General features: G+C 38.3%; 1 protein-coding gene across 3 annotated transcripts; it reads right to left on the minus strand.

Annotated features, from left to right (window-relative positions):
- Positions 1-1012: 1012 nt before the first annotated feature.
- LOC131694772 (centaurin-gamma-1A-like) lies at positions 1013-54020 on the minus strand. Of its 3 annotated transcripts, none has more exons than XM_058983273.1 (8): positions 53775-54020; positions 24517-24658; positions 24310-24444; positions 3524-4819; positions 3222-3461; positions 3045-3162; positions 2572-2929; positions 1013-2511 (listed from the first exon to the last, which is right to left on the minus strand). In XM_058983273.1, exons 1-8 carry the CDS (start codon positions 53880-53882, stop codon positions 2248-2250), a joined length of 2661 nt encoding a protein of 886 aa, XP_058839256.1. In that variant the 5' UTR covers positions 53883-54020; the 3' UTR covers positions 1013-2247. The 3 variants fall into 3 exon arrangements, with proteins under 3 accessions (XP_058839256.1, XP_058839254.1, XP_058839255.1); XM_058983271.1 differs by lacking the exon at positions 53775-54020 and adding an exon at positions 26118-26196; XM_058983272.1 differs by lacking the exons at positions 24310-24444; positions 24517-24658; positions 53775-54020 and adding an exon at positions 4881-5002.
- Between the last annotated feature and the right edge of the window lie 18069 nt (positions 54021-72089).

A 72089-nucleotide genomic window follows, 5' to 3' on the forward strand; every position in this document is an offset into this window, starting at 1 on the left:
AAATGAAAACCGCGTAAATTTCAAAATCCGCGTAAATGAAGACCACTTAAATTTAAGAATCCTTGATAAAGGGAACATCATTGATGGATACCGCGTAAATTTCAAAAACCGTGTAAATGAAAACCGCGTAAATTTCAAAATCCGCATAAATGAAAACCGCGTAAATTTCAAAATCCGCGTAAAAAAAACCGCGTAAAAAAAACTTGAGTGTATAGATCTCTACGTGTCATATAATATATCAAATAATGTTGCATCTTTAAACGTGCTTTATTTCAATTCTGCTCACTCATAACACTGTGCATAGCTCTGTGCATACAACTGTAAACTACGCAGAGCTGTGCGAGCTGCGTACACATTTCTTCGTCTATTTCAGTTGTGTGAGAACTGATTTTATCATTTTATTTTGCCTGTGCATAGTTCTGAAGCGAGCTGTGTGAGATGCCCGAGATCGTGCGATGGCATTGTGTGTAAGAGACCTACCGGCGCGCACTCGCACTCTCAATGAAAATACGTGTGTAGCGTGTGATAGCTCTTTTCTCTCAACGAACACTGATGAGCAAACCATCTCTGAAGAACTTCGCTGATTTTGGATAATGAAGCGTTTGGCATGTTTACTAATTGTTGTCTAAACCTACAACAACCAGACCAAAACGTTCCGATATACCACCTAACTTCTGAATACTATCTACGCGAGACGTAATTACCTGACTTCATTGATTCGAGCCGTACAATTTACATATTTAGAAAGAACAGCATATGTTGTAAAGAAGAGTTCATTAATTGCAATATCACATTATTGAATTTGTTTTGGTTATCCAAATAAATAGGTCGTACATTCAATTTTACGAGATGTTTGAGCCATGAGTGCGTTAAGGTTTATGACAATCAGGTAAATGTTCCGTTCGCAATAATAAACTTTGGGCGAAAGCTATTTGGGTAATGCTGCAGATCCCATCAATTAAAAAGAAAGGATATTTCTTCAAACTAGTGTATAACCATTTCGAAATCCTACTTGACATACTATCGGAACGATTTTCGTTTATTTCCAGCCATCGCATTCTCGCCCACCTGTTCATTTCTCCTTACTACTTTAGTTTGTAACTGTTGTTGCTTCACTATCCTATTAATGCTACCGGGCGGGAGTCTGTGCCTTGATGGGTCATAATAAGCGGGTGGTGGTAGGTTCAGGAATCAATCCGGGGTTAGATACCGCTGCTGTTCTATCATTATCTAGTTCTTTTGACAGGCGTTATATTACTATTAGCAGAGATTTACGTTCGTTATAACAGGGATTCTAGTGTTTTCTATCATATCGATTTAGTTGCTTTTGGTTTATGCATTCAAATGCCGAATCGTCGCGCTCTACCACCAATATTCTACTGATGCTACGGTTTGTTTTCTGTGATTTAATCAACTACAGATCTGCATGATCCCTAACTGTATACGCTTTTCTAGAAAAGTAGTTGAACATAATTTGCAGATTTCTTAGCAGGTTAGTGTTTTGTTAAAGTTTTTCTGCATGCTACAATTTGGCATTCTTTGGGGGGTAGTTGATGAAATGAGCTTGATTTATTGATATCATAGTAAGTATAATGGAACGAGCAGTTTATTATAGGAATTGAGTGTTGTTCGTGTAATAAAGGAGTTAAAACTGTGATACAATCTAAAGTAACAGATAATTGAATCTAAAATAAAACAAAAAAATGGGAATAGTGATTAAATCAACAGTGTACTGAATGGTGATCGTTTTTCTTTAAGTAAATGGTGCATTTGTTCTAACTTTATGATTTAAAAACGTACATCGGTTGTAAAGCTAAGAAGGGGCTAATCAAATGTACAGACAAACCGCTTCGGCGGTTATTATACGGGAACTTTTTACACGGGATCTTCAAAGGATAAAATTAATAGACATAGAGTACATAGACCTAGACATAAAAAACAAAATTTCCATTTTTTGTGAATCAGGTATCTTACAAGCGGGTCGTGCTTGCATCGCTAGGTTTCAGCCGTTACAACTTAAACAATAGTTAACTATAGTTCTCTCATCTACTCGTTAAATGATTTTGCCTTCGACAAAGGATAAATAAAACCAATACTACCGCTCTCATCTGTGTTTTGCTACTAGTTTCGCTCGTTCTGCTACTGATGAATTTCAGTTTAAATAGAGGGATCACAATGTTTTTGAACGTATATAATTTAAGTCTAGATTTGTTGTGTTTCACTTGCAGATCATTCGTTTCGACGACTCTAGATTATATTCGAGGAAAATTTCTCGAATGTTCCCTGATCGATGGTTTCCCTTCGCCGGGGTAACGTGCCGCTAGCCGTGAACGGAGCGGGATCAGTGCAGCCTAAACTGGTCAGCAATTCCACCAGTGCGGCCGTCGTTTCCACATTGACGTGGTGCGGAGTATTGCTAGCTTGACGTGCCGCGGCCAGCGAGTTGGCCGCTTTGGCGTACGTCAAACAGGATCGGCCCTCGTGGTCGATGTGCTTCAGGTTAGCGTGGTGCTGTAAGGTAAGACTCGTTAGCATGCTGTTTGATTTACTTTTAGAGTTTGGGAAACCTACCCAGATTAACAGCTGCGAAATCGCTAGGTTACCAATGGCGCAGGCTAGGTGCAGCGGCGTTCGCAGATCCCTGCTGCTGACGGTCGAGTTGATATGCTCCTGGGAAGCATTCGCCAACAGGATGATGATGGCTTTCATATCCGATCGGACCACTGCTTCGCGCAGTTGTTGACCGATCGCTGGCGATGGGTTGAAGGCGGGTAGGAATTCTTTAGCCTCATACTTGTTGCGGATCCAAGCTTCCTTTTCCTCTCGGGAACTGGCGGGGGTGGGCTTCACCCGTCCGCGGGTGTTCGACTCCCAGACTGAGTTCGCTAAGCTGTTGCCGATGGCGAGCATCACGCTGAGATGACCGGGACTATGAAAGAGAAATTATTATTGATCTGATACGTTCCACCTGAGTCTAATAAATAGTCTTTGTAGACTACAACATATTTTCAAAATCAGTCGAAATAAAAACCAAAAATACTTACGGCCATTCATCCAGTCCAAGTGACCGCACTTTACTGATATGCGAACCGAGATTTCGATGTACTCCGGAACACTCGATGCACATCAGAACTCCCAGATTTAAACTAGCCCATTCAGGATCTATAAAAGCAAATCCGATTAGTGTCATAGAAACATTTTTTTTTGATAGAAACACTCACTTGGCGAATCACAATCTACGCAGTACCCATTACCCGGAACGCGGCTTCGAATCGACTGCATCGAAGCGATATCACTCGGGTTCAGCGGTTTAGATTTCGACGATTCAATGCCCTGCAATGACTTGAAGATCTCCTGTTCAATCACCGATACCCATTCGTCCCGTTCCTCCGAGTTAGAAGCCTCAAAGTGCCACTGCTTGTTATCTAATGACACGATGTAGAACTCGAACCCGTCGGAGTCTGTAAAAATTTAAATTGTTAATTTTTCTGCATTGTTTCACATTTTCAAGATTCGAACTTACCCTCATACTCATTGTTCTTCCCCACGCCGCTGCTCTTCATCCGCCGATGTCGCTTCTTCACATTCGGCGTCTGAGCATCCAACTTGCTAGTATTGCCATCCGATCCGATGAAACTTTGCGAATTGCTGTTACTGATAACGATTCCCTCATCGCCGCTCGTTTGCGAGTTAGACTTGACCGGTTCCCGCAGGGTATCGAACGCAGTCAAAAGCACTTTCTCCGTCAGCTTTCGATCCTTAGCCAGGGACAAACCACCGATGCCTTCCGTCAGCCCGTTACTGTTGCTGCTACCACCCTGGGATCCACTCGTAGGTCCACTTGATTTGCCATTCATTGCTGCTGGGGGTGGCAGATTCGCTCCCGTCAGGGCACTGTTGGTGATGATCGACTTTGAGCCACGAGGTTTTTGGCCCGGGACCTTCACGGTAACATATTGCAGGGACACCTCCTTTCCATGAACATCATCCATGTAATCGTGCAGCGATGGATGATAAGTTAACCGTCCATCGTCACAGAGTGTCACGTATTTCTTTTTCCATTCCTTGTTCAGCGATTTGCTGCTTCGTTTGTACAAATATCCTTGCTTGATGGGAATCGCTCGACCACTTCCAAGTTCACCATTCTTAATTTTGTCCTGTTGCTCCTTCTTTGACGACGAAGGAATAAAAAGATTCGATCTTCGCCGACTTTTCCGTGAAGTGGTTGGCGTTGAAGTTGGTGTTGGAAGTTCCTTATCCTTTCCGGCACCATTGCTTCCTCCTCCTGAATCTTTACCCGGAATTAATCCCAGTGGTTGCAAACTGTCACAAGACACGGGCTGAGCTGGTGGTATAAACTTAGCAATGTTATTATTCTCATTGGTCAATGCCAACAGTGTCTGCTGGGAAGTTCCGTGGGAGATTGTACCCCACTTTAGCGGAGGGTGCGACTCTCGCTGGGCAATAAGATGACCCGTCTCGCTGGCCAGCATTTCCGAGCTAAGCTTAATCGGAATGTGGTGACTTGAAGCGGAGAGAACGTGGTGCCGATGGGGAAGCGTCATATTGCCCTGTTGGTTTTGTTGCTGCTGCTGTTGTTGTTGGTGTGGGTTGTTGTGGTGGCTTGGTGAGGAACTACTTAACGTTAAACCACTTGCCGGACTTCCAGTTGAAGACGAAAAGCCATTCGTTGGGCTAGGAACGGACGCATGAAAACTGGCCACACCAAGCCGGGTGCCTTGTGGCGTCGTTGGTCTCGAATTGGTTGGTGTGATGTTCGAACCGGTTGATAGACGCTGCTGGACAATCTTCTGACAGGCTGAAAGTAAAGAAAGCTCTGATTAGTATATTATTTAACCTAAAATATCATGCATTATTACAATATCTTCGATAGAAAGGCATTTCCGATGGCAAAAATACTCGATCCAAACACTGAAAACATAACCAAACAAAGCGCAGCAAAGTACAATCAGGTTTCTTCTCCTTTCCTCAATTCAATGTACGCAAAAAGGAACAGCTTTTACTTGCCTCTGATGCTGCTGCTGCTTCTACGTTCTACGAAATTATACACGGTCGGTTGTTTTGTTTATGTGCATCGTTCCCCCACTTATGTACCAGATTTTCCTTCATTCATTTTTATTTATTTATTCGTGTGCTTTGCGCAAGGGTTGCTGTTGTTTAACGGGACCGTCGCCAGAGGGACGTCTGCGTGCGCTGTTTGCATGTATGCGAGACGTAGGCATCAAAGGTATAAGGATGAAAGCCCAAAGCGACCAAAATCAGCAAGGACCCGCCTTTCATTTTGCGCTATTTTTGCTGAACGGTATGAGTCCCTGCTAGTGAGGGTGCAAACCGAAAAGCTTACTGAATCCTATAAGATTTAACATGGGCAAAAGTTATACGAGTTTCAGCCATTGCACTTTCTAACCCAGACGATGAAAATGGTGTAGGAATTGTTTCGTGAATTGGTAATATCATTCAATTAATTTTGTGTGATAATACGAGATAGAGTAATAGAATTATTGAGAAAAAAAACCTTTTATTAGCCAGTTCACTTTACTGTTTCTTAGCTTGCAGCAGACTTTCTATCGCTCCTCTGAGTGTAGTATAGGTCTCCTGGCCAACTATCTTAGTATTTACAGCTTGTTAGAAGGAGCACATAGGGAACAAAGCACAGAAAAGCGATTGCGTCTGGTAACTGGTACAAGTGAGCTTCGAAACTTTATGCACAGTTGAAAACTGTGCAGTTCGATTGGTTTCTCTTTTGAGCTTGTACAGCTGATATATTTGACGAAGAATATATGATGTTATATCAACGTTGTAGTTAACTTTATAGATATAGATAGTGTAGGGAATTTAATTTAATGCAATCCTGCAATATCACCTTCATCTCTTTTGATCCAGTTTTTTTCATTGAAGTAAAATTATTGGAACTGAATACTTGTATTTAAATTTTTGAATCCATGGTGTTGATGCCAAACAGTAAAATGAAATAAATGATTATTTTTTCGAAACCCCTGGAAATGTTGAAAACTATGAACTTCTTCAGATTCGAAAATATCCTTTCAACTGCATGTATAAACACTCAAATATAATGTTAAAACTAAAAAGTTTCTTTTATCGCCGAAAACGACTTAAAATATTCTACACAATAAATGTAGTGCCAAGCTAATGACATTAAACACTACTGTTTTGTGTTTAAACTAATACATGGCTTAATTCTAGTAATGTTATTAGAAATCTAAAACTTAATCAGAGATAAGTTTTGAGCCGCGTCGGCTAGAGCGAAAGAAAAAATTAAAACCGATGCCATTCAGTCATTTTTGAATGACTCGACTTACCTCTGGCTTATTAGACTCTTATGAAATTCTAATTTAACTCACCAATAGAAATAATGGAAAATGTTTACATGGCTTCCAGTTATTCCAGTGGGTCATTGGGACAGTTAGGGTACAAATAACACCAACTTCCTTTCACGTAAACGTTTACCTGATTAAACGTTATCAATTTAGCAACAATTAATTAAATTTGCCTAGTATGATTATAGATATTACACACCATTCAAATTTGAACCAAAAAAAAATCATTCAGCTATGTTTCTAAGGTAGGTAGTAGAAACTGGTTCGAAAATAGTCTAACCCAATTTTTTAAATTTTGATTTGTAATTTTCTGTTTTATTAGTTACGAAAATCTGTTAGTACAGGACTGTATATCAGGTCAAGGATACAGGCCCGTAGCATGCGGTTGGCCGGGGTGGCCACCGTGGGGCGCAAAAATGTGTTTTATCAAACAAGTGAGTCATATCATAAGTGTGTCATTTCCAAGCACTTTCTAAATTAATGTTTGAAAGTCGAACTGAAAAAGAAAGTCGACATAAACACCAAAGGTCGCAAAACTGAGATTCCACCGAGGGCATCAGAAGAGTTCGCTACGGTGCCGGGAGGATCTCCGCAATATCACAAAATTTCCGGTGCCCTACTAGTCCTACACTTAGTTGAATCACTGGATGAAATGTTGAGCCATTTGGGATTTTTGGTGTTCCTGGAAGAGATGAAAACTGCTTGTTTGATCTCAGATTTTTAAGCTGGTTTCTTCGACTTCGACGTCAGCGCTTCCTCAAGTTATGATATTTTGTGTCTCTTAAAAGACAAATTGTACCCTTTACAAGGAGTTTTATCCGCCTATAGTTTTTATGGGCAGTAACACATGGGGAACGTCATAGCCACACTTTTCCCGAGCATGGTTTGTGGTAGTGAGTGGGGAAGCTCTCTTTAATATTTCTCTAAAAAAGTGGTTAGAGAGTCCTTTAACCTTCCGGCAGTCGCGCGAGTGCACTGAGCACACGATGGTCTGAAAATCTAGCGAAATCGTCTTAGGACACCGGCGGCTGCTCGGTCAGTGGGCCATAAGCGCGACTTCCGGAGGGTTAAGGGATATCGTCTCCACGATTCTTTGCGCACTTGCCACATCGGTCCTTATTGCTATAAGGCCCATTTTCTTGTGTTTAGTGCAAACCATCTCGAAGGAGCGTCTGCCTTTTCGGCTGTTTGTACCGTGGAGGAGTGTCCCGTTTTAATTAGCCAAGCAAGTCACCGGATACGAGCTTGAAGAGACACAGAATTTTGTCCCGTCCTGTGCGATTGCCATTCAAAATCTTCACTCAGTGGAGAAAGAGGACCAGCAAACGGCCAAGCCCTTCATCACACGCATGACCAACTCGAATCGGTGACCACATTGTCGATCTCAACTATGTGGATGGACATGTAGACGACGTAGTACTTCATTAAACATCTGCCGTCAGTAATGCCATTTACTTCATTTGGACAGGATATCACATTTCGACATATTTGCCACGACTGAATATTGGTTTCGAGATTAAGCCACCTTTAAATACGTAGTGTCAACTGTTTTCACCAACGTTGTTGTATGATAGAGGCAGCTTAAATTTTCTAATGAATCGTCTGCTCAGTGAACTAATCTACACGCACGTCTTTCGGAAAACATGCTCCATCGGTTGCCTTCAAACACCTGACTTAGAATGATATTACAGACAAATCTGCAGTGAACTTATCTTGTTTAATTTAGTAACACTTTAGTTTCTCTGTTAGAGAACCTGATATCGACTGATAATTTTAATTTTTTGCATAACAATCGGAAAATTTTCTCAAAATAGGTTTGCGTGTTTTATTGTAAAAGTCCTACATACTTTGAAAATAAAATCTGTTCAGATTTTGAAGAAATAATATACCTGGAGGACGTCTACAAGGGACGCTGATATCTTTAGTTGCTTTATAAATAAAGCAAAAATAAATAATAAATGTAAGTACCATTTCTAAGCACACAATTGAATATTGTTCGAAAGACGAACAGAAAATCAAAGCCAATGTTAACACTGAAGGGGCACTAAATTGAGACTCCGCCAAGGGCTACAGAAGTCCACGCTACGGTTCTGAAAGGATATAATCATAATTATAGCCTAATCCCGATCAGAAGGAAATAACACAATTATAACTCATGCTGATATTTTGTTACGAAAAAAATCCTATCAAATTTTGTTATAAAGTAGAAACCGTTAGGTGTTAAAGTAACAAAAATTCTAACAAAAAATTCTCTACGAATATCACATTTATAACAAACGTTGATAGCAATATAACACGATCATAACAACGTGAGATAGCATAATTAAACCCAATATAGCGTGTATTACTTATTGTATAACATCAACGATTTTAGCGTGCGCGTCTAAAAATAGAATACGAGAAAAATAAAGCATACATTAGGGCACTTTTTGCTTGGGAGCAAAAAGCTTCATGCAGCAAAAGCTTTTATAGCATTGCCAAATGATTGCATACATGCTGGCTGATTTTTATAGTGATTATATGGACACGCAGATTATTATTTGTCGATATTGCCGCTTTGAACCTGGGTATTCCGAGTTTGATGGGAAAGTTTCCTGTATGAACCAACGACGTTGTTTTCGACTGATGTTTAATGTTAGCATAATATTCCACGCATCTGTCAAGGGCAAAACGATTATAGATGCAGAAGATGTTTCCAGAACGCACACATTGAACTTTGCCAAAGCCTAAGGACTGTTTGTTTTCCTTGTATAATACGCTTTGTTTTCATACAGTTTTGCTCACGACTACAACTGCCTATATTACGACAGACTGAATAGCTTTATAATATCTTTTCAGATTAGGAAAGTGGGGCTATTTTTAGAATCTAAATAGTGCGCTTCGGCGTTTCTCTTGCACGTTAACCTGATTTACACGATTTTTAGAAATAATGTCGATGCGATATGGTAACATTTAGCGGATAATTTACCTACATTATTTTACGGAGAATACGACAAATGTTACTTATGATTCCGAATAGATTCAATGAAACAAATACAGAGTTTTGAGGCTTGCATTTTGAGATTTCAAGTAAAGTCGCTTTTGGGGTTTTGTTATTAGCATTTTTAGTATGGGGAAGATTAAGTAAACCAGTACAATTATCTCACATCTAATAAATTCGCAGAAATACAATTTTTTACAATAGTTCAATCTGTCAACTGAGAATATTATAACAGATAATCATAAAATTTGAGAAATTGTTGAGGATTCTTCGTTGTTATGAATTTTAGAATATTTCATGTTTTCTAAAATACATTTTCTTTTCTAAATTTTATTTAGTTTTAAGGAGTAAATTATTCAATACTTTGTTTACATTAAAGTTTTAAGCTATTTCAAGCACTATCTAAAACACATATTTAAATTGTAACAGCAAACAATAATACCAGCTGGGATGCGTATTTATTCAGAGATTTCTAGGCCATTTTGAAATATTGATAGCTTTATGCAGCATACTCACAAATATTAATCTTTCAACAATTTGAACAGGTCGTATTATTCCTTTTTTTAACTTTCTACATAATGAATCAAGTATCTTGATTATTACGAAAATTTGTTAGTTCGATGTTTTTTTAAGACGAACGAAGCACCATCGAATACAACAGAAACGTTAGTACATATGCGCATTCAAAGGAATTGTCAGTTCATTGTAAATGTCAAACTGTCTTAGGTGGAATGAAAAGATACAACAATCTCAAACTCAAAAATTTTTATGTGGGAGTTTAAATAAAAAAAATACTTTGGTAATTCGGAGAACGCACAAAATCAGATACCCACAAACTGGACATGTTTCGGTTGTTTATGAAAACCCCGCATAAATTGGAGAAATCGGACTGAAGATCCTCGTAGATCCTCAAAATTCATAACGGTATTGTGGAAATCAGTATATATCAAACAGTTTTTTGAGTTCTGAAAATTCGTTTTCGCAATATGCACAATTAATTAAAATTATTTATAGAATCATTTGACTAAACCATAACAAATAGTTTTAAAAATGCTTTTTTATTTTAATCCGCGTTTCTTTATTTCATTTGGTGTGCTTGATACTTCCTGCATCTTTTTTAAAATAAGTTTTATGCGAAAATTATATTCTTTAGAATACTGCCCATGATCGCATATCAGTCCCATAAAGATAGGAAATCCCATAGAAAACGGGACAACTATGCGATCATGGGTAGAATAGCTTTTGATAATTTTGCGATTCCAAAACTTTTTGAATAAAAGTTTCAACATTGAAATCATAAGTCACATATTCGAAGTTGCGTGTCAGATGAGTGTCTCAGAAAATAGGTAATCTCTTAATCAAAATGCAACCAAGTGGGTTAAACACCTTATTTTCAAGTTTTCCGACCACTTGCATCTAAAACTTATCTATTCTCAAAATCGTGGAGCTTTGAATGTCCATGTGGAAAACGCAAATAAAAGGAAATCAATAAAAACTTCAAAAATTTGCTTTAAAAAGTTGAATAAATACGCATAAAAGGAGGTTTCAGCGTATTAGCAAAAAGACGGTCATTTATGTAATATAACAATCATTCACAGTTGATCGATTGGTTTGTTTATTGGGGCTTTAACCAACTAGTCATTTGCCCGCTTTACAGTGTACAGTTAGCGTTCAAAGATAATTGTGAAAGAATATGTAATATATTATAACATCATTGTTATATGCGTACATTAAAATCATATTAGCAGTTCAATGATATCACCAGAAGATATAATCTTGATATAAGTTTGCTTGCCTTGCTGATAGGGATATCACAAAAATAACACAGTGAGTAATAAACATCAACATGAGATATAAATTTGATAGCTTTCTGTTATGTCGTTCTGATCGGGATAGCTATCTAACTACTTTTTTCAGAGACAACCTATTGCAATGACCTTTAAAGGTCTTTTGGGGTGCACTGAGGTCAGTTCCCGACATCCTCGGGGATCTCAAATTCTGGACAATAACTGTTTCGTCCGGTGCCTAACAATATAGGTATCAAACTTCATGATTTTCTATGACAAACTTTAAAATAGTTATTGGAGGTTTTGCAAAAATCTGCTATCTATCGTGCACAGTGTTGTGCACGATCCAGGGGGAGGGTCTTGGGGGTTCGGACCTAACTGCTGTCAAAACTTTTGTTTGAAGCCAGTTTCGAACCTCGGTTATGCGCCACTGAACTGGAAACCGGGTTGGGTTCTACGTTGAACGTGCGAGCGCCGGTTCATGGTGCCGCGTTGCATCTATTTTGTGCATTGGCAACTTCGTGGTTCTTTGAAGGAGTGGGGAACGGGATTTCGCGTACAACTGTTTTGTAGTTTGCAAGGAAGCTGCAATCCGTTTTGCCTTTTTAACATGTCGGAGGGTGAAGTAAGACACTCCCATGTCTTCTTAAACTTAAAAGAAATTCTATATATATAGAATATCATCATCATCTTTCACAACTGTAATTCTTTCAACTATCTCATTTTTTACACTTATCTAGTACTCAGTATAACCAATAATTAGCATAACAATAAATAAATCGCGCGCGGTAATGATTGTTTAGAACCGGCACTTTATTGTTGCAATTCAAGATTAGTAACAGTTCCTCTTACTACGATACCACTCTACTACTTAGATTCGGAATTTTATTCAAACGATCGCCGGGAAAACTTTACACAGACACGGCAGAATACACAAAACATTCGCAGCGTGATGAAAAGTTGAACGATATCGATTTATTAAAATATAAGCAATACTCCTCATAGACGGCTATCCGGAGTTTAATTTGCATATTTAACCAATCGCATTAATGCAACAAATGATAAATCTCCCAAATTCTCGGCAGCCGGCTGCCCAGAGCAATTTTCACATGATAACGCTACCGGCACACTTACTAACAAATATCCCCTTCCCGTGATACATGTGGAGATGCAGAGGATTCCTCGGTCTCTAGCAGCAACATGTATCGGACTAACATTCCTTCCTTCCCCAGAAGATCTGCATTCGGACGTGGCCGGCGTCGGTATTGATCAGCATGCAAGGATCAATATAGATTGTACAATGTGGCTCATCGTGCTATTCCCAAGCATGTTGTTCCAATCAACATTTTACAATCTCAATTGGTTCTGGTCAATAACGGAGTAGCAACCACGGGCGATCTCTTATGCTTATGCTTATGCTTATGCTTATTGTAAGAAACCGGTCTACATCTGATTGACGACTTGAAATAAATAAATAAATAAATAAATTGAGACTCCGCCAAGGGCTACAGAAGTCCACGCTACGGTTCTGAAAGGATATAATCATAATTATAGCCTAATGGCTATCTAACTACTTTTTTCAGAGACAACCTGTTGCAATGACCTTTAAAGGTCTTTTGGGGTGCACTGTCCATCTTGAGGTCAGTTCCCGACATCCTCGGGGATCTCAAATTCTGGACAATTACTGTTTCGTCCGGCGCCTAACAATATAGGTATCAAACTTCATGATTTTCTATGACAAACTTTAAAATAGTTATTGGAGGTTTTGCAAAAATCTGCTATCTATCGTGCACTGTGTCGTGCACGATCCAGGGGGAGGGTCTTGGGGGTCCGGACCCCCGCCCCGTCCGTATTCACTTGAGACAGAAACTAAGTCAGTTTTGGACCTAACTGCTGTCAAACTTTTTGTTTGAAGCCAGTTTCGAACCTCGGTTATGCGCCACTGAACTGAAAACCGGGTTGGGTTCTACCCTGAAATATATTTTCACACCGCCGCTATTTGCGAGAACCCAACTCAGTTCCATTAAAAACGTTTGTTTGAAGCAACTAACCTGTGTTAGTTTCTAGGTTTTCAATCGAAAACGACATTAAACTCGGAAATGCGACAGATTGACGGGTTGGACCCTGTCTCAGTTTTGTTTCAAGCGGGAGTGACATTAGTGAAGATCGGCTGGGATCTGTGGTCGTATGCTGGTTTTCTTTTATAGGTTCGGTTTGCGTACAATTCTCGATTTATATTTTTTTCTCTTTTGATAGTTTTTCTTCCTTAAAAATATTTGAAAAATGAATTTTAACCCTTTATAAGGCCCAGAGTTTGGGGCTATTAATGGATTTTATATTAATAGAAACACGGTTCACACACACACACATTTATTTCGTAATAAAAACTGTTTTGAAAATATATTTGGTACCACCCGTTAGAAAACGTCAGTCTTCGTAATGCTTGATGTATTTCCAACGAGATTGGTGAAAATATAAAGAAAAATCGAGCTGGATCGGAAATTCAAAAAGAAATTAAGGTTAATTAATTACTGGTTATTACCTGATTAACAGTTTATTCGTTTCATTTTTTTCTTTGCAATTTTTACCACTCATAAACCAAATTTAGTTGTAGTTATTTTTACAAATTTGCATCACCAACTTATAGGGTCTAGAGATTTTTTTTCAAAATCCAGATAATTTTACAGGTAATCTTTGATACAACGTACCCTCGATATAACGTACCCTCGATATGGCGTCATTCGATATAACGTACATTTTTCCTCGATATAACGTACATATTTTTTAATTTATTTTCAGGTCCAAATTTATCTTCAATTACGCATGTATTCCATATTTTAAGAATTCAGTATGTTATACACAATCTTAAAACGTACTAATTGGGCTTCTAATGAGCATATTAGGAATTGGCTACTTCATTGAAGGTTACGAGAGCGAATTTTTTTCAATTTCATTTGCGTGTGATCGTGATTTATTAAAACCAACCATTTATCTCAATAAATAACCCAATATCAGTAGGGGAGCCCGAGGCTAGTTGGCGGTTGGGGTAAGTTGGCGGAATCCCTTTTTCTCCGTTTCTATTAGACATATAGCACTGCCTCTCGTTATGTACCTCAAGTTATGTGAAACCCATTATCCAATGTGTTTTGGTTGCAAAACATTTTGTATTGTGGAAGTTCTGGACGATATTGTGTTTTCGAGCATACCTAGTAAATTTCCTAAATTTTAAACACTGTATTATTTAGGGTGATGGCGGTGCTGCTCGCGGGGCAAGTTTGCGGTACTATTTACAATGCAAAAAATTTTATTTCTGGAACTCACTCCAAAGTAAGAAAATCTTTTTCTTGTGTATCTTGTCAATGCAGGAACCATTTACTTCGGCTATTCACCTGAAGAATTTCGAAAATTTGCTATTGCTTGCTATGAAAATTTGCTATGGAGTACGCGTCAATGTCAATATTCCGGGATATTGAGACTGAAATATAATAGCAAATGTCGATTAATATACAGTTTTCTTGAAAAGACATTCAGCATGTTCCAAAAGGACCCATGAAGTATTTGATTCTCCATTTGATTGTTTATTTTATGGTGTATCTATACATATCGCCAACTTACCCCGGGGCCGGGGTAAGTTGGCGGTTTTTCCGCGTCACATATTTTTGTCTCTAAAAATGGAGACAATGCATCAAACATTTTAATAAAATTCAGAGATGTTGCCAACAGTCTGCCCTTCCATGCCACGTGTTCTATTTTGCAAAATCTACGTACATCAAAGCGGTAAAAAATGAAAACTGAAAACACAGCCAACTAGCCCCGGTCTCCCCTAAGTTCTAACTGAAAACTAAAATTGATAATATTTGTGTGACCATTGTTGGTTGGTTTCGGGACTGCGGAATCTGATTCTCTGGGCCGAATGACAACGTTTAAGTTCCACGGCATGCTATGCCCCAAAAAGAATGAGAGGTCATATTTGTAGTTACACGGACAACTGTGCACGCTTCACGGCCGGTTTGGGGTATTTAGGAAATCGGTTAGCGGACTGAAATATATCTTCAGAAATTTTTGAATCGTAGATACAAGTGGATCTTTATACTCTATTCTAATGATTAAAGTTCATAAATTGCTTTTATTGTATGAGGCGCAGACGGTGGGAATATTAAAATCACTTTACAAGCCCAGACAAAATAATAATTAATGATTTAATAATTAGGAAAGGAGTCAGAATAGAGAATATTTTCGGAGGTAGAGATAGCGTAGTTGGTAACTCGATTGCCTTATACGCAGCTCACCTAGGTTCAATTCCCAACCCAGCACATAGTGTTAGAGATTTTTCTAAAGAGATTACTCTAACCCAACAAAGAGGCGAATGACCCTAAGGTTAAAACCTCTAAAATCAAAATAAAAAAAGAATATTTTCAATAAATTTAATTCATATAAGCAAAAAAAATGATTATGGCATCTTTTTTATGGATCTACTATAATTTTCTTATTAGAAAAGTTGTTTCGCACTGCTAGGTAGGTAAGATTTTCAAAATTAGTTACGCGTTATCAAAATTCTACAAAATAAAGTACCACGAACAACAATTCTTTGACCATTTTGCATGCTTCAATATAACGTACAATTCGATATAATGTACAATTTTTAAACCGAGATGTACGTTATATCGAAGTTTACCTGTATTAGTTTACTGAACTCAAAAGAGATAAAGTTGATTCCCGATCATTTTTATCACATGCAAGATGAGTTAAACTACCTATAGGCAACATGATAATCATTAGTATGCAATCTACGAATAGCACCGTGCTTCGCAACTCAACGCGATTTTTTTCAAATCTGCTATCGTGGGATAAATTCCAGGTATCCCTCGGGTATCCCAAGTAGTTGTCATACACTAAACTATACGAATAATACCAATATGGGTATCAAACTTCATGATTTGCAGTCATTGTAAGTGATCTAGAAAATATCGGTTGTCATGGGCTCATTTCCGGATATCCCCAGGGGAACCGTAGTACTAGCCCAATACTATTGATATCCAGAGATCGTTCAGATTCTTGGATTTTTTCTCTTCGGCGTGTTTTCCACGTCTTTCCATAGAATTAGATTTAGGTCTGGGTGGTGGGCAGATCATGGAAGGACATTAACCATCTGATCAAAAAGCCACTATTTAACGAACCGAAATGTATGCTTAGGGTTGTTTTCATGCATAAATGTTCACCACATAGACCGGTATATGGCTCCATATGATCCTACAATATTTGCTTGTACTGATGCTGATCCATTCTGCGATCACAATTCACGATTAGCCCCATACCATGCCATGAAGAAACATGCACATTACAACCGCCATCGTGTTGTACTAATTTTATGCTACTAAAACTGAGGATTGTGATGCCTCTTTGCTGAAAAATTACTGTCCGACCCAAATCGATTGAATATCGACTCATCGCCTCAAAAAACATTTCTTTAAAAAAGAAGCAGACTTATTTCCGTCCAACTTAACAAAGTTTACTTTAGCTGTCGTATTGTTTTTAGAAATAAGTGGTTTATGTAGGGTTACCAAATGGACTGAGAGAAAATTAAGGACATCCCTGCCCAATGTTATGCCACTTATGTCACTTGAGCCAGAGTTCTGAAAAAAACTGTCGGAATTCTGGCTAATTTTCCAGCGGTTGAACTGGGACGTTGAATCTCAATCGAGACAAATTAGAATGGTGTAGTGCTAGGGGCAGATCACTTGTGATGCATTTTTAAAAATCAGCGAAATTAAATGTATTTATTTCCATCAAAATAAAAATTCATAATGTATTTTGCGTTGCGTGCAATGTTTTTGCGTTGCGTGCAATATTGTTTGCGTTGCGTGTAAGACGTCAAAACCCTACAGAAAAACTAGCCCTACATTTAACAAAACCAGAGACAAAACATTGAACAAAGTGGATCAGCGTAGAACGTTTGTTAAACAAACTTTTTTGCGAGGCAGTGCAAAGCTGATGCAAAACAGGAAATTGAATGCATTTTTTTTTCAATTTGATGCAAATTTGTTATACATTCTTAGAGTGATCTGCCCCTAGGTGTAGTGCCAATACCGAACGAAGATACCACTTTGGCCAAACCTCATATTGAGCTATCCAACAAATTGTGGTTATTTCTGAGTAAAACAAATTTTGGTTGCCATGAGTCGCAGAGAATAGGCATTAACAAAAAAATCGCTGGAAGGAATTGAAATTGATTCTCTTTGAATAAAGTTGATCTGAATAATTTAATACAGGGTGATTCGTCATTACGTTTTTTAATCTAGCAAAAAAATTGAAAAATGAAGTAAATCGCGAATTGTTTATTTGTCAATCGAAAGAACATTTTTTGCCATTTATTGTTTGAAAACAATTTCTTTTAAATGTTGACCATGTTGGCGTTTCAGGTAGTCCATTCGACTGGTCCAATTTTTGATGACAAATTCGACTATTTCAAGTGGTATCTGGCTAATTACTCGAGTAGTATTGGTTTCCAATGATTGGGGATGTCACCGCCGCTATGTTTTCCTCACTGCGTGCTGGATGTGGTCGATTTGTTCGCTAATCATCCAATAACGAGAGCTACAACTCTTACTTTTTATTGTATGGCGAATAGTTGAGTAATTTGGACGATTATGTCGACCTTATGGTCGGAGCGCACTAAACACTAAACGCTGATAGTTGAATAATTTGGAGATGGTGAGCCAGTGTAAGTCGTTCCATTATGAAATGGCAAACAATACTAAACTATAATAGCATGACAGTTTGCATTTAGTACCCGTTAACAACTAGAAAATGCCCTGTTAAAAAGCTTCATGTTGAACCACCCAAGGTTTGAGACTAAAATTAAGGACATTTGAAGTAAAATAAGGACGCTTTCCAAAAACCTCGAAAATAAGGACATGTCCTTTAAAATAAGGACGGTTGGTAACCCTAGGTTTATGTTGTGCAATAAGGGCGATCAAATGCTCCTCAGATGTCATATTCGTATGGTTTTGCTGCCCACTGACACGCTATGAGTTCGTTCAACGATGTTTTTGATTTTAGCCGACGAAAGTGATTGATTTTTTTTGGTTCCATGGTGATAAGATGATCTTCAGTAAATGTCGTTTATCGTGAAGGGGGATTATATTTCAGGGAATTGGTTGTAATCTGTTGCTCAAAATGTTTTATTGCATTATATAGCCGCTTCCTGGAACGCCCGATGGATTCTGAAAGTTATTTCACGAGTTATTTTTATTTTCGTTATTTTTCAAGTGGAAAATAAATTTTCTGGGTTCACCCTCCCATCAAAGATAATATTCGGATAATATTCACAAATATAGTATTGTAAAGCTTACTTTTTATGAATACACAAGGTTTGTTTTATATTTTTCGTTTATCCAGGAAATAGACACAAAAAAACTTCAAGTGTGCTAATTCGGTGTCCACACTTTTTCAACCACAAAACGCGTGTTTCCTCAGAGCGACAGTTACAACCAGAATATAGCAGCACTTACTAATTCAACTACAAGAAGGATATGTAGACTGCACGCATACAAGGCGTTTGAAGCTGTGAAATAACTATAACTCGCTCCACACGTGCTGAAATATATGTAAATGTGCTAATTCTCTGTCCATCACTGTATGTGACCGCAATAACCAATCTGCAACTCCGGAACCAAGGGTTAGATTTGACTGAACTTTGATAACAGTCAATGGAAGTACTTTCATTTGAAATCAAGTTTGTAGAAATCGGTCACGAATTTGCTGAGAAATAGGTGTGGCATTATCTTGGGGACCATTCATAAATTACGTAACGCAAAAATTGCCCAAAATTGACCCCCCCCTCCCCCTATGTAACAAATTGTCACAAATTTTTCCATCCTGTTACGTAACAAATTCCAAGAAAAAATTTTTTTTTCTTCGATGAAAACATGTTACGTAACGATCTAGTTAACACCCCCTCCCCCCTATGTCACAACTTGTCACAACTTGTCGTACCCCCTCCCCCCCCTAAAAGCGTTACGTAATTTATGAATGGTCCCTTGGAAGTTGGGACATCAAGAACCGTCGTAGGTGGCCAATGTGGTGAAAGTTACTTAGATTGTTCCACACATTTAATTATGTGTTGCATCATTTGGACATCATGGTGGAATCAGTTTATATGGAAATTTACCGTGTGACAAACGGCTGTTCGGCCATCTATGGAAGCTGCCCTACAATGTCAGCTTCTTTCTCCGAACAGTCTAGATAAGTGTCTCCTTAGCCAATTTAGCTTGAGCAAACGACTTGTTTTGAAACTGTCCGACGTTTTGACCGTGTTTGGCGGCCTTTTTCAAGGTAAATTTAATTGGCGGAAAATTCCCTTGAAAAAGACAGGCAAACATGGTCGAAACGTCGAACAGTTTTAAATACAATTGACTGAGAAAGCCGAAAATATTCATGGAAATTCCAGTTCCAATCCATACAATACTCAAAGATAACTTCAATGGGTCTTTTCACGAAGAAGCGAATAAAAACCGGGGTTCGTCCCTTGCAGTTTTTGATTCTGAGCTACTGGGTGCAGATCAAATCAAATACGTTGGAGTTATAATGGGTTCCAAACTGAACTGATCTGCTCACATTGAATTCAGAGTTCAAAAAGCGTACATAGCCTTCGAACAGTACAGACGAACTGGGACCTGGGATCTCAAACCCCAATACATGTATTGGATTTACACGACAATTGTACTTCCAATACTGTCACACGGATGCCTTGTGTGATGGTAGAGGGGAGAGGTGATGACGGTCCAGTCAAAGCTAAACCATCTACAAAGAATGGCGCTCATGGCGTGGACTGTTGCTTTCACCACAAATTCGACTGCTGCTCTTGAGGCACTTCAAAATATCAAACTTTTACACATACACCTCAAACAAGAAGCACTATCATGTGCATACAGACTAAAAATTCCTGGGCTTTGGAGCAGTAACCATGTTGATCTTGCTACCAGTCATACACGACTGTTGTCACAAATGGTTACATGGGGTGAAAATATTCTTGCTCCCAGCGGTATTACAATCACATGTAGTTTTCCTTACAGGACATTCCTTGTGAAGATCCCCTCTCGAGAGGAGTGGTTGTCTGGCTACATGGAGAGACGACAACAAACGCAAGTGGTCTGTTACACTGACGGTTCTCTGATGGAGGGACTGGTGTCTACTGTCTTGAAATGAGATTAGAACAATCCTACTCACTAGATAGATACTGTACTGTAGTCCAAGCTGAACTAAGTCCAAACTAGTGATCGCTTTCCAAACCCAAATCGAAGAACTAAGCATTGTCAACACTATCTACCTTGTTTGGCTGGCTGGACATTCCGGTATTACTAGAAATGATTGGGCTGACGAATTGGTCAGGGCAGGTTCAGCGATTGACTTGGTTCTGAGTCCGCCTTGCCAATTTTGACAAGTTGGATAAGAGAAAAAAATACGGTCAAGCGCTTCGTCCAAACACCGCAATTGGGTCATTGAATGAGAAAAAAATTATTATTCGTAATTATTACTTACATCGATAAAGCTGATTTTCGTGATTGCAACAATGTTTTTTTTCCAACTCAGAAAACGTGAAAATAATATTAAATTTTAAAATAAAGAAATATGTAGACAGTCTGGATTTGACACTATAGGAAGGATTTGACATATCGAATTTGACGACAAATGATGCCCTGTCAGAAAAAATTAGGGCATGTTTTCTCGGTTTTCCCGGAGGGTTATTTTTATTTGACATGAACCAAATCCATTGCATATAGTTTTTTTTTTCATTTTGGGTCTTGTCCTGATAGGCCAGATGTAAACAACCGCAGTTTTCCTATATATGGTTGCCAAGTTTACATAAAATTTATTTTAAAAAACAAAAAAATCGTTTTCACGTATTACAACGAATTTTTTTTTGAAATAATATTATATTATGCATATTAGACCTAAAATTTATCGAATGGAACCGAAAACTATATATAGCTTAATGACCCAATTGTTGGAGAAATCTACTAACGTGTTCCCAAACAAAGGCGTGCCCAGTGATTTCGAAAAATCTTCTACATTTTTCGAAGCTCCGTTAGGGCTATGCTTTAACCGGCCACTGCAAACTTAATTATCACATGGCAACTATTCTGCGCGCTGAGTTTTGACGTAGGACTTACGTCTTTCTTTACTATACTGGGTGTCATTTCAAAATTTTCAAAACGGATGCGTTACGTACACTTTGAACTCTAATAACTTTTCTCCTACTCAAGGAATTACTAATTTTGTTTCATAAATCGAAAGGAAAACGTTCAACGCTTGCTATTGATACCTTGTTTGCTATGTAAAACTTGTTTAAAAAGTTCAAAAACTACTTTTAATGCGAATCAACATTAATGCTAAAACCTATAAATATGGGTGTCACAGTTTTTCTTAAAGCCAGACGTGTGTAAGCCACAGAGCAGAACACACGTACGTGTGCTGCTCAACGAGAAGCTGCATTTTGACCACCAACCAAATCATAGCTACTGCCTTATCGCTGCCAACCAAGAACAGTCGTCGCCCTGCGTGAAATTCATTGCTCTCAGAAGTGGACAGAGTTACTAATTCGCAAGCTGCTCTTCCAGTGCCTGGTCCGTGAGATTGCACAGAATTTCAAAACCTACTCTTCCGGAGCTCAGCCGTAATGGCCCTTTAAGAAGCCAGCGAGGCCTGCCTGGTTAGTTTGTTGGAAAATACCAATCTGTGCGCTATCCATGCCAAGCGAATAATCATCATGCCGAGCGGGAAACGGCGAAATAATATTCACAACAAACGGTCCTTATTAGGACCACAAAATCGTTCTCAGAAGAATTACAATTGAAATTTCCATTTCGTGCTTTGGAAAATAACTTCCCTCTTATCGGGTTAGTTATTTTCTATAATAATATCCGAAAAATGTGCGATAAAACCAATAAACTGACCAATTGGACGGAAGCAATAAAATACCTACAACAATTTGAGTCAGAAAAGTGATATTAACGGAAAAATGCTTCGATCGTTTCTAAGTGTTTGGCAGCTGAAGTTGCCGATTTGTTTTCCAACGTCAATTATTTGCGCTGTGCTGTACGGAACAGATTTTTGCGCGATTTGTTGGGAAATAATTAAAACAATTGTGTAGTAGATTCCGTAGATTTTACCGTAAATTTTGATAGAAATGATTTTGTAAAAGCATTAATTAGCCGTGCTTTGAATGGTGGTTTTTGCAAATCTTTCTAGAACATTAGTGAATGTGGAATGATGAAAATATTTTCATTTGTCGCACAAAGGGATGGACTACCATCTGCACTAAGAAGTTTATAAAAGAGATCGCATTCCGATATACAATGCTCATTCGATGTGAGCTGCGAAAGGGGAATGTTCGTGTATGTACGCAGCAGATGCGAATTCGGGCAAGGTTCGAATCGTTAGCAAGGATTCTCGTCTGGTATCACCAAACATAGTTATCTACAAACCGTTCTTTTTAGGATGAAAACATAATGGAGAAAGAATTGAATTAGAAAGTCTGGTATCACCAAAAATAGTTATCTGCAAACCGTTCTTATTAGGATGAAAATATAATGGAGAAAGAATTTATTTAGAAAGCTCCTTTTAATAACTTGGATTGAGTTACTGAGGATACTTTATCAATGACACATATAAACCAATGTTTATCGAATTAATCTACAATGCAAATCTTTCTAGAACATTAGTGAATGTGGCAACCCTGCTACTAAGCGAATGCCACGCCAAAACGAATGATGAAAATATTTTCATTTGTCGCACAAAGGGATGGACTACCATCTGCACTAAGAAGTTTATAAAAGAGATCGCATTCCGATATGCAATGCTCATTCGATGTGAGCTGCGAAAGGGGAATGTTCGTGTATGTACGCAGCAGAAGCGAATTCGGGCAAGGTTCGAATCGTTAGCAAGGATTCTCGTCTGGTATCACCAAACATAGTTATCTACAAACCGTTCTTTTTAGGATGAAAACATAATGGAGAAAGAATTGAATTAGAAAGTTCCATTTAATAAGTTTGCGCCTGTCAATTCTTGTGTACATTTACCAGTGATTCATATAAGCAAATGTTTATCAAATTAATCTACAAAAACCGAAAGTTTTTGCAAGTCCTAGAAAATCAGTGAATGTGGCAATCTCATTCGACATGAAATTTCCAGTAAACATTCATTCAAAAAGTGCATTGGCTCAAATTATCCATGAATGTCATATGATATGCCCAAGTTTAGTCCTACGTCAACACCGCGGTTACGTCCCGGACATTACCCACTCCTAGTTTTTTTCAAGTGATCTTTGCGATTTCGAGATTTCGTCCGTCCGTACATAGATAACATTACCTACCCCTTGTTTTATGCGGAGTACTCGGAAGTAACATTGTTTTACTGAAATGATTACCGAGCGGGATACTATCCAAATCCTCAAGAAAATTTTACTGAACCCGGTGAATCAAACTTAATGTATAAATTTAACCGTTGGAGATACAAACAGAATTTTAGTAATAGGATATGCATACGAATAGTATTACGTCAACACCGCGGTTATGTCCCGACATTACCCACCCCTAGTTTTCTCTGCAAAATCGTCTCCTAGCTAGTCGGCTGTACCCAAACAGTGTCGTGTAGCAACAAATGTATCAAATTTTGTTTTCATTTTGCTCTTCTTCCATGTGCTTCAAAGAGATTTATTTATGTTTTGATTTTTTTGGCAAAGCATCAACTTGAATACTTAATTTCGGCATTTGATTGGATCATCAAATATTTCTCACTGAGAGACAAGTATTCAATCCTACATTTAATTCCACAGTTATTACGTCAATAATCCAAATAAGTATAAATACTGCCCCAAAATCTAATGTCGTTTTCTGGAATTAAAATTGAATTACTTTCGAAGCTAACTTAGCTGTACACAATTGTTTGAAAGCAGATTCGAGCAAAGGTGCGTCATTGAATTATTTCTTGTTCAAGATTTTGCTTGAACCCAGTTAAAACAAACCAAGCCATTACAAGAAGAGACAAAGTAAACATATCTTAAATTTAGACAAGCAAATTGTCATTGTTTATAGTTATAATCATCAACTGTGGTCGACCCTTGGAATCAAATGCCAAAACTCATCGGAAAGCCTTTGAATCGACACCTTCTTCCGTAACTTACCATCCTGAAAGACTCGTTCCACGTTCAGCCCGTAGGTGGCACATGTTTCATAGTACGAGCACCGCTTCAGATCCAGCGCCAGTTTTCGCGCCCGCGCATCATCGATGACTCGTGGTGACCGCTCGCTAATGGCATCTGAAAAATCCAAAAAATAAGGGTATTAAACTTTCCTAAATAAACTGATAACTGAGTACAACTCTATCATACCTTGCGTCCCGACCAGGATGATCGGTATTTCGGCACTGTTGCGGTAGTGTGACATTTTGGTGTAGTACGTATACACGGCGTTGAAGCTTGATTCGTTTTCCAGACTGAACACAAAGATGACCGCGTCGACCCAGGCGGCAAACTGTAAGCGAAAAAAAAAGAAGTGAGGTTAAGTTTTTGATACTGTTACTGTTTTTTTTGCTCGAAATAATAGTCAGCTATTAAGGCGTCACCGTAATTGATTTGTCACGGTGGGACGATTAATCATAAACACACATACGTGTATGTCACAAACCAGCAGAAGAAATCCTTTTTTCGAAAATATGAACCCGAAATCGATTCAGGTTTCCACCCCATTGTTGTTTTGCCGTTGTTTTTTTCTATTTCGAAAATACAAGGGGGAAGTACATTAAATCAAATTCTGCACATTATTAACTAAATGACATCCTAGCATGCTTCGAGAGGGATCCGTTTCATGTGTTTCTTTTTTTTCGAAAAAAAAAAGGTTCCTTTTCTTGTTGGAAGAAGAAAGTTTTGATTGATATCGAAGTGTGTATGATTGATCCAAGGATGTTGGAAAACCGTTACAAAAATAAACTTATAAATAAACTGCTGATTTGGGATAAACTTTCGTCGTTCTTCTATTCAATGGTAGTTTTCGAGACGGTTCATCAAGCGCCGAGGGGCGACCGCCTGCGGATTAGAACAAATATGTAAAGAGAAACGAGAAAAACAAAAGACCAAGGTTAGGTTAATTTTTGACATCTGCAAACAGGGGAGAAATCAGCCTTTACGCGTTTGAACGTGAAACAAAACAGAAAAAAACACTGGCAGCAAGTCGGTGTCCATTTAATTAAATATTATTTTTACCCATTAATATGAATGGGGGGAAAACGATGAAAAAAGAGACTGTTCAGTGAAACTGCGAGTGACACATAAAATCACGATTCAAGGGCAACTGCAGATTTTTTGTCGTGTCATTCGTAGATACAACTCACATTGAACCACATTTAACAGCTGTGCAATGCAGAAGAGAAAATTTTAGCAACCGAGGGGTATGTCGATGGTGCAGAACTCTCGAAGCGAACACGATGGTATGGTCAGTCACTAGTTTGTGTGTATTTTTCGTTCAGCTTAACAACTATAGGATAGCACTACAATGGTAGTCTAAAGGAAACGTGAAATTTTAGCCAGAACCACTAGCTCTCACAAATGGTTTTCGCAGTCCGTAAATCATCGCCCGGACTCGGTCGTTTGTTCTACACCCTGCTGATGCTGGTCGGTTGGGCCACGACGCGTCTGCTTTCGCGCGTCGTAAATCACCGGATTCGGTACCGAAAACAAAGAAACAAAAACAGTTCGAGGGCGATACTCACTCGGTATAGAGATGTTACAATCGAGCGAAAAAATAGCAAATCGTTCTTTTTTGGTAAAAATAACCTCAAAACAAATAACACAAATCATTTCGGCACAGGCAAACTGTCGGCTGGCGATGATTTACTGACCCTGGCAGTCAATTGTTCCGATAATGGCAGCAATTTGTGTCGATTTTCGGACCATAATTGCCTCAAAACAAGTTCTGAAATGGTAACAAACTTTACCTTTGATGCAGAATGATTTTCCTCCCAGATTTATACACAAATAGCACGAACTTCACTTTCGTAAGCATTGAACTTGACTGCAGCAGCGGAAGTCAAGTCTAGCCACCACTCAGTCTTGGCGGTAGCTCTGTAGTGTGTCGTTTATTTGCATAGAGCGCAGGCGCCTCTGCACCTGCAAACGAAGTTACACCATCCCCCTTTCAGACAGAAGCAGGTGGCAAAGTAGCAATTGTGTGCATGCACACGCACTTGTCCTGTCACTGGTGTTTCTAAACGGGAAAAAGCTTGCGTTCTTGCAATAGCAAGATGGTACTTTCAACTTGCAACGCCTGAGAGGTAGACTGCCGTAAGGACACGTCGATTGTTTCTCCGGTGCTGCCTGACTGCATGCCGTCCTCCGTCTGTATCTTAGAAGTCTACATAAGGAGAATCGTTTGAAGTAGCTCATTACCGGGAAAGCACGGTTGCTGTAACTGATGTGAATAGTAGCGAGTGATTACTTGGACTTAGCTTTGCCGTGTGGTGGTAACATTTTGTGCTACTATTTTGTGCGACTCTAGACTATTTTCAAGCAGGATAGGACTTCTTCAGTTGCAGACATCTTTTGAACTAAAATCAGGCAGCATTTATCATAAGTGTGTGAATATATAAATTTCACTCCGAGGATTGGTTCGAGCAAAAGTAAATCGACTGAAAGAGTTATTTCTAGAGTTTTCTTCAAATATACGTAGCTAACAATGAAAGATTGTCCTTGTTTACTTTCGACTTTTGTAAATAATTCAGTAATTCACGTTTAGTACTGAACTCTTCGCACAAACAATCATCGTTCAATCGGTACTAGAAATTGGAAAATTTTGTAAACAAAAAGCGTTGTTGGATACGTCAATTTGAAAAAGTACGCGAGATTTGCGGTTTATCTGTCAAAAAGGCGGGGAAAATTCTGATTGCTTTCTCCTTACTGCACCGTCTAACCGTGGACCCACATGCTTCTCATTCGACTAGCGAACGATGAATGAAGCACTCATCACAAAGATGTATGCGGGACTTTTAAAACTTCTCAACATTCAATTAGGTCTCTTAGATGCATAATATTGACTACACTGTCTATTTCAGATTATCAAATTTTGGGTTTTCCGCGTCAATTTTGAATGTGACAGTACATACTTCGAAAATTTAATAGAAAATTGGTTAACGTTTTTCCAACTGATTAGCATAACATAACATAACAGTACAATGAAAGCTACTGACGTTCAAAAACATTCCTTCCCATTTCTTCCGAAAATTTTAAAGCACGCTCTGTATTGAAAAGTAAGTCGTAGTCATGACAAAATAATATGAAAAACTTAGATCAGATTCTCCAAAAGTTGCTAGTAATGATTGCTGTCTTTTGAACCGTAACCAACTTCCGCCTATGAATGGTTTAGAGGTTGTTAATAAAGGGTGTCCCACATCAAATTGCATCACGAAAAAAAAACGCTGTATAAAATAACCCAATAGCTGTTTTCTCTGCAAAATTTGGGTAGAAGTAGTTTAGAGTGTATTGTTTACAATATATTTTTATCGCTGTCAGTTTTTCGAAAATTGGAATGAATAGCGCAACCGGAAAGCAACGTCGCGATTGATTTTGCGCAAGTACCTGGAAAATCTTCAACTTTCGCATCGGGACATCGGAAAACAATACGGAATCGTGCAGTCAACGGCGAGTCGTGTGATCAAACGTTACTACCAAACTCTGAGCATCGAACGGAAGGAGAAACCCGGTGAGCATGCATGTTCTATTAGTGATCAGGATCACAAGCGTGTAGTGAAAACGTTTAAGCGGAATCCCATTCCTCCGACAGGGATGTGACCAAAAAGTTTAACCTGTCCAAGTTTTCCATTCAGAGAGCCAAGGACCGAGAGGGACTGCATACGTACAAAGTGTAGAAGGCTCCAAATTGTGACGCATTGCAAAATACGGTGGGAAAGTTACGGACTCGGAAACAGTACACCCAGATTCTGACGAAGCCCTATTGTCTCATTATGGATGATGAGACTTATGTCAAGGCGGACTTCCGGCGGCTTCCGGGGCTACTGTTCTTCACCGCCCAGTACAAGTTTGGAGTTCCGGAAGAAGTAGAAACTTTCCAAGTTTGTCAATGAACACATGATTTGGCAAGCGATCTGCTCATGTGGCAAACAGAGTGGGCCGTACGTGACTACCGAGACAGTACGACTGATCTACTTCAAAGAGTATCCACAGAAGCGTATGCTTCTTCTGTTGAAGTAACACAAGGGCCCTACGATCTTCTGGCCGGATCTAGCTTCGTTACACTATTCATGGAGTTGTCTTGGAGTGGTATGAAGCAAACGGGGTCACTTTCGTACCCAAGGACAGGAACCCCCTCCCCCCCCCCCACGCACCGGAACTAAGGCCCGTCAAAAAATATTGGGAAAATTTGAATCAGGAACTAAGCAAAAGGAGGTCAAATCTGAGGAAGACATGAAGAAAATATTTCATTACAGAAGAAACTGCAGCCAGTTGTTGTACAGAACCTAATGAGTGGAGTTAAGCGTAAGGTGCGATCAAACAGTTATGGTATTGAAGTTGAATAATATAAATACGCCAAACGCTTACTAGTTGGTTATATTTTGTCTGAAAATTTGAAAAGGTTCGGTCCACTAAGTAATTTTCTACAGCGTTTTTCCGTAATGCAATTTGATGTAGGCAACCCTCTAGCTGCACTTCAAGTTATTGTGCTCCAATTTTGATGGAATTTTGAGCTTTTTAATGAATTCGTAGCAAAGTGCAAACCAAGCCCTTCCGAATGGAACAGTAAATACTCAATTCCAGTTGAAGGCCATTCTAATATTATATGACTAAAACAATGTTAATCAACTGTTTGACTAAAAAAAGAAAGTACTCTGCAGCGAGTCAGCCTTCGAGAAGGTTACAAATATTATTGAGCAAGTAAACAATACATCTGAAACTACGGGCAACAAACAATGGTCAGAATCCAGGTCCGTGAGGTGTTCGACCAGCTGCTGATGAAAGTGAATGGATGTGTTTTGATTGACGATGAAACCTATGCGATAGCCGATTTCAAACAAATTCCTTGGTTCAAATTTTTCGCGAATAGGTTCACGGAAAAATTATGATTTGACAAGGAATCTGTTCCTGTGAGAAGAAAACCAGCGTTTTCGCGATTGATTTGAATTTGTTAAGGAAGTTCCTCAATAAACGGATGTTACCATTCGTTAAGTGCCATGATAGTCCGCTACGCTTTGGACAGATTTAGCCAGCTCCCATTACAGCAAGGATGAGCTATAATTATACGAGCATGGAGTTCAATTTACACCAAAAGAGCAATAACCACAAAATTCAGTTTATCATCTGAGCTTACACAAAGCAGAAGCAAATAATCGCTACGCTATAGGCACCAGTGAAGCAAGCCTGTACTTTGTTCTGTATCCAGTGCACAAACAGTATTGTACCATTGCCCCCCGACTACACAGTGAAATGAGTCTGCTAAAGGAAACAAAAGTGCCAGTGCTACGGGATAGCACAATTTCAATCGACTTAAATAAAACTCGTGTTAGACCTACAGTTCAGGAGATGGAACAAATCGGGCCCATGCGCAGAAAATTCTCAAGGAGGTTAACGTTTATTTTAAAAGAAACGTTCAGAGACCCTTTAACTTTGAAGATTTTTTCAGAGGCCTGGACCTAGTCTTGTGAACCAAACGACACAGCTCCACCATTTGGGTAAATATTTGTTATCGTGAAGGAGTCATCAAAAGATACCGCTGCATAGTGGTCGGAAACCCCAAAAACGTGAACTTAATTCATTAGAGGCCAAACCATCGAATATATTCACTGAGCTCAATTTCGAATTTGACACGTGAAGTAATGTGACTCATGTTCATGATATCGGAAATTTTATCATGATTTTCGTTATTTCTCTTCGCCTTATCGTGATATGTTATTTTTTCTTACTAGCGGAGTTTTTACTCGGAGTAACGTGACAACCTGACCTAAATCATAAACGGGGAACTGATTCGCGGTATCTTGTTTTGTGAACTATATCACGAACATGATTCGTGGCTCTATAATGCATTTTTGGCATCTAGCGCAGTTTTATTTTTCTGTCCGCACATCACATAGAACTTTATCAAATAGATAAAGATGTTTGAGGACCTAATAGTTTTCTTATAACTGCTGCTTGCCCCTATTACTAGTCGCTAGCAGTTGGACATAACTATATGATATGTTACGAATAAATCCAAAACTTGTGAAATAGTTCAAGTAAAAATTTCATGACCATGTGCAGAGTTGCATGAAATTGGTTATGTTCTAAATATCACAAACACTCAAAATAGGAATCATGAACCAGTTCACGAATCCATGAAAAATATTTTATGATTTTGTGAACGAGCACGAATGGTTAGTCGTGAATACTATACAAAGAATAATGAACAAGTTCACGAATACATGAATATTTTATGATTTTGCGATCTATTTCACGAGAATGAATGGTCAGTTGTTACTATAATACTAGGAATCATGAACAGGTTCACGTTTCGATGTATACTATTTCATTATTTTGTGAATGACTTACACAGCACGAATGATGAGTTGTTTCTAATATACTAAAAATCATCAATCAATTCATAAATACATTAATGTTTTGAATATTATACTAGGAAACGTGAAACAGTTCACGAATACACGAATATGATTTTGTGAACTATTTCACGAGCACGAATTTTGAGTTGTGTTTAATTCGCTAGGAATTATGCCTCAGTTCACGTATACATGAAGAATATTCTATGATTTTGTGAATTATTTCGCAAGCACGGGTATTGATGCGTCACTAATATATTAGGAAGCATGAACTTATTCAAGATGATCGAAAGAATTCATGAATAAAATTTCGAGTTTCGGGAAATAGTTCACGAGAAAATATGTTTTGATTTTGTGAACCAAGTCACAACCATGAAAACTAGACCATGTTCAAGATGCAATGAATCGGTCGTTTTCAACTTTTTGCGTTTCATGTACTTCTTTCCGAATATTTATCTCGATCATGCACCCTTTTCTGAAAATTGCTTATCACCAGGATACAGAGATAGGGCAATCGTTAGAAAAATAAAATGATTTTCAATTGGATATGCACCATATTTTAACGTAGAACTAAACGCTTACTTAACTACGTTTTTGTTTTATATATACGGGTATACTTTGCAAACTCAACAAAAACGATATGTAACAACAAGTGGTTAGGCTTTGAAAGCCATTTTACGATAAATTTTCGATATTTTTGCACATATTCCTCCGAAATACTTCTAAGAACAAATTCCTATACAGATTTTTTGGCAGTATTTGGATACCAAACGGCACGTGTGTTGAAAACGGCACTCTGTGCCGGTCAGCTGATTGAGAAGTCTGATCTCTAACCCTAGCGTTAACTATTCTCACATGCTGAAAGCATCTCAACCAAGTGTTTTCAGTTTTGGAGAACATCTTTAAACTTGCACACGTATCCTAGCGACTGGTTTTACTTCCGCTTGCCGCGTGAGGTAAACATTTAATTAAAAGAAGTAAAATCAAATCAACGATGTTTGGTATACTAAAGAGATGCCGTGTTCCGTTTGTAATTCAAATTCAGCTGAATTGGAAGCCGAAACAGAACATACATAAAGTGTTGAGCCTTGGTTAGCTCGATTCTAATAGCTACACTACCCATTTGAAACTGTTGTTTAAAAAGGTAATGTTCATCACATTCAGTCAAATTGTATCGGATTTTATTCCCTACATCGCACTATGGTCCCAAAGCTGTATTTAGGAAGACAAAACTGTTTGCACCCAAACTGTTGGTTTTAGATATATAGTGTCTTCGGAGAACTTTCTTCTGTGGTATTTTTTTATATTAGTTGAATTAGGGTGGTCCTTGTGGTTTGGGTGTTCCAAGTATCAACTTTTTAGATGTGTTAAATTCAACTACATAATGTTCTACAAAGTTACAAATGAATCAAATTGAAGCAACTTTTCTGAAGAAACTGTATAGCTATCTGTTATAGTTCATTCGTTATAATTTTTGCAACATTTAAGGTAGGGTGGCTCTTGAAAAATTGGTTTTCTAATAATAAATTTTTATGTGTTTATTTCTCGCAAATACTTTGTTCTAGAGATTTTTAGAACTTTTGTAATTGCACATTTTTGCCGAAGCAATCAAGTTTCTATCTCATATGTTTGCATAGTTACAGGCGAATTTCAAAGCAAAAATGGTTTTTTCCAAAGCTCTGTATCTTCCAAGATTGCAAATGGATTTTCAATTTTTTAACTTCATTTGAAAGATCGGAACTTTTTTAGTTTTTAGTGAAAAAACTGCGAGAGCGTTATTTCTGTAAAAAAAATAATAAATTTTTAAAAATGGTGCATTTTTCAACAAAAATCGTTCATAACTTTTCAAATAGACGAGATAATAACATTGTTACTTCAGCAAAAATATGCACCATACAAAGTTCCAAAAGAGCTGCAAACAAAGTATTTACAATAAATCGATGTATGAAATGATAAATGAAAAAAAAGTGATTTTAAGGGGTCGCGTTCTCCGAAGACACTATATATCTAAAACCAACGGTTTGGGCGCAAATAGTTTTGTCTTCCTAAATACAGCTTTGGGACCATAGTGCATCGGTTGAGCCAAAAAGTAACCGGTCAAATACGAGGGATAGGTTAATCGTATACACGGTTGCGCACTATTATTTCATTGCATTTAGGTATATGTATATGAAAGCACCTAAAATCAGTGTGCATCTCATTAGCATTAAATGACTCAATGCTCGACAAACATGTGATTAGGACGAATAAGCCGACTGTCAAAATTCTCTTTGAGAGGAATTTCCGGACAAACCGTGAAGAGAAAATTTTTCTTTTTTGTTTGCGACCAGCAGCTTTAGTTGACTACTAACGGTTTGTCCGGAAGTCCCATATCAAGTGAGTTTTGCGATTTGTTAACAAGTGAATTGATTTTATAATAAAAATATTTTGTGTTTGGAAGTGTAGTTCTACGTCAACAGTTAATCATATAATCCGAATGAGCTGCTTTTCAATTAGATACCTGTTACAGAGCATTGTAATTATTGATTCACTGGTTCAATATACAACCTCAAATATTCGACAGGAATGTTCGGATAACAGGTTATAATTTTTCTGGCATAATTCATCCCCTACAATAGTCTAATTCACCCCTGGGGGTGAATTCACCCCCGATTGAAAACCACTGAATCATGAATCAATTCACGTCGTATAGTCGGGCTCTGAATAATGTTCCTAAATCCAAGAATGAAATCATGAGTCAACGTTAGGTTTTATGAATAAAGTTTATAAAGTTGTGAACTAGTTCATGTACAGAAAATTTGATTTGGATTTGGCAATGACATGGCGGAAACCGTGACAGAAGAGCACATAACAAAAACAAATATCTCCACTAATAAAAGCGTTATATGGGCGTTACTAAAGGGAACTTAAATAAATGGTTTCTGTTCATGGGTCTGTTTTCGTAACGTAAAAACTCGATTGTTCCAAAATTCATGACACTTTATTCACGATTTTGAGAATATTTTTTTCCGTGTACAGTCAACTCTAAGAAGCAGCCACCGACATTTACAGATTAATCAAAAACAACGATCCGGTTAACCAATAACAACCATAACAACCGCTCCCAAATCAACAACTGGCATCACCAATAAAGAAGCAAATACCGATGAAGACGGATTTACAACAGCGACTCGTAAGAACAGAAAAATCGCTGACCGTGAACAGCAAGAAAGCAGTACCGATGATGACATGGACGGGAACGATAACGCGAGAGAAGGCAGACATAGTGACTCCCAGGCTGCCAAACGGATAAGGCAACTAATGGCTCACCGCCAAGGAAAAGGATCTCAACACGAAGCAACAAACTGTGTTAACAAGATCTGGTAGATTCTTCGGATTTTTTTGTTTCACTTAAAATTGTCCCCAGCTCCGTCCAATAGCGAAGTTTTGTGTGATAATGAAGCGGAGACTGAACATGAAGAGCACATTCTCCAGACAGAACGGTCGGATGAAGAATTGGTGGAATCAGTAGGCTACGACCGTGACTGAAGAAAGTATTTGTTTCAGTTGTTTTCGCTAAATAATATCTGAAGATATCTGCAAGAATAAATTTATATTCCTTGAGAACATGCTAGGACAAATTCTGATAAAGTAAAAGACCGCTGAAAATTGAATTAGCGCTGAATTCGTGCGAAGAAATAAGGTTTTTTTAGTGTTTCGGATTCTCCTCGTCAGTAACTAACACCAACTTAATGCTAGTTAGATAAGTCCAAAGTAGCAGCAAATTTGCGCAAGTTATACACCAAAATCCAAAAAAATACGTGTACGTTTTTCGTGAACGCAAAACAACTAGCTTATACCGAGTGACTTTTCAACTTTTTTCGTTTGGACTTATCTAACTAGCATTGGTTGGTGTTAGTAACTAACACCAACCAATGCTGGTTAGATAAGTCCAAACGAAAAAAGTTGAAAAGTCACTCGGTATAAGCCAGTTGTTTTGCGTTCACGAAAAACGTACACGTATTTTTTGGATTTTGGTGTATAACTTGCGCAAATTTGCTGCTACTTTGGACTTATCTAACTAGCATTAAGTTGGTGTTAGTTACTGACGAGGAGAATCCGAAACACTAAAAAACCATACTTGATGTTAGGTCTTGTGTTCTTATGCGCAAAAATTTGGTCTTATTCAAAATTATCTGCCGATCTTGTTTGTCCATGTTGTCGTCGCTGCTTATGGTTGGCTATCATTGTTTGCTTTATGTCTTACGGGCAACCATTGTGTACTCATTTTTTCTGGTCTTTACTTTCTCGTTGATTCTTCTGGCGATGAGTTTGAAGGAACTAGGTACAGTCGTCCCGAGCAAACGAAAAGCCCATAATACCCCCATGTTCATGGGGCTTGACATGGGTGTTTGAAATGGGTTCAACCCATGAAAACACCATCACCATGGTCCGGTAGATCCCATATAAAATACCATATGTTGGAGTATATATGGGTTATTGAGACCATTTTATGGTGTCTTGATGGTTGTGAATTTTGGCACGGACCATGTTTAAGGCCTTTTCAAGGGGCTATGTGGTGTTTGAACCCATGAGTATTTGCTCGGGGTAACTGATTAGACACTTATTGATATATTTTGTTGCGCATCGGTTGGTGGATTCGCTGCAGATGGCAAAAACTCCACTGGTAGAAATTTCTCCAAATTCTTAATCGGAATTCATCTAGTCAAAATTCAACATTTATTTTACCAAAGTATGAAATATTGTTAGTGTCGAATCGTGTAGTCAATCAATATGGAGCACGTGTTAATATGATCCGATTTTACATCAATTTTTATTTATATTATTTATTTGATCAACTTTATGACCGGCGAAGGAAAAAATTCTAACATTACAAAAATAACTGCCATCCTAACATACACACATTCAGAATAAATCCTTTCCTCCAACAGCAGCCGTTAAAATCACCTTTGCACCTCATTAGAGCGCACCAAACAATGGCAAGCCAAATGCATAATAATAATAACTATCCTCGGGCGGGACCCTTCCGCTTTCACCACACCACAAACAGGGACTCCTCCGGCAAATCATTATTTGCACCGAGCGGAACAATAAAAAAGTCATTAAAATCAGCGAAAATAATACAAAATTGCAACCTAATTGTGTCAGACGAACTAGCTCCCTCGGATAAACTCCTAAACAAAGGGACCATAGTGCGCGTGCATCTGCATCGACGTCATACCTGATTTGCATATTGCCCCGGTTGTGCGAATTAACTGAACCCCGATTCTCATCTATGACGAATACATGATGAGTTGTGCACTAGGGGATTGCAATGAAATATCAACTGTCTCCGGAAACGATCTGCTAATCGATTGGATATGGAGTGCATGCGGGGCTATGGATATGGCGAACCATCGGGCCATAAATTGATCGATTTCGAGGCACCATATTTTCGCACCGGTCGTCTCATTAGCGGTGGGTCGCTGTACTGCAGTGATGGTCTGATTTGAATTGTAGATTAGCGTGATGAGACAACTGGATAGGTACGTATGAGCCGCCAAGGTTCGTGAAAAGCTCAGCCGGGGTGAGAGATGAAAGTATAAGTTTTTTTCCCCGTTCCAGTTGATCAGTCTTTCGTTACGCAAATCATCGCAACGAGATCGCGAGATGAGAGAATACAAAAAAGTGTTTTAGCCGTCGCGCGTGAAATAATTATAATATGGTGCCGGAAGGGTGGTGGGATCATCGACTTTCAATTTCATGCGAAGAGAGTTGGTGCGGGATCAAATCAGGTACAATGTATTTTTTTACGATTTATTGATTTTAGAGAGGGGCGATAATGGGATGGTTGAGAGGATAATATGGGTTGTGCTTGGCAATAAATTTTCAATTTCGATGCTAATCAGTCGATTGATTTTGTTGCTTTATCAAATTCGTTCGATTCGGATATGCAAATAAATACTGAACAATGCTCGGGGATTTGTTACTAGACACTTCGTTGCAAGCTGAAAAGTGTGTCTGTTTGATGGGGTGTAAATTTGGAGTGCTCCCGTTAGTCAATAAATCGGGAATATTTTTTGTATTTTCAACACTATGAAGATCAGATTCGTTCGAAAAATTTACTCTATGCAAAGTTTAGTAAATTCAACAGTGTCGACGGATAACTGTCTTTTTCTTGTGGATAGAAAGATGGTAAATACCATTACAACATTATACAGTGTCGGACATCGAGTTATTCGAAAATCCAACAATTTGTTATTACTTTTTATAAATATCATGAAAATAGAATATATCCACCGCCTTTACATTGTAAATAAACGAAATTATATTTGAATTTCGAAAAATTAGCGACAAAACAACAGGTAAATAAGGTTCGACCAACAATTCAGCAACTATATGGTCGGTGTTAAGTCAGACCAGACTAAGTGACAAAATATTGATTTCGAGAAAAACGAGTATAAAGTTTGAATTAACATTATGATTGGAAATTTATTTTTGCCATAATTCTTGTTTGTTGTTAAATATATCAAATCTGGCAAAAGTTGATGTAGCTGACGCAATTCTTTGTTCAGTGCTATCATTATCTCATTTTTTGATGTTTTACGACTTAGTCCGGTCTGACTTAACACCGACCATATGAAAGTAAAAAGCTAGAACTTTCTGTATCTTATGGTCTTTCTTGCTCAATAACGGATTATTTAAAATGAATGTAACCCTAAAATTTGAATATCATTTTAAATTCAACAGATTGAAAGCTGCTTTGTTCTGCAAAAATACGTGTTTCGATACCGCAAGCAACTTTGTGAAAAATTTCTAGAAAGTAGGAGAATGACTAAAAAAGTTGATCCGAGTGGGGCTCGTAGTTCCGTATGATCCAAGTTGTGGGGCTCGTAGTTGCAGAAACGACAGGTATTATCTTGAATTTTGCCAATTATTTCAGATATTACTTGGCAGGGCAATGTCCTGTAAAATTAGGTCTGTGATTACACGTCTTTTCGTTTTAGTTTTTGGCTCTTATTGTAGTTTGAAGGATGAATTTCTTAGCTTGTCTAGAGCCTACTGTGCTACCTCAGTCGTATATAAGTTGGTCTCTTCCCCAAGCTGAAAGTTCTAGTTTGATGGCACAGGTAGATATGCCCAGAAATGGCGATGGCCCAAGACACATATTTGAAGAACCACGCACCTAGCTAATTCATCATCCACTTCGATACCAACGATTCCCAGATACCCAGAATCTTGGTGTAATTTCATTTCTTGCCGATTCATGAACAAATATTGCAGATCTGCTTGAAAAACTGTAGGTCACTATCTCATTGATGCAGTTTCTTATTTTTTTGTTTTATCTTAAAAACGATTTTGGGAATATTTTCTCAAATTTTAATAGACATCCGAGCGGAAGATTACGGTGCTTCGAAGCGCGCCTCGCCAGCGAAAACTAGTCCTTACATAAAACTTTTAACTGGATTATTTCGATATGTTATTTTTCCAAAAATGGCGTTTCCGTGATCGCGATTGCCGAAATACTATTTAACCGATCTTCTTTATTTTATTTTTCAATAGTTCGTAATTAGTTTTTCTCGTACCGTCAAGATTCATTTTTTATGTAAAACTTTTATTTTCTTGGTTAGAATTTTTTAATACAATTCGTAGAGCTAATGCTATCGATTTTGTAGGAAAAACGTTCTTGTATAGGAATAGTCCTTCAATGATGAATTTTTTGGTATTTAGTTTTTTCCATCGTTATTACCGCAAGGCTAATTAAAGAATAAGGGTTTCAAGGATAATGCCATAGCTCCGCTAATTATCAAAATTTTTGAATAAACTAATACTTATTTTTCACTGAAAAATATACTATCAAAAAACTGTACCTTTGATGTTTTAAAATCATTGCTACATACCTTCCAAAAATCAATTGTTTTCCAATTTAAATTGACCCCAACTAACCCTCTTATATATATATATATATATATAATACATTTTGAAATATATTATGAATAAATTAATTGCTATAAGAAAGGCGTCACCACACTGCTAGATGGATTAGATTTTGGGGTACACAAGATTTTTCAAACATTGTTTTGTGTTGCATTTGGTAAGATCTACATCTACAACCTATACTAGGTCACTTGATAAGTACAAAATCACTGTAGCACCGAGTAATTTTTCCATTTCATATTTGTGGGGGATCCCGGGGCTATTAAGACCGTGGGGGTAATTCAGACTCCCTTGATTTCTCAGAAAATTGTAAAACTTTCTGACTGTCCTGTATATTCGTGGAAGTGCAATTCAGAAACATGAATTTTGACAGATGAATCTCATTCTGCAGTTTTTTAGGAAGGAGATACAACGTGTTTCATTTTTTCGCCATTCTCAAAACAAAAATTATTATAATCTTAAAACCGTGATAAAAGTTGCAAATAAAAGTGAAAATAATTACAAGTAAGCGTTGTGGAAAGCCTCAGGCTCCTATTTTATGGGCGAATTTTTGTTTGAGTGAAAATACAAATATTTTTAAGACGCTCACCACTTTTGTGTTAAATGAGCGGGCTGGGCTATTCAGCCCCCCTATTCCATCAACCACCGTTCAGCGGTTTGCGCACACGATTGTACACACCATAGCAAAGAAAATACACGATTTATTTTTTTAACACGATTTTTTTTTTGATTCTTAAGGAATTTCTCCAATAAATATTTCATAGGTAAACCGAATTACATTGTAAAAAAATGATGGTCTGAATTGCCCCGTAGGGAGGTCCAAATTATCCCTACATTGTAAAAGATGGAAAAACGTAGAGTTTTGCTAATTGTCACCTAGCGCTGCCACGGAGTTGCGCAAATCAATTTTTATGGCTTCAAAATGTAGCTAAGGTTCCAAACTAACAATTAGGGCCTTTGACCTATGAATTCTTTCACATCTATTCACCTAAAAAAGTGATTCGCTTAGGTAGGTCCGAATGTCCCCGGGTTCCCCTATCTCTTCTCATTTTTTTTTAAAATTTCATTAATAAACGTTTTCTGTAGTCGATGTGAGTGCTTAGAGGACTAGCCAAAAAATATGCTTATTCCCAAGGTTTCATCTGAAAGCTGAGAAAGTTTCCTAACAAATTATATACAAATGACTTTTACTAAAGTTTCACCAGTAAAGTAGTTGAAAATTAATTTGTTTCGAAAAGTTATATAGATAATTATATTGATAATAATAATGGTGACGCTTGTTATTTTTTAAAGAACTTAACGATAACAATTTAAATTAATTCACTACTTAACAGAAAGATATTAGTACATTTTCTATGTAAATTTTTCTTTGGTTTCCAATTGAAATAAAAAATAAAAGTGGCATACTGTTTATATTAGAGCTGCTATAAGGGAAAATAAAGTAAAAATATCCAAGTTCAATAACCCGAACACATGAAAATGAGAAGACATACGTGTATGACGCCAAAGAACAAATAATGCAGCTTTTTCAGGTGAACAATCTGTATAATGATGTTAATTATTTACTTTATTCGAGTAATGAACAAAAACTCGATAAAAACACTAACTTTTAAATATTTTACCTCTAAAGAGCTGCTTGAGCTGATTTACTGAAATGTATGAGGACACCATTTAATAGGAATTTTTTCATTTTTCCAATAGAGCTAGAAGCTTAAAAATACAAGCTACAGTTAGAGATACTTAAAAACAAACATGTCAATTACAGAAAAAGTACAATAACTCTGTAATGATTGATGATGGTATGTTTAGAGCGACATTTTCCCTAAATATGATCCTCTATCAACTATATCTATAACACTCTGTATATGAGTCAAATATGACTAGAAGGAGAATATTTTGGATATATATTTCTATAATTTTGAAGCAATTCGAAGTGGTAATTTTGGTCGAAAATTCGATTGTTTTAAGAGGCCGCCATTATCTATATCGGAGAAATCACGATCACAGCCGAACAACTTTTTGGAAGACTTTCAGGTGATCGTCTGCAGAAGCCCACGTGGACAATTTCTATACATCTGTCTCCTCTTCATAGACAAGCGTAGATTTTTTCGTACCCCCTACCCTCCCCTAAATTGTCCGCGTGGTATATGAGTATACCCAAACCTTTAATTTTGAAAACATTCGACTCCTCTTCGGCTCCTTGAAGTTGTCAATGCAAAAAATAGATCAAATGCGGTACCAATGATTGGATACGTTCATCGAAATTGAAAAATTGAAATAGGATCTTAAAGTACATATAGTCAATTATCTTATTTTTGATCCATACGAGTTGCTTGTAAATAAAAAGTTTCCGTTAAGAGTTGTTTATCGCCATAAATAATAGTACATTTTATTAGAAATTTTCAGATAATACTTTTGCAACATGAAAATGCAAAATAACAGCATATGAATTTCTTCAAACGGTTTGAATATTTATCCTTAAAATGCAAATATTTCAGAATATCCAAAAAGCAAAAAATATTTTTTTCAAGTAATTAAAAACAAAGGGAACGTAGGCCCATAAACTTGTTGGATCACCTTCCCTGAAATCTATATCTGTGCACATCATATTGATACTCTAGAATTCGACAAAAAATCCTTAGTATTTATTGGACTTTTTTTTACAAATTATCTAAAGTTCCGAGGATGCCTCTGAAATTTGGAAATCTGCTGAAGTTTACCTGGTTCTTATATGGAATTTGAAATTTTTTTAACCCTTCCATGCCCAACTTTTTTCTAGGGCATATAGATTTCTAAACTTATTTTTTCTAAGTCTGTTGGGGTTAGGAAACATGAAAAATTAGTTTTTATCAATATTCGTGCTTCTCTCACAGTGCTGTTTGATTTTGATCTTCCTATGCTCAATACTATTCTGCAATAATATTTACCATAGTCCAATTGCATGAAAAAAGTAGTCGAGGACACGCTAAATCGATCGTTTTCCAGTAATATTTTAACACAATATTAAAATTTAATTTTTCATCGTTAACAGGAAATATCCCCAGCAGCACTGCTACAATCAGAATAATTGCAATTACTTAAATTCTTAAATTTAAGAATAAATCTTGCCTAAAACCAGAAGTTATAGCAATTCAAAAACGTTGTTTATAAACAACCATTGGCATAAAGGGGTTAATAAATTTCGTAAAACTGCTCTTAGGTACATAGAACTTCTGAAAATCCCAAGGATTACTATGAAATTCGTACCATTTTCTTGAAGTTTACAAAAACCAAACAAATATAATTATTGCAATTAAGTGTCCTTAAAATCGATGCAAAACGTCTATACTATCAAGGGTATGTTCTAACGAAGGTACGTACTTATAAAGTATATTGCAGAAGATTGACGAAAGTGAAAACAAAATTCTTACGTCATCGTAGGTTACTGCTATCCTCTTTTTTCGTTACCGTTATTTTAAAGAACGCGTATATTTGGCTCAATCATATGGAGTCGTCATTTGAACCAAATGATTCTAACTCGCTAGCCGAATCATTTTAGATATCATTTACACGAAAAAATCTTTAAAAAATGCTGCACAGCTTCGCATAACTCGGTTATTTTAGTGACTTTCTTCAAATTAGCCTCTTTTAAATCAGCAGAGATAAAAATGCGAATGTTACAATGCTTCGGATAACTATTTTAGTTCAATTATTACGACGCAGGAGCGCCATTTATACATAAAAAATGGCAGCTACTACGGTACTGAAGTCCGTGTTTGCAGTTCGCTTATTTTTCCACCCGCGAAGTCTGAATATAACAAAGCTTCGGATAATTATTTTAGTTCAAATAGCGCACAAGATAAAGCCGCCACTTTCGAGATTTAAAAAAAAGTGGCGGATCTACTACTCCATACATGAATGTAACAAAGTTTCGGATAATTGCTTTAGTTCAAAGCCTTATTTTTATCCAAAAAAAAAAAATCCTTTTCATAGCGGCGGAGAAAAATTTATCCAATTTTCCGGATAAACCATTTAGTCGATAAGACATAGGATCGCCATTTAAAAAATAAAATGGCGACTCCTACGCTAGCTAGCCACAGGTGGTACACCATTCGAGAAATTTGCCGCTACAAAATTTGAATGCAACAAAGCTTCGGATAATTTTTTTAGTTCAGCTATTACGAAATAGAACTGCCATTTTTATTGAAAAAATGGCAGTTTCTTACTGGTCCACTAATGGGGTATTTTTTAGTTCAAGGTCTAGGGCCGTCATTTTACAAAAACGCAAATGACGGCACCCACTTACTGCAGCCTATTAAAGAGTCCTAGAGAAAGTAATTAAATTTCGGATAGATGATTTACTTATTGTCATTGCGATATTTATACTGATTAGCGTAGCAAAGTCAACTTCTATGGTTGTTTAAATCGAACCTGTATCATCATCAGCCAGCGCTGAGGCTACAAATAAATAAAACAAATTCTATCGCTTAATGCTGCTGCCCCGTTGAATGTGACGTCTCGACAGAAAAGCTGGCGGTGTTGATACTAGTATGTGCGTTAGTCGAGTAGGTAAATCGAGCGTTTCTGTTTTGTTAGCAATAATGGGGAAGCCTGCACAGTGAATGTCATGGAATATCATACTATGGTAAATTTGAGATATAGGGTAAGGGTCGTATTTTGGCCCAAATAGTTCCCTATTACTATCTACCTACTAATTCATTAATTAAAATAGATGGAATGCGTGTAAATAGGCACCAATATATTTCATTCGTTCCAAACAATGAATACATATATCAAAAAAAGCCTAAAAATGATGAAACGCTCGTATTCGAGTGCAACGAAAAATTTAATCGAGTGCCCCAATTATCACCCTAGCATTTGAACTAAATGCGTTGAACAAAAGGGTTAGACGGTGTTCTAACCAAATGGCTTCAAACGGATAGGACTAATTAACCATTAAAATCGTTGTTGTTAATAATGTAGAATATTGCAAACCAGATTCTCAAGAAAATGCACGTAGAAATGAAATATGAATAATGGATGATGAGGTGATATGCATTTCGCTGGATCAACAGCGTTTTCTTAATGCACGTGTTTTAACCGCCTTCGTAAGGTATATTTCATTTTAAGAGGAACTGTGTACGATTAAACATTTAACAATTCCAACGTATGCGTTAAATTATGGAATAATCAGTTCAAAGGATTTGAAAATATTCACAGTACGATGTAATGGACTGTTTAATGGACGTCATTTCTGCAGTAAAACGGTGCACTATTGATTATTTCTTCAATAGCTTTCGAATAATTGTATTGAAATCAACTAGATTTTCATTTTTAAATAAAAAAAAAGATTAAAAACGTTTCAATTGTTGGGTGATTGAATTAGATTTTTAAATAAATAAAATAATTCTGAATTTTTAATCTATGCTCCCGGGGCCAATTTCAATCCGTAAAATCATTAGATCGACAAGAGAATCAACACTCGAAAAGTTGTGCGAATTGTATACCTTCAGGCAATTTAATGCTCGATATTGTTACGTTCAAAAAGAAAACAAAATTGCCTACAAGGTATCAGCGTACTTCTACCGAACTTTTTCAGGAAAATAGTCGAAACAAAATAGTTAACAAAAAATTCCAATTTTCGTGCACAACTAAATTGTTGATTTGTGTACAGAAAGTTGTTCAATTTTAAGCCAACATCGACGACGATTATAGGCAGTAGTCGAAATACCGGTATCTGTTATTAAATAGAGAAATGAAAGTGCAATTCATTACAAATAAACATAATGGAATTAAATGGTAGGAAACCTGTGTTAAGTGATAAGAAATCGATATGAAATTGGTGGTCCGACTTGGACCAGGGTTGTGGTAATTTGTACCTTTGAAGTACTTTTGCGCAGAACCATTTATAGGCAATACGGTAGAAGATCAGAAAAAGTCGTATTGTAGAAAAATGTTCGCCTATGATTTCGGTCAGACTTTCAGGAAATAATAATGCAAATCGGTTGACACGTTCCACCTCTATAGCTTGTAAACTCTTACTAGGTTCGAATTGGCCTAGTTCCCCCTATAATTTATTATCTCCAGACCAGCCAATTTTTTGGTTTGAATCAATCTAAAATTACACATTGTACAATTCAATACACCATTAAACATATACAATGTGTTTTGCTCGGTTTACACCTGCTAAAAATCATGATAACAAAACTACAAATTTTGGTTTCGTTGTTAAATAATTCTGGACATCATATCTTAACCCCTTGGAGTTATTTTTTTTATTACGCAGAATTTCTTAGCCATACACTTCCCGCAAAATTATCAGCTACTTAAACCCGCCAATCATCAAAATTTCGATTGAATTGAAATCTAATCTCACCGACAGTTGCCGTACCGCCGTCAAGCTGTCATGCACTGAATCCCCGATAAAGGCACCCTACTTCGACAACCCTCTGAAGTGTGATTAAAACTGATTGAAAAAGTCGACCTCCTCCTTCCTTACCACATGAAACAACTCAGCCGCCGCCGCCTAAAATTGGCACATTCCGGAAGGTGGTACCGACATTCATTGCAAATGTCCTTGCGTAGTAGGTGACGTTCCCATATAATAACGCGCCAACAGGCAGGGGTGCCCTGTGGTGTGTAAGTCTCAAGTGTTTCTCAACTTGCACGCTGGTAGTAGGAGGAACACTAACTGCTGAGCTGACTTGTCGTCTTCGTCTAGGCGCAGTTACCTGCCTGCGGGGTTGGATGGCAGTAATTTCACCCTCACCTTTTGCTTTGTCACTATACATGTAGATAAAACATGCACCAGGGTCCCCTACTGCTAATGACTTCTACCCCCGGGGCGACTTGGATATCCGTTCGTGGCACCGACCGACCGATCGTTCTCGGCGAGCGTGTGTTGCAAACTTCCTTGCCGGGTTTCCGGTTGTGGGTAAAGAGATGGGATATTTGTCCTGCTGTTTCTGTTTGCAGAGACGAATTTTTGCTCGATGATTGACAAAGTAATGCATGCGGAACTCGTAATTTTCACGTATTCTAGGTTGTCAACAGCAGACATCAGGGGAACGTCCTGGGGGAACTGCGATAATTTTGCGAAAGAGTTGTTATTTAATGATTAATAGATTTACTTTAATTGGATTACGTGTCAGAAAATTTGAAAAATTCATTAAAATGTTTGAACTTAGTGGTCTGTAATAATCTAATTCGAATAATTCTGTATACAGTGAAGACCTTTTTTACGAGCCACTTGGCTGATAAAGTTAAAACTAGTGAATTTTTGGCTAACTCTTTAAATTTTCTTCTTTAGTCCCTAGATATAGCCTAGTAACAATTGAGGCTTTATGATAGTTTTATAGCCACTCATAAAATTTAGATTGCACTTGTAGCGTGCTATAAAACTTCAATTGTTACTTGGGTATAACCCTTTCTGATTATATAGTTTGATTTTTTATATATATTTCGGATCTCTAAGATAAAAAAATAGAGAGAGCCCATCAAACTATCAAGTATCAACTTTCATATGAGGCTGACAAAATCGGGTCAAAAAGCTGATTAAAAAATCGTATCCTGATCAAGTGAATTTCCCTGCTAAAGCACTCTGAGATTCTCGTGTATTCCTCGAAAAACACGGGGAGTGGTTATAGACCTCCAATGAATAAAAAGCCCACTTAGATGGTTAGTGAAGATGAAATAGTGTTTCTGTGAGGTACACAACAGTAGGATGACACTGAAGCCACTGAACTCTTCGATACGTGATGTGTCCATGAAGAACATTTTCTCACACGCAACGTATTCGTATTTATTTATTCACAAACATTTTTAGAATCTCCGAGCTAACGCAGATAATACGAAATTCAACTAATCTTCTCTTGCATCGACGTGTCCATGAACAAAAATAGAAGTGCCTCGAAGATTGATGGAAGTAAATGATGAAGGATCGGCCGATATGAATTGCCTTCTTAAATTAATTTTGAATGGTAAAATTGGGAATGATTCGCAAGCTATCTGCAAATCGTTCGCTTCTAAGTTTTCAAGTGTGTCCGCCGATGAGACTCTGTCCTTGCAGAAACTAGACATGATTGCTAGTAGCGAGTCTCAACTCGAACAGTCAGTGAGTGAAATTCGCGTGAAGCACTTGAATATTACATCAGAAACATACAAGCTAGAAGCATCGTCATCTTCCGGAGTAGATGGTGTCCGCTCTGTGATCTTGGAAAAGGTCAGTTTGGTGGAGCCACTCAGTCAGCTTTTTAAAATGTCACAGGACAACCGCAATTTTTAATCAGCTATGGAAATCAGCCTTCATCTTTCCAGTCCACCCGACAGAACATCGACAATTACCTTGGAATGTCTACTCTCTGCTGCTCCGTTTCCAAATTCTTCGAGTTAGTCGTGATGGGTGGTATTCCGCAAGGAAGTCACGTCGGACCATATCTATTCATTCTTTATTTCAACGACGTGAACTATCAATTTAACAGGCCACGGTTGTCGTATGTAGATGACCTTAGGACCTCCAACAAAATTAAATACCAAACGAGAAGAAACAGTTTAATACTTTCAGCAGGTATTGTGCAAACAACAGAATGGTTCTGAATACTGAGAAATGTTCTGGGAGATCGTACACTGCAAAAAGAACCCATCAAGTTTGAACTCAACTGGTCGGGAACTTAGCATCAGTGAAGATTCTAGAAGTGATGTGAGATACGAAAATAACTTTCAAAAATCACATTTCGTACGTAGTCTCTAACAGACAGTCACTGTCTGAAAACTTCTACTGCTCTCTAGTACGCTCCACATTGAGTTATTATTCGGCAGTTCAACCCTTCAGCATCATTGAAACAGACACTGCTAGAGCCTGCCTGTCCCAGGTTTATTATGTTTGCATGACAGGAACGTAGAACTTCATCATCTAAAAAGGTTAAAGTTCCCATTATGTAGTTAACCGGCGACACGTCGCTCACAATATTCAACAAAGAATTATTACATATCTTTCTAGCAAAATTTACAATCCATTGAGTCGAAGATTTCTCACTTTTGTTAATTACATTATCATTACGCATTCTATTGGCGGTAGTATTACAAAGACATCTCATCGATGTATCCCGCGATAAACCGTCGACAAACCGACGCCAATAACCGCATGAATATCGCAATATCTTTTTCCCACTACGGGATGAAACGAATTAAAATGAATTTAAAAACTATGAACTTATGATCAGGCCACTAACGTGCGATTGGCTTCCGCCAAGGACACCAAGCTCAGGGTGGCGCAGAAATCTTGTTTTGCTTTATAATAAAAATCGGAATAGGGATGTCATTTCTATGCCAAAAATAATGGCGTACTTTATCGCTCGTCTCAGTAGTGTAGGGAGGAGTTCCGCAATAACACAAAGTTGTTGGTTCTGCACTAACCTCTGGTTAAAATGTTGAGTCATTTAAAATTTTCGGTGTTCCCAGAAGCCGGAGAAAACTGCTCGGTGGAATTCTAAATTTTTAAGACCTGTAGCTCAAGATATTATATTTGTTGATCTCCTAAGAGAAAAATTTTAGCTATTAATTAATTTCATCTGCCTCACAAAAGCGTCGTAAGAGCCTGTGCCAAGATAGCATAATCATTTGTCGTGGTGAAAGGCGTCTTTCAAGGGAACACTTGAACTAAGCTTGTTAAGAAATCATGTGAACTCTACCCACAAAAGGCAAACTTTTCAGTATTTACAATGCAAAAGTCATCCTAATAACTTTCTACACACTTGCCATAATGGGACTTATTGCTACAATTCCCATTTGCTTGCACGATGCGCGACACAAAGAGTCGAACAGGTAGACTCGCAAACTTTTCGCGCATGGAGCAAAAGGTGCTCGATACAGCCAATCTCATGCTTCAGTAGATCCACGCATGACAAGCTCGAATTGGTGACCACACCGTCGATCTTAACATTGGGGACAGGCATGTAGACGTGGTAGTCCTTCATAAAATACTTGTCGCTGGTAACGTGATTTGCTTACTTTAGACAGAGTATCATAATTCCAAGCGTATCTCGGCGAATTTTGGGGATATCTGTTACGGTTGAAAATTTCTGCATCAGTTTTTATTCGTAATCTCGTAAGATCGGGTGTGGTTCGACTGAGTTCAACGGTATGATTTTTACAAGAAGTTCGAGTCTTCGATGACGAAACATGGTAGACGAACCTATTTGAACGAGATGTAATTACACGTCACTCGATACTAGTTTAATCGAGCATGGAATTTTATCCCGTCCTGTGCGATTGCCATTCAAAATCTTCGCTCATTGGAGCAAGGGATGCTTGAAATGGCCAACCCCGTGCCTCAGTAGATCCACGTGACAAGTTCGAATCGGTGACCTCGCCGTCGATCTTAACTTTGTGAGCCGGCATGTAGATGCGATAGCCCTTCATAAAATACTTGTCGCTAGTAACGTCATTTGCTTACTTTAGACAGGATATTATAATTTTGTGCTTACCTCGACGAACTTTGAAGATATCGGTTACGGTTGAAAATTTCTACATCAGTTTTTTTTGAAATCTTTGGAATTGTTAGGAAATTGATCCGACAGATGATCAGGTGTGGTTCGAATGAGTTCAACGGTATGATTTTTTACGGAAAGTTATAGTCTTCAATGGCGAATCTTGCTCGACATTTATTTTACCATCAGCTGGGTTCCTTTTCAGGAATATTCATTTATGCACAGGCCTAGAGACAGGCCTTTTAGAATAGAGGAAGAAATTATGGGAGAACTGCGAATTTTAAAGACGAGCCAGTGGATAGCAAAACACAAATGTGATTACCTATCTTTACGCCATGTATGGCTGAATGCTACCGATGTTATTAGCGAATGGCCAAAAGAATGTGCACTGGGATTGATGATTCAAATCTAATGATATATACCGCAATCAACAAATCACGAACCAGGTCACAGCTCTTAAAAAATATTTTCTCGGTATACTGGTCTTGATGTACAGCATCCTTAATAGATACTCCGTACGTTGCCTTCAAACGTATGGCGCCAACTGATTTCAGGGATATATGGTAATGAGCCTATTTTGGCACTATAAGGGAGTGGGGCGCACTATTTTTTAACAACTTTTAAATGAAGCTATATTATCTATAACCTGTCTCATAAAAAGTATCAGTGTACTGTTTTATAAACATCTCGATAATGCTTATTTAGCAGAAATATCTCTAATTTCAGCATGAATGAAAATAAATGTTCTATTCCGTGCATCTATTCTCACCTCAACGATTAAATTATCGCCCCCAGGGCGTACCAAATTTCACCTATTCACAAAAGAATCTGGTTGAAATGTAGTACCTTATATTCCATTTGCGTCGATTCTTACTAGGTATCCCTTATCATGGACGCCAACGCATGATTTATAAAACGAATCATTCAACTTTTTTCAGCCGATCAAGTCAAACGTAAACATCGCACACACATCAAGGAATCTCATCAGGTGTTAGAAGAAGAGCGCCCTGTATTGCACTCGTGGGAAATAATCATGCGAAGGCTAAGAACTGGCGATGACTAGTTTCACATCAAACATTGCATTGTCCCGAGCCGAATTTTGTGTCCAGATGAAAATGAAATCTTTGCAATCAGTTGAACAACTTGGAATAATTTATTTTTTATACCTGAAATTGCATTGCAATATTTTTCAAGTTTATGTATTAGTTGGGCCGCACTGTTGATTCTTTTCTGTGTGCTAGATACGAAAAGTTTGTTTTCATTATGGTAGTGCAACGGAAAAACAACCTGGCGATAATGTGTACCACTGTCGATCAAATCTATTAAAAATCGAGCTTTTCGGTGCTTTTATATCGGTTTATCTGCATGTACAATCTTCCGGGAAAATGCTCCGTCCGTCGCCTTTAAATACGACGAAGTGGAAAGCGTCAACTGATTTCACAAAGTCTTCAAGGAAAATGCGTTTACAGAGTCTCCCGAGAAATTATATTTTATTTTTTATTATATTTTAATATGACATTAAAAAATAAAAAAAAAGGTTAAATTTCAATACTACTGATGAAATTTTTTAATTTGCATAGTGACAAGCGTTCGGTTCACAAACCCGAACCAAGATTTCGATTTCGTTTTCTCACCAGCAAACCAGAGTTTCTTGGCTTTAGAGCCATCAATCGGAACCAGCAAGTTGTTTAAACGATCACACAAGACGCCTTATGTTTTAGGTTTAGTATTAAACTGCTTGCCAAGACGGTCCCTGTTACTGACGAGATCCTTTCGAAACGCAAAACCCAACTATATTCGAATAAGTTAGGTTGGTAGGCTCAAAACTGGTCGCAACAAAATATTCGGGATTTTGGCTGATGCAGTCGGCTTTCATGCTCAAATGCATCGACGTTTCGAAGTTGGACTGAGGCGACTGAATACAGGAGTCCTCACGTCAAAGTGCTTCTCCGTGACCTGGACTGAATGGCTGGCAGGACGCGCACGGAGTGTCTTGGGTCTTACCCTTGCTGTGTTACGCGAATCTCTGACACAATGGACGTTTGTTTCTTCGCAAATCGTGGGATTCAAATGATGTTCATGTCCCTAATACCCATTTCGGGGTTCGCTATAGGTGATTAAAAGCCAACGTGTTTGGTATTTTATAGCTGCTCAAAAAGTGCTGATGATAAAGTTGGTTGAGGTAGCACAAATTAATCTTCAGCATAAACGTACAGCAACTATGAATCTATTCCGTCTCGTGCAGGCTTCCATAGCGTATTTACATAAAGGAAACTTATATGTTGGAAAGCTACTTAACCTCATCTTCGTAGCTTTCAACAAAAATGGCATAACAAATCCACGTGAAATGTCTCGTGCATGTATACTTGCGAATAATGTTATTGCCGCATGTCTTATATCCGACCTCGCAACTCGCGATATTTGGTCTGCCGCGGTTGATAACATAAACAAGAAATACGTCTATTGTTCGGCATATTTGCCGCATAATGAACCATGCTCCTTCTGAAGATTTAAAAGGGTTGTATTATATTGTGGCAGAAATGGGTTTCTTCTCATATTCGGCGGTGATGCAAATACACCTCTGATATCAATTTGAGAGGAACCGAATTGATGAAGTACTTAAGCAGTACAAATCGGCACATACTTAATATAGGAAATCGTCCAACATATGCACGTGCTGGCAGAGGTGTTAGATGTAACTCTCTACTCTGACAGTATTACGCATGAGTTGGCAAACTGGCACGTAACAAACGAGCTCTAACCGTTGTTATCTGATCATAAGTACATCGTTTTTGATCATTTAAACGTCTCACTGGATATCGTCACATATCGTAACCCCAAATATACGAACTGGAACCTCTACGAAGAGGGCTTGGCGACTAGGTTTCAGGAGTATCTTCCGACGATTGAATCTCCACGTGACTTGGATGAGGTCGTGGGTAAAACAAACTCAGACATAGCACCGCGTACCACCTCAGGCCACATTAAAAATTCCTGCCGAAATACGGAGAAGTTCAATCCATTATGAATGCCACTTGAGGAAGTGTTTTTTTTCCTGGCATTTCCAAGGGTATTCGGGTTGTGAAAATCCAATTGCAAGTGAGCAAATATTTGGTTGTGAGCATCTATAACGTGTCCAATTTCGGACTAGCATTAATCTTATGCTCAGTAAGTACCAGATTCTGATGAGACAAAGTGGAAAGGTAAATTTCTCGAATTAATATTATTTTAATGTTTTTTATAGCAAATGTTACCTATGATAGCAAACTGATAGAGCATTGCAAAAGTACTTCATCGTTAAGGTGTCATATTTACTGGTTAAAAAGGGTGAACGAACATGTTAACGCTTAATTACACTTTTTATAAACCACTGCCAGATTGATGGCTCGACTTCATTTTCTTAGAAACTATAAATAAATAGATAAGCTTTTCACAAAAATGTGCGCATGAGGACACCCGCTATTTTTAATAAAAGAATTAAAAAAGTTCTCCAAAATTAAACATCTTTATTTTTTGATTTTATAGACTACTTTTCCTCATACGCGTGTTAGAACCGATCCTACGCTAGAAGGTCAAAACCTCCACCAACTCCGCTGGAATCAAGTTTCGACGCCATTAGCCATACAACCAGCACACTACACCGTACCAAAACCGGTAGCTTCACATAGCTGTCGATAATGGATCCTGTTCAAGAAGAAAAAACGCTCCGCAACTCAAATCCACATTTCTGGCAAATGGAAAAAAAGTTCTCGGTTGCTAATTTGGCTTGTTTACCAAGGGCGTGGACCCCACCTTCGCTGGATTCACTTGTTCTTTCCATTTCCAGTTCAGCCCGTTCTTCCGGGAATCAGCCCATCAACGCATTTTCTACTTCCGCACTTGTTTGTCTGCCCCCGGGAAGAATAAAGCGGTGTAAACAAAGTTGAAAATGTTAGAAGTTCGAAACCGCGTTCTTCGTTCCGCCCGTCGACTCGTGGGATGTAACGAGGGTTGAGTGACCTAAATTCTAAAGCGGTAAACGCTCGAATTCCGATGGTAATAAATATTAGATCAACCGAATACGTTTAGCAAAAGGTCGCAGCTCACGATTTAATTAAAATTTCCAATATAAATTATCAACGCGAGCCGCTCGAAGGTGCTCCTGAACTGGAAACATTAAAAAAACCGGTTTTCGGCGTTTGGATCGGTGGCGAGCAGAGTAGCCACCGATCCGATGTGCTCCTGGGTGAGATGGTGTCGGAATTCAGTCGAACCCTAGGCCAGTGAATAATTTCAATTGTTTTCACCACAAAGAACTGCTGGCGTCGGCAGGCTAAAACGACTTATGGTCTCAAGTGGCGCCTAACTTCGCTCGCCAGGCAGCCCGTCTCCGATGGAAGCACACCTTTGAAGATGCGGAGGCCTGCTTCGAACGAACGAGTGTGGGTGCGCTGCTTGAAAATATGCATATTTAGCGTAAAAACTGGAGCACCACAAAGCGTTTACTTTTTTTTTTTTTTTTCTAACCGTGACGATGACATCAATATGCCTCCGGGGGCGTTGAAGTGGTGACACTTGATACTCTAGTGCACAGTGTGAAAGTCAATCAGTGATCAAGTGCTAATTAACTGATGCTCTGAAGTGGTCAAGGATATTTCAGAGTAAGTACAGAATCACGTTACAGCTAACTAACCTGCATCTCTGGTGGGCCTCCCTCGTCTCGTATCAGTAGCAGGTAGCTTTGGTTGTCGACCTGAATTTCCTTCTTGAAGCGGCCACCTTCGGGGGATTCTTCCTGCATGTAGGATCCGGTCAGATATCGGTGAACCAGCGCCGACTTGCCGGAACTGAGACTGCCAACGATGCCCAGCCGAATGTCTGGCACGGATCGTGAGATCGTCCACTCCTGGCTGTTGACAAAGGAATCTGTGAGGAAGAAAGGAAAAATAATTTTAGGCAACTGAACGAAACGGATTTGGATTTCGGGAAACGGGTTTTTCCCTCCCGAAAAAAATGGACCAAGGTGTTAATGAAGGAACAAGATGACTTTGGTATAATTTCATTAGAGACGAATAGGGAAAAATCCTCGGACAATGACAAAGGGAAACAAGTTTCATTAACACTTCTTTTCAAGTGTCAATCTCAACGTGTCACACGTTCAGTATTTTTCACTCAACCTTGTACCTTGTGCCAAGCGCGTCCAAGAGTAAGGAGCACCTATGTAAACCGTCGTGTAGTTAATCAAAGTTATATTATGTTTTGATGTGTTTTTTTATGTTTCCACAGCATCCATCCTATGATGGATGAAAGGGAAATTAAGAAACAGGATGCTTGAAGTTTTTCGCTTTGACAAGGGCTGACGAGAACGTGGTCAAGCGATTTGTTCTGGTTTTTCGGACTGTTTTTGAAATTAGAAAAAACAGCGTACGACGACAAAAAGGTACGCTGAGAGCGAGGGGTAAGTCGTTACTGGAAGCAAACCCGAGACACCGGTGGTCGTAAAACAATCAACAACATCGTAAAGTAATAAAAAAACTAACTGCCGGTGACCCATTTGTTTACTGTTGGCACCCACTTTGGATCCGGACAAGCACGTTTTAAAATAAAGGGTATCCATTCAGTGTGCCAAGTGACCGTTCGGTCTAATTAAGTATTATTAAATGAAAAATTGGGTTTAGTTTTCAAAATAAGAATAGCGTGCCAGGATGAGCGCAGTCATAAATAATAATGAAACTGCGGTCGAACGGAATACGACAGTCAGTAAAACCTGGCATAGAACAGACAGAGGATAAACATTCAGTATTTACTTAGCTGTAAGGATCTTCTTTCAGAGTGGTACAAACTGTTCAAACAATGTTGTGTAAGAGAGAAAAAAAACTGTGACTGTCAATAGATGTGATGTGATCAGTTTTGCATAACGAAGAGGAGCAGCAGTAGAAAGACTATCGATTTCCTATGGCAAACGTCAGACACTGACAAGTGGGACAGTTCTGGGCGAAAATAGGGCAAATGGTTATTTGCAAGTCGTTTCGTATTACATAGGCAGTGCGAATACGATGGACCAAAAGGGAAAGCAATGGTCGTAATTTGCTTACTAGTCAACTGCGGGTTATGCAATCAATCGATGGCAGTTGCAGTTTTCCTTCTTCATTTGTGGTGAGTCTACTGATTAAAAACTCGAACGAGCGGTCATTAGAACATTTTTCAATAGCATGCAGGAACCAGAACGAAGAAAGATGATTTATGATTTTGAACGATGTTATTTTCAACAAGTCAAGTAAACTTCCTGATTAAAAAAAACAATGCAACTATTCTCCCCCAATCGCAGCTCGTTAAGGAGACACTACCTGCACAACCCAGTTTGGTCGAGCGATACACAGAACGCTAACGCCAGAAATAGTGACGACCGCTGTTCTGCTTTCAGGTCAGCTACCTCTGGACCATTCAGAAAACTCCAAGCTCGCATTCTATGCAGGCATATGCACGCAAATTGCAGTGGATCATTTGTCTCCAACAATGTAGGATAATTGAATTCCGCTCGTTAAATGCGAACATAGGCATCCGAGCGCGCGGATTTCTGCTAAACAAATCTATGCCAACTGCTTTAACGATCGCGAACATCGGTGGCGTAGCCAAACAGAATTTGCATAGGGTAGATGGTCGCTTTTTCATCTCATTAGTTGGGGGTTTGAGTAGACACTCCTCATTTTTATTTCATGCCTATATTTTTTTTAATTTTCACATTTGCTCTTCAGTTGTAAAAATAGCTGCGAAGCAATAGGAGCAAGGATCTAAATTTTGCTCGTGCATCTCGAAAACTCGCGCGCAACGTTGGCGAAATTGTTGGTTGTGGCACAATCAGCAGTCACCAAATCGTTAAAAGCGTTCGGGAATCGTTAAAAGAAAGCCAGGAAGATCAAATCGGGTGATAATCGATAGCCGGAGGCCGCAAACAGACGAAAAGAGTGTCCAGCTCTTTCTGTCGTCTACAACCGTGCATCGAGCTTAAAAATGAGCCGGACTGTCGACTTACAAGAAGGTGGTTACGCCAAATCGTGACAATAGGAATAAGAACATATAACAGTTTTTGCAACCGGCCGAGACGGTTGTGCCTCCAGGTGGAAGGTTTTGTTCTCGAGAGAGTGACGGAGTGCGAGACGCTGTATGCGTTTTTGTGGGAGAGAGAGAGAGAGACCAGTTTGTTAAGTGTGAGTCGACAGTTGATACGTCGGAGGCGTGGTCAACGGCATCCTCGGTGTTTTGACAGCAAACCGCGGGTAGACGAATTTGCCTACCGCGGTGGCAGAAATCGACAGTGATCGTGCCTGTACACACAGAAAAAATATATTGTATTGGTGTCGTCGGGCAATTCTAATCGACGAGAGGGGAAGCGTCACAGGTAGACCCATTTGCTCTATTCGTCTACCGCAGAAGTGGTACGGCGAATAAGGAAAACAAGTAGCACCGAAAAGTGCCGCATCGACACAGGTAGCCACATTTGTTTACCGCGGCGGTGGAAACGGAGAGAGCGCGCTTGTGGTGGTGATACCGACGAGCAGCTTAACCGGAGAGAGTTTTGAAGTGTTGCAGGTAGGCCTATTTCTCTACTGAAGAAGCAACGCGACGAAGAAGGACAGCAAGTGTCACATTGTCAAACAACGGGCACCGAGTTTACAACGTAACACATGAGGTGTGTTCTACAGGTATAACAGGTATATTTTTCATTCCTTTTTGTGATAGTTTTTCTTGCTAGGTAAAATGGATGAAGAGATGGGAGAACGAGTAACAGACCCTCCCCCTAAGCCTTATGCTGAAAATGTAAATCCGACTAGAATTAAAATTTACCCAGAGTCGTCAACGGGACCATGGATTGTATTTATTAGGCGTAAAGTAAAGGCGCTAAATATTATTCAAATTTCTAAAGATTTGACTTCGCGATTCTCGGATGTAAAAGAGATCGTCAAAGTCAATAAAGATAAAATACGCATTGTCGTTGGTAGTCTCAAACAAGCCAATGCAATTGCTTCTTGCGAGCTTTTTACGCGTGAGTATAGAGCGTATATTCCTTCAAAGGAAATTGAAATTGATGGGGTCATCACAGAATCGAGTTTGACTGTTGATGACATAATTAAGCATGGGGTTGGTCGTTTCAAAGACACCATACTTAAAGACGTAAAAATACTTGAATGCAAGCAATTGCATTCAGTATCACACGAAGGAGATAAAAAAGTTTATCGACTGTCTGACTCATTTCGAGTGACTTTCGCTGGTTCTGCGCTGCCCAACTATGTCATTATCGATAAGATTCGTCTCCCTGTTCGCCTTTTTATTCCTCGTGTAATGAATTGCCTTAATTGCAAACAGCTTGGCCACACAGCCACTTACTGTTCCAATAAGGCACGGTGTGGCAAATGTGGGGGTTCTCATCAAGAGGATACATGCAATGAAAATTCAGAAAAATGTTTAATGTGCGGAGAAAACTCACATGAGCTCCCTGCATGCCCCATTTATAAATTGCGTGAGGATAAAATTAAACGATCCTTGAAGGAGAGGTCTAAGCGCTCCTATGCAGAAATGTTGAAAAATGCTACCCCGAAACCCATTTTCTTAGAAAACACTTACACATCTCTATTTTCGGAACAGTCTGACTCTGACGGAGCGTGCGAAGGTACATCATTTGTTTTACCCGGAAATTCCAGAAAAAGAAAACAGTCTTCTTTTCCCAAGCTGCCAAGAAAGGGCCTTAAAATTTCTCCACCAATAGATAAACTGCGCCCAAAACCGAAAAATTCCGATTCAAAACCGAAATCAATTCCGCCCGGTTTTGGGAACGTACAATCCAAACAGAACACCATTACTGGAAATAATAAAATTTCGACTTCCTCTGAGCCTCAGCCGGGGGTAGGATTATTGAAATTTTCTGAAATTGTTGATTGGATTTTTAAAGCATTCAATATTTCTGAACCACTAAAGAGTATACTTTCAGCTTTCCTCCCAACAATTAGAACATTTTTAGAGCAGCTGATTGCTCAATGGCCCATCCTTGCAGCGATTGTATCTTTCAATGGGTAATTCACCTCCTCCAATGAAAGATTCCATCACTGTTTTACAGTGGAATTGCAGAAGTATCATACCTAAAATTGATTCCTTAAAAATTTTACTGCATAATTTAAAATGCGATGCTTTTGCTCTATGTGAAACATGGCTTACCTCAAACATTAATTTCAACTTAAATGATTTCAACATTATTCGCCTAGACCGAGACACCCCGTATGGAGGAGTGCTTCTAGGAATTAAAAAGTGCTATTCTTTCTATAGAATTAACATCCCCTTGTTTGCGGGCATTGAGGCTGTAGCTGTCCAAACGAACATTAAAGGCAAAGACATGTCTATCGCTTCTATATATTTACCTCCCAAAGTTCAAATTGGACAACATCAAATTTTTGAGGTAGTGGAATCCATGGCTGCTCCGCGTCTGATACTGGGAGACTTCAACTCGCACGGAGTATTGTGGGGTTCCCTCTACAATGATAATCGATCCTCTTTGATATACAATGTTTGTGACGAATTTAATATGACAGTTTTAAATACTGGCGAAACAACACGCATCCCCAGACCTCCTGCACGTCCAAGTGCATTAGATCTATCTCTGTGCTCGACATCACTTCGGTTAGATTGCACGTGGAAGGTTGTACCTGATCCTCACGGTAGCGATCATTTGCCAATCGTTGTTTCAATTAACAGTGAGTTAGGCCTTACGAATTCAATTAATGTTCCTTATGACTTAACACGAAATATTGATTGGAAAACATACGAAACATTAATTTCCACTTCTCTTGCTTCGACAGAAGAGCTACCCCCTACCGAAGAATATGAATTCTTAGCGGGTTTAATTATTGAAGCAGCAGAACAAGCCCAAACGAAATGCAATCCTGGAATGACAATAAATAGACGACCCCCTAATCCTTGGTGGGACAAAGAGTGCTCTGATGCATATGAAGCTAAACAAGTTGCCTACAAAGAAATTATGAAACAGAAAGGGGGTATACGTGAGAACTTTGAAAATTATTTCATTTTGCAAAACAAATTTGACAGTATACGTCGTGCCAAAAAGTCTAGTTATTGGAGACGCTTCGTTGATGGCTTGTCAAGAGAAACATCAATGAGTACTCTTTGGAACACAGCCAGAAGAATGAGGAATCGAAACGTGACTAATGAAAGCGAAGATTTTTCGAATCGTTGGATATTTAATTTCGCCAAGAAAATTTGTCCCGATTCTGCTCCTGCGCAGAAAATTACTCGCGATGCTCCCACAAGTAACGATTTCATAGATTCGCCTTTGACAATGATGGAATTCTCAATTGCACTCCTCTCATGCAACAATAATGCTCCGGGACTAGACAGAATTAAATTCAACTTGGTGAAGAATCTGCCTGACCTAGCAAAAAGACGCTTGTTGAATTTATTCAATAAGCTTCTTGAGCAGAACATTGTGCCGCACGACTGGAGACAAGTGAGAGTTATCGCTATTCCAAAACCGGGAAAGCCAGCCTCCGATCATAACTCGTATCGACCGATTGCAATGCTATCCTGTATCAGGAAATTGTTGGAAAAAATTATCCTACGGCGTCTCGACAATTGGGTTGAGGCGAACGGTTTGCTCTCAGATACCCAGTTTGGTTTTCGGAGAGGAAAGGGAACGAATGATTGCCTGGCGCTACTTTCGTCAGATATCCAACTCGCTTACGCAAAAAAAGAACAAATGGCGTCTGTGTTCTTAGACATAAAAGGAGCATTCGACTCAGTCTCCATTGATGTTCTCTCGGAGAAGCTACATCAATGTGGTCTTTCACCGATATTAAATAATTATTTATACAATTTATTGTCAGAAAAGCACATGCATTTTTCATATGGCGATTTGGCGACACTCAGAATAAGTTACATGGGCCTCCCACAAGGCTCTTGTCTAAGCCCCCTTCTCTATAATTTTTACGTGAATGACATTGATAATTGTATTGTCAGCCCATGCACTTTAAGACAACTTGCAGATGATGGGGTGGTTTCTGCCACAGGACCAAAAGCTATAAATTTACAACAACCATTGCAAGATAGCTTGGATAATTTATCAATTTGGGCTTTAAAGCTGGGCATCGATTTCTCTACGGAGAAAACAGAGTTGGTCGTTTTCTCAAGGAAGCGTGATCCAGCTCAGCTTCAGCTTCAGTTGGTTGGTAGAACGATAGCCCAAGTCCTGACTTTTAAATACCTTGGAATTTGGTTCGATTCTAAAGGCACATGGGGAGGCCACATTAGGTATCTAATAACGAAATGCCAACAAAGGATAAATTTTCTGCGAACAATAACTGGATCATGGTGGGGTTCTCATCCAAGTGACATGATAAGATTGTATCAAACAACAATACTTTCAGTAATGGAATATGGGTGCATCTGTTTCCGTTCAGCTGCGAACACTCACATTATTAAACTGGAACGGATACAGTATCGCTGTTTACGAATTGCCTTAGGTTGCATGCAGTCGACCCATACAATGAGTCTTGAAGTACTAGCGGGAGTTCTTCCTTTAAAAGACCGATTCTGGGATCTCTCTTCTCGTTTACTTATTCGATGTGAGGTTATGAACCCACTGGTAATTGAAAATTTTGAAAGACTTGTCGAGCTTCAACCCCAAACCAGATTCATGACAGTGTATTTTAATCACATGTCACAGGAAATAACGCCTGCTAGGTATGTTCACACATACGTCAATATACTAGATATTCCTGAATCCACTTTATTCTTCGACACGTCCATGCAAGCAGAGATTCGTGGAATTCCTGATCATCTACGCTCGCGGGAGATCCCTAAAATATTCACAAGTAAATATCAACACATAGACTGCCTTAAAATGTTTTACACTGATGGGTCACGAATCAGTGAGGCCACTGGTTTCGGTATTTTCAACAATAATTTTTCAATTTCTCTCAAACTTGCAGAACCCGCCTCTGTTTATATAGCGGAACTAGCAGCAGTTCACTATAGTTTGCAAATAATTAATACTTTACCCCCGAACCATTACTTTATCCTCACTGATAGTCTCAGCACAATTGCAGCTCTACGCTCAAAGAGGATTGATAATCACGATCCATTCTTTTTGGGGAAGATACGAGAATCTCTGAGTAACCTGACAAGAAAATGTTATAAATTTACCCTAGTGTGGCTCCCCGCCCATTGCTCTATTGCGGGCAATGAGAAAGCTGATAATTTAGCCAAGATTGGTGCACTAGATGGTGAAATATATGAAAGACCCATCGCTTACAATGAATTTTATAGCGCTTCTCGACAGAGGACACTTGCTAGTTGGCAAACATCTTGGGACAATGGAGATATGGGACGATGGCTACACTCAATTATCCCTAAAGTATCAACGAAGGCATGGTTCAAAGGATTGGATGTAAGTCGGGACTTCATCCGTGTGATGTCTAGGCTCATGTCCAATCATTATACTTTAGATGCGCATCTCCGTCGTATTGGGCTCGCTGAGGGTAATCATTGTGCTTGTGGAGAAGGTTACCACGACATTGAGCATGTTGTTTGGTCCTGCACTGAATATCGTGAAGCCAGATCACAATTAGTAGATTCTTTACAAGTCCGAGGAAGACCAATCCATGTTCCTGTTAGAGACATCCTGGCGTATCGCGATCCTCTATACATGGAACTTATCTATCATTTTCTAAAAACAGCGTCTGTCAAAATTTAATTAAATTCATCTCCTCATACTCTCATCCAAGGCTAATCATTCACCAATTAAAGTGTCCTAGAATATTTAGTTTTTAAATTTAGACAATAACAGAAAAAAAGTAAATAAATACACCCGAAAATACTAGATCATTATGAAATACAACAATGTAAGGAAAAAAGCAAACAATAAAGTGATTTCAGTGTTAGTTTTAGACAAAGTACTAGTATAGTTAAAATTAGTCTTAAGGATTTTTGTAACGTGCTATGTAAAAAAAAAGAAACTGGCGTAAAAAGCTTTTGCAAATGCCGTGTCAAATAAACGTATGGAAAAAAAAAATAGGAATAAGAAGTAAAGGAAAGTTACAACAAATATTATTGAATAATGCTCGATAAACTTCACAAAAAAGGGATAAATGTTTCTCGACCAAGAGTAGAACAGAATGTTGCAAAATGAATAAAATTTTCCTATCCCATTCTGATATATATTTACGAAAAGGGGACATCCAAACATTCAAACACATTTATAGGATAAGTGCGAAATGTTTCGAAAAATCCCGACCCATACCCGGAATAAAAAAATTTAATGTAGAGGAACATGGGGAGACTTGACCAAGCGCAAAATTCTATTTTTGGCTATGGCGTCTTCCATTCGATTCTTAATTTTTTTTTAAATATTTTTATACTAGTTTCGATCCCTTAAGGTAATTTTAAAAGTTTGGAATGAAAAATCCTTTCCTTACAGAAAATATTACGTGATTAATAAATTTGCATTAAATTATGTAAATATCTTCTTGACTACTAATTACTATTAATGTACTAATATACCATCTTAATCCTTGTGAAGCAGTTAAATGATTTTACATAAATTAGAACATTGGAATAGTTATTACTAGAATTTGCATGACATTGAACGCAATAACTAATGTTGGAGAGACTTGTCCAAGATTTTATGGCGAGACTTGACCAAGTGGCAATTAAATGAAGAAAGATACAAAATTCCTGATATTTATTATGCTTTGGTATCTACTGTTAATGTTAATCACGCCATAAAAAATCCCACCTCAAACATAAGTCTTTATATTTTAGTATTAGTAAACAAAGTTAGCAATAGTAGGACGGATTTCGTGACGTGTGAACATGTAATGCAAACAGTACAGTTAATCCTTAACCCAAGAACGTTGCCCTGGGGTAAAAATATACCCTAGGCCTTCTTTGGGGCCGTGTAAAAACGAGAATTCGGCATTTACCGACCTGGGACGCTAACCATAATTCAATGTAGAGTTCCTAGTAAGAGTAGGAAAATATGGTATAGCCAGTTTGCAGGAAACAGGTGTCAAAGTTGGCGTGGGGTACATTTATACCCCAGTGCACGGTTGCCGTTAGTGTTTCGTCTGGTTTCGTGCTGTCAGTGGAAATGTGATTCCAGTTTAAATACTGGTTGTTTTACTACGGTAGTTTAGTTTACGGTTTTTAATCGTTTATTTAATTTATTTGATTTAATTTTGAAGCGGAACAAAAAAAACGTTATTTTTGCTGATTTTTATTGTTTTATTGTTAATTTTTTATACATTTTCAAAGCAACGGCTCGCAAGTATAATTTGCGCACAATAACAACTGTAAAAGTAACATTGCGTGTTACCAATGTATTACCGGTCAGAAATATTTTTTTAATTTCAATTTCCACCCCATTTCGTGGTATTTTCCAAAACCCGATTTTTAAACTTTCACTTTTCAAAATAATTGCAGTTTTTCAAAAATATCAAAATTCCATTTTATACCGTTTCAAGATCATTATTTCAACTTTTAGAATCATTTAGAATCGGTTGAAAATTCGCAAAATTATAGTAATTTTTGTGAAAAGAATCAAAGCTGCGATTTTTCACTTTTTATTTTGTTCAAACCAATTTATGTATCATTGGCTCAATAAATTCCGTACTTTCACTTACACAGCTGTTTTCGCAATTAAAAAACGAAGAAAATGGTGTATTATACATTTCTTTTGTTTGCATTTTTACCTGCGAAAATTGCGATCAAACGCGTGGGGTACATTTGTACCCCAGTGCAACGTTCTTGGATGGAAAACGCATTTGCAACGTTATAGGTTTACAATGAAATGCATTAAAATAATCGAAATTTATCAAATGCAACCCTTTTATATTTTTTACTGCTATCTAAGGATCTCGACAATATGGAAAAAAAATAATTACAGTGTGTTTTATGTTATAATTTTTTGTTATGATTTCTCAAAATTCTCTTGGTCAAGTCTCCCCACGCCTTGGTCAAGTCTCCCCGCAGTGGACTTGACAAAAAAAACGATCACAGAAAAACTTTTGTAACTTTTCAAAAATTAAATTAAAAATTCTGAAAAAAAAATCATGAAGACGCACAATAACTTTGCACATTATATCTCAATGACTTTTGAGGGATTGAAGGCTTTTTTGGAGATTTATGCAGTTTTAGCTGAAAACCTGGTCAAGTTTCACCATGTTCCCCTACCCGACCCAGTCCGTACCTGGTGATGACAAAATCCGAGACTCTCCCCGATTTCTACGGATACAGGTTCTGGTTGGGTATCAGGTAGAAATACCCGTATCCGTCCATCTCTACCGAGAACGATCGCTGAAGCTATACATGAATATACACCAAAGTCCGATTGCGTGGTACAGGATAACGAAACCTACGCCAAGGCAGATTCCTGGACAGGAATATTATACGTCGACTGGAAGAGGAAAGGTGGTAGAGCTTTTCAAATACATTAGGCTGTCGAAGTTCGCAAAGAAATATCTTGTGAGGCAGGCAATCTGTTCCTGTGGCTTGAGGAGCGCCATTTACATCGCAACCGGGACAATCAACCAGGACATTTATGTGCAACAGTACCTGGAAAAACGTATGTTTTCTTTTCTCAATTGTTACGTTCGGTGTTGACCGAGTTTTGCATTTTACCATTATGGAAAAACGACCATGGATTGGTACACCGCGAACAAATCCAGGATGTGAACTCTCCTAACACACCAGAGCTTCGCACAATAAATAATAATCGTCAAGAGGAACCGCAAGAAGCCGTGAAAGCCAGTTGTCAGCGAGATGCAGTTTAAGGCAAACTGGCATTCTGCAGCGAGAAAAAGTGACTAAGGAGGCCGTGCAAAACTTGCAACCATTGAACTTAACAGATATTCTGTTGATACTCTGACCCTTACTGTTATATTTTCGCGATTGTATGATTGTTTTGAACGTTATTAGTTTCGATAAACGCATTATACACTGGTTTAATGCGACGAGCTTAGGAACAATTCATAGCGACACTTTAGAAAATAATAGCTATCTTCATGGTAAACTTTTCTACAGTTTGTACAATCGAAAGAAGAAATATTCAGTGCTTTGTGTGCTAGCTAAAGTTTGCTTAAAATTGCTTTCATGACGAATCTTAAAAATTACTCGAATCTACAAATATAGACGGTTCAACTCATTTCAAAGCCAATCATCGTATATAATAGATGGAATAAAAAAAACACGTCGAGTTAGTCCTGCTACGGACCACTATTCGTCTTAGCGTTTGTAGGTAGTTTTGTAACCGCTGGGGTTACAAAATGTTTTTCGTATAAATATTTTCTGTTAATCTGGGTAATTTAGATAGGTGGTTGTGACAGTAGTATAGGCACAAAACAATTAGAAAACCTTAGTAGAAAACCGTATTCTTTTGCGGGTATGACTCTGGTGGGTGGCAGTGGACATCTCTAAAATCGGATGATCGCGATACGGTTGAAACCTGTAATGAGACGGGTCGTTTGATCATGATCGAGAGGCCCTTGGTCGTGAGTTTTCGATCGTGGAAGCGAGAGGTATTGTTGACGTTAAGTTCAAGTGATTATACCAAATTTGGATACTGTGAAGTCGGTTGCAAAGCTAAGGACGACCGCATGGCCCATGCGGACACAAATCCGTACGATTTGTCGATTCATCTGCGAATAACGACCGTCATCACTTCGCCGAGATCATCACCAGAAAGAGCTACCATCGAAACCGCCGCCACCCCACCAGACACGTAAAATAGAATAAAAGCGACATTGTGAGTAGGAATATATTGACTGTTCATAATCTCCCGGATGAATTATTCGGATCTGAAACCCCTACCCTAACTAAATAGGACCCTGGGACTCGAGGACCAAAAGAGACCACCTGTGCCTACTCCGGAACGACCATATCAGACGTTGCTTTCAGGAGCTATGTTTATCCTCGGGGGCTGAGAGCAACACGTATTATCCGTTGAACTGAATTAATTGCATTTACGCTGATCGGATTACGCTGGAGCAGTGCTGCCAAGGACAGTTTCATCTAACAGTAAAAAAATGAAAGATTAAGGGCATAAAAAGAGAAAAAAGACCTGCATACTTTCAAAAAAGGTAACAAAAATTGACAATCTCGACTTTGCAAATTACACCATCTTCTTGAGACAATTTTAAATTCAATTGAAAAAAAAAACTCGACAAATTTATTTATTTTGTAAGTACAATTCAGTCTGCTTTGTACTTCTTCTCTAATCAGTCACAATAAGCCAATGCACAAAACGTCTCTCGAATTCTATAATAAATCCCCACTAATTCGAATGAAAGGAGGCAAGGTACTATTCTTACTGCGAGAAAAGCGCAAATCAAAAAGGAATCTTAAGACTAATATAAGGTTCGTGTGCTTACAATGAACACGAAAGCGGTTAATTTTTAGGGTTGATCAAACTTCATATTTAGTAAAAGAGAAAATGTGGCTTTCGCCGAAGTTACTAGTTGATTGTGTTCAGTTTTATCATATCAGAAATGTAGCACCGTAAATATTTTTAATAGTGACGAATATTCTGTTTAGAAAACTTGCTGAAACCTGAAAGTATTGCAAGAGCTCTTAAAACCATCATAAAACTCTTTACATAGTAAATTTAATCAATTCTGCATTTTAACTCTTCTCAGACCGGTCTCGAAATATATAAGACAGCTCGTACCGAAATAACCAATCTTGGCCAATAGACCAAATCCGTTATTTCTTCAACGAGGAATATGTTGAACGTAAATGAGAATATTTCAAGATACACACAGTAGCGATTGATTTCAAGGGTTGCCAGACGCGGCCGTCTGGTGGCAATGTGTGAATTTATTGAAGAAAAAATACGCTTTTGCCGAAGTTGAAAGTCGCGACTTCGTACAGCATCATCATATCAGAAAGACAGTGAAAAGGTTCAGAGCAAAACTAAACTTTACTTGTCAGATGTTGAGGCAGGGCTGTGACTTCCGGCGCACTGTATTAATGATGGACGAAATAATTGAATCGAACTGCTTTATATCAGCACGACAGAGATCACCAGTTGCTAACATGAATGCTATTTAGGACTTCAGGAGACTATATTGGAAGGGAAACATTTTATTTCGCGATCTTGCTTCTTTGATAGTTCGACCAACCGGGGTCCGAAATTGATGATCGCCGTTTGCAAGGACATTATCATTATCTGTCAAGTCGTTTTGATGTAAGTTCTATAACAAAATCTGTGTCGCAATTCAAAGAACGGGGGTGAGCTTATTCTATTCCTTCTTTAATGACCGCATATTTTCGCGTCCCATATGCTCTAACCACGCAGTGTACCTATGAAAATCAGAATACCACGGAAACTACTTAGAATAGTAATTCTCAACCTTGGGTCCGCGGACCCCTAGGGGCCGTGAAGTTGGCGCTGGGGGTCTGCGAAGAAAAATATATTTCCGAATCCATATTAAAATTTCAAGTATTGTCCCCCAACTAACTAAATACAACATATTGATAGCATAGAAAATCTATGTTTATCCGTTCAGGTCCGCAACAACCCAGGGTGATTTCTACGTGGTCCGTGGAACCAAAAAGGTTGAGAACCGCTGACTTAGAACAATGTATCTAAGGAATGCGGACAGCAAAATCTAACCAAAGAAACATTGTTCGTAACAAAGGGTCAATTAAGAACTCATTTTCATCAAAATATTTCTATTCGAGCTTGTTATATGCGTATGCACGATCCTAGCGTTCGATTCCACCCATTAAATGGTCATCTGGAAGCCTTTTTCTAGTTTTTGGGAAGCCTTTCTCATTATTTGCCTGTCTTTTCGATTTTTCAACGATTCGTTTAACAGTGGCCGACGTAATTTTGCTGATTAACCGTGCGGAAGTATAGTTATGAAGATTTTGCTCTTGAAACCACAACTACACATGACCTGACAAACCATGAATTTCGACAACGTTGAAAATCATTTAATGATATTCGACCTTCCTACGTTGTAATGCTGTAGAAAACTCAACACCAGGAAGCTGCTTGAAAGCTGCTTTGACGTAGTCAAATTTTGTCAGCTATTTATCAAATAACTTTCTTGCTCGTATTTTTGAACTGGTTCGAACTGGCTCTCGTTCCTGTTTCGGGGTTCAACACTAAAAATGTCTATCTCCACTATCTGGGGTTAGGTTTCATTCTAAAACCTAAAATGTCTCCTATGTAATGAAACTATGTAAGATCAACACGCTTATAAATCCGCTATTGATAGATGGATTCTAATCACTTACTCAGCTGTCTAATTAAACATTACTAATAATTCATTTGTGCAATAGAAGTATTCTTTTTGAATTTGACTTGAATTGAATTGAAAATTGTAGTTCTCGAAAAAAGAAAACAAATACCTTTAATGAAGCAGCTTTTTCATGCAGAGCCGTCAATAGGAAGCACCTAAATGGCTCAATCAAATACAAGAGGTTACAAATAGAGATTCAGCGTGTCTGTTTGAATCATTTGTTGCTCGCATGCCAAACGAGCAACATCACGACTATAACGTCTAGACGCCATGGATTTTCTCGAGTGCCAGTACCACTTGCACCCATTTCCTCGCTGTATGCCAGGTTTATCGTGCGCTCTTCATCCTGCTGTGGCATTTAAAACTTTGCACGATGATTTGCAAAGCGAGTGGGTACGGTGGTTTTTGGATTGAGCTCAGCACGTGTGTGCGCTGCTTGTAAGTTTGCGTTTGAACAAATTAATTTAATATTATGTTTGTGTGTATGTTGGGTTGACGGTACGGGGAGAATTTTCATACTTCATTCATAAATTGTTTTCGGCGGTTTATAGGTACGTAGGGTAATGAGCCTATTGGCATACAGGTTTCATATTTATGGCATACGTGGTGTTTTTTCTTTATCAGTAAGGCATCTGACAACATGCTTCTGTAGGTGTTTCGAAAGGACGGGCGGACTCAACTGGGTTTGAGTCTACTGGAAGGCGGATGTTATGTTGGAGCAGTTTCAGTGTTGATTTGTTTTCAAAAAGTTGCGAAGCTGATCTATAGCGATTCTTGGTAGTCAATCCAAAACTAGTAACACAGTTTTAAATTAAACAACAAATTGAACGGCGGTGTATACCAATTTCAATTTTAAAACAAAACTAAACGAAATTATAAACGAAAACTCTATACTGGGGATAGAATTGTTTGAGTTCTAGCTTCACATTGAAACAACTAAATAAAATAAAACGCCGCAAAATCCGCACTACCTTCATGGCTTTAGTTTTAATTCTTAAATTACCAAAATTTCAGATGTGCACGGTATTAACACTGTATTTTATTTTTTTTTATTTATTTAGCCATCATCTGATTAAGAAATACTCTATGTTCATCAGTATATTATTGAAAATTTAATTAGGAAACGACGTTTCATATTTCGTGGAAGAACTGGATATTTTCATTGGCGAGCGTGGGCTTCCACACCACAACCCTTGATAATGAAGCTGGTTGCTTTAAATATATTTTCGGGACAGACTAACCTATTTTTGCTGGATCAGCCAAATAGTGCCATTTTTTCAATTGATCGATTAATAGCAAATAATAATCTTAATTTGTTATTAATTATTTTGCACATAGTTGCTAACTCTAAACGCGATTTTTATTACACGGCCATAAAAAAGCTACATTTTTAGTGTCACTGTAGTCGTGTCCTGTACACAACCAATTAATTTTTTATTATCTTGAACGACTTCTATCCTGCCACTTTTTTCACTTTCTGAACGAAAGAATACAAAGTTTGGCTACTTTTCGGATGGAAAGGTTCGGGTTTCGCTCAAGCAACCTGTATTGCGCTGTGAAGTTGTCGTTCTACTTTCTGCCAGAACCTGATTTTCGATCAACAGTTAACACATCCCAGAAGCGTTTCGAAATGCCACTTACTGTCGAACATTTTGTTAATGAATCATCACGTCGAAATATGAAGAAGTGGATTCCGTTACGAACGGTTATTGAGAATCTTAATTCCTGGTGTGGTAAGATTGCGCCAGACTCAACCTGTCCGCTCCTATCTATCTTTCGATGGTAAATCACCAAAACAAGGCGTTTTCCCGGTCATAATCTTACATGCCAGCTCCGTTATCAGACGACACACTACGACAAGCCATTCCAGGAAGCCGTTCAGAAAAAAAACAATCAACACCAGCAATCCGCCTTCGACACACGCTAGTAAAAACAGTCAAATGATAACTTATTCGTTTTGTATTTCGAAACCAACTTCAAACACCAACCACGATTGTTCCTAGTACCTCCAAATCAACAACCAGCACCATCAACAAAGATGCAAACGCCAAAGAATGCGGATAAACAATAGCGACCAGCAAAAACAATAAAACAAACAAGCACATTCTACCGTGAACAGCAAGATGAAATTTAGCGTTGAAAACATGAACGTGTATGATAATGCCAGAGAAAGTGAGCTAACTGAACGTCAAGAAGCACTAGAAATATTTCAGCGCATTGTAATATAAGTATTGCGTGTACAATGTCCACAGGACTCAACGCACAAAAAAAAATTAGACGACTTTTTATCTTTAGGATTTTGAAAGAAACTATAAAACCCTCGACTCAGCCAAGCTAACACAAAATTTTTAAATAAATCTGCAAAATGGTTGATTCAACGATTTTTTGACACGTTCCGCAACAATCTATTTGAGGAATTTTTGCCTTGTTTGCAGAATATAGCGGCCTGACACGAATAAGGGATCACTTACCCTAAGCTAGGAGACATCTGTTAATAAAATCATATGCCCTTCCTCTCATCATCGGAGACCTTTCCGGTGGCAGTTTCGATTCACAGCACCGTGACGTGGAATTGCGAACATTCACATGAAATCAAGAAAACAAAGATTGAGCGATTTTTTTCCAATTTGTATCACATATCCTTGTGTGATGTAGTCTTGTTGATTTATTATTCAAAATAGGTCGCCTCGACATGGAACCCGAAGAGAAGTGAGAAGCCATTCCGCTTCGACCAGTAATTATTTCTCAATACATGAAAGATGTAGGATCAAGATAGAAACTGTGTTTTGTTTGAAAGAAAAATTTAATTGGAACCGACAGAGCCCAGCATTAAAAATCATCATAAACGCAACCGCAACGAGGTTTAATTAGTTTCACATTCATAGATCGAAGTTTCAATCCTGATGTGACCCACTTTACACCTGCGAAATAGCCTGCACGCGGCACAGCTGATAGAATTGCATAACCCGCAGGCGCAAATCGATTCAAGCCTTAACTGCATACTCTAATTACAAATCGTTTTCACTTTTCGTCTCGCTTGGTTTTAGTTGTTTATTTGTTTTTTTCCGCACCGAGTACAGTAATGAATAACACATCTACCGATCAGCAGAATCAGTGAGTGAGTGAGTGAGTGATTGAGTGGTGGCATTTTCACTTTTCAGCCTCATTGCACAGCTTCGTCGTCGTCGTCGCCGTCGAACGTGAGATGGTGTCATTCAACCGGTCAGCTGGGGCCATATTGCATAAGTTGCCCGAAATCGACGGCCGTGATCGGCGCGTGTGCAATCGATTTATCGCGGGGGTCCAAGCGCACCACCGATGATTGAGTTTTGTTCATTTCGCGTTGGTCCATTACTAATCAGATAAGGGCTTTGGCAGAAATGAGAAATACGCAAAAAAAAACAATCGAGAAACTGTAGCTGGGGGCATCATCGTAAGCTCAGCATTCGATTTTTGTAATAACCGTTCCACATTATTGATCGTTTTCTGCGAAATTGTGTATCATTACAAGTTTGCTATCAATTAAAAGCACAACCGAACTGGTTTAATGTGTCCTGAATTCTCTAGCATAAATGTATTTCAACCCGAAAAAAGTTCGAGGGTAACCGCTAGAAATGTGGCTTGTACATTCCTACCCGAGTTTGTAACAAAAAATATTATTGATAAGTTGTTTGTTAAGTATTTAAGGTTGAACTTTTTTC

This window comes from Topomyia yanbarensis, unplaced genomic scaffold (genome assembly GCF_030247195.1).
Source record: "Topomyia yanbarensis strain Yona2022 unplaced genomic scaffold, ASM3024719v1 HiC_scaffold_146, whole genome shotgun sequence".
NCBI lineage: Eukaryota > Metazoa > Arthropoda > Insecta > Diptera > Culicidae > Topomyia > Topomyia yanbarensis.

Bases quoted from the DNA above. Each gene is read 5' to 3' on its own strand.
- LOC131694772 (XM_058983273.1), bottom strand. From the start codon at position 53,882: ATGCAGGAAGAATCCCCCGAAGGTGGCCGCTTCAAGAAGGAAATTCAG. The intron at 24,659-53,774 runs GTTAGTTAGCTG...TTTCGCTTACAG, and splicing joins GAGGCCCACCAGAGATGCAG to TTTGCCGCCTGGGTCGACGC. The intron at 4,820-24,309 runs GTAAGTTACGGA...CTTTACTTTCAG, and splicing joins GGAACGAGTCTTTCAGGATG to CCTGTCAGAAGATTGTCCAG.